Source organism: Nicotiana tabacum, chromosome 3 (genome assembly GCF_000715075.1).
Source record: "Nicotiana tabacum cultivar K326 chromosome 3, ASM71507v2, whole genome shotgun sequence".
Classification (NCBI taxonomy): domain Eukaryota; kingdom Viridiplantae; phylum Streptophyta; class Magnoliopsida; order Solanales; family Solanaceae; genus Nicotiana; species Nicotiana tabacum.
The window spans coordinates 58,482,909-58,554,997 of NC_134082.1; positions in this window are offsets into that span (position 1 = coordinate 58,482,909).

The following is a 72,089-nucleotide window of genomic DNA, read 5'->3' on the forward strand; positions in this document are numbered from 1 at the left end:
CTATGTATGTTCATGCCGTCATATTTTATTGCTGGTTGTCCATGATCTAGGTCTACCATTTATATTGATCTCGTCAGCCCTAAAAGATAATAATGAAGGTTAGATGAAATGTACGTTGGTGCTCGGCAAGTGTGGTCGGGTGCTAGTCATGGCCCTTCAGTTTGGGTCGTGACATTACAGAACATAAACCCTTTAAAACAACCTCCCACATGAGCTGGAACGACACAAAAATGAGCAACAACAAGAAGAACAAGAGACTTACTAGCGCCACGGAATTCCCGACACTTGATTTGTGTTGTTTGCCCTTTTTTGGGTCTTGAATCTTGAGAGAACCTTGAGAGGATGTTCCTAGGGTTCTAAGGTCTGAAAATAGTGAGAAGAAATGACTTAAAACGGGTTGGAGGCATCCTATATAGGTCCAAATATCTTAAACCGCCTTAGTGGGCCCCATAGAGAGGTGCTTGGCGCAGTCTCGCGAAAATGCGAATATCTCTCTACTCCGAGATCGTATCGATGAACGGTTTAATGCGTTGGAAACTAGACTCATAGATCTTTAATTTGGTTGGTATATCACCCCGTAATTCCTTTTAAATTAGGAGAAAAGATTAGAAACATTTGACCTAATGTTTAAGTAAAATTATGAACCTAAGTTGAGACAACTTTTGTCGACTTTTATTTCATAACTCGTTTGACTTCAAGACTTATGATACGGATATTATATAATTAAAATACCTTAATACATGACCTCTTGAGTGTATTAAGCACCGCTAGATTTACCTGAAAATACGAGTTACAACATCCTTGATTAATTTAACTTCTAATACTTGTTAATCACCTTTATACACTCTTGTATCACTTAAGACTAATAGGATTGACTTCTTATTATCTCAAAGATAATTCCTTCTTGGATTTATGTTAACTAATATATGGCATGAACTAACACATGTGGATATGGGTTGTAACACCCTCCCCCCCTTAGGAACATTCCGTCCTCGAATGTAAGGGTTCATGGGGAGTTTAAATCATCGTGGATTCCAATGGAAATTTTCGATCAATTTTCCCCTATAAAATGGTCACTAGCAAAACTTGCAAGCAATTAAGCCCAACATATGGCTTCACAAGGCTACACAAAGCATTATGCATATTTACATTATCTACATATCACCATTTTGTATTAAGGAGGAGTATTCTCAAATTATTGCTTACCTCATAGAGCCGTTTCACCTTCCAATGTATCCTGTCTTCCACCAGCATCCTTGTTATCTTCATTCTGGAATAGGTAAGGGTATTTAGACTTCATCTCCTCTTCTGCTTCCCATGTCATTTCTTCCATATTTTTGTTCCTCCACAATACTTTGACGGAAGCTACATCTTTTGTTCTCAGCTTGCGGACTTGTCGATCTAATATCGCCACTGGCACTTCTTCATATGATAGGTCCTCTGTAACTTGTACATCTTTGATAGGGATGACTCGAGAAGGGTCTCCAATACATTTCCTCAACATAGATACATGGAATACCGGGTGGACAAATTCCAATTCGGATGGAAATTCTAACTCATAAGCAACTTGTCCAATCCGTCGAAGAATTTTATATGGCCCGATATACCTTGTACTTAGCTTACCTTTCTTCCCAAAACGCATAATACCCTTCATTGGTGAGTTCCTCAGGAAAATCCAATCACCAACCTCAAACTCCAGATCACGACGTCGGTCATCAGAATAAGATTTTTGCCTGCTTTGTGCCGTCCTCAATCGCTCTTGTATCACTTTCACCTTCTCAATAGCTTGGTGAATCAAATCTGCCCCATATAATTCTGTTTCACCGACTTTGAACCATCCAACTGGTGATCTACATCTTCTCCCGTACAGTGCCTCGTATGTGGCCATTTTAATACTGGAATGGTAGCTATTATTGTAGGCGAATTCTATGAGTGGAAGATGGTCATCCCAATTTCCCTTAAAATCTAGAACACATGCTCGTAGCATATCTTCCAGTGTCTGAATGGTACGTTCAGCCTGTCCTTCAGTCTGCGGATGAAATGCAATGCTGAGATTCACTTGTGTGCCTAAACCCTTCTGAAAAGACCTCCAAAAGTTAGCTGTAAATTGAGCTCCTCGGTCTGATATAATAGATACCGGCACACCATGAAGCCTAACAATCTCCTTGATATACAACTTCGCATAATCTTCAGCCGTATAAGTTGTCTTAACTGGCAGAAAATGGGCACATTTTGTAAGTCGATCAATTATCACCCAGATGGAGTCAAACTTATGATAAGAGCGAGGTAATCCAATAATGAAGTCCATATTAATCACCTCCCATTTCCAGGTAGGAATCTCTATATTCTGAAGCAATCCACTGGGTTTCTGATGTTCTATCTTTACTTGTTGACAATTGGGACACTGGGCTACAAATTCTGCAATAGACTTCTTCATGTTATCCCACCAATACTGCTCCTTGACATCATGATACATCTTTGTCGAGCCGGGATGGATGGAATATCGGGATTGATGAATCTCATTCATAATCTTCTCTCGCAACCCTGCCACATTAGGCACACATAATCGGCCCTGGTATCTCAGTGCCCCATCTCTTCCATCTCAAAAGCCATACTTTTACACTGCTTAATGCTCTCTCTTAATCGTACTAAGATATGATCTTCATATTGTCGTGCTTTTACCTCGGTTACCAAAGATGATTCTTATTTATTCTGTACAGTAACACCTCCGTCATCAGAGTCTAACAATCTAGTTCTCATATTGGCTAGCTGATGAAGCTCTTTAGTCAACCCCCATCTACCTACCTCAATATGTACTAAGCTTCCCATTGATTTACGGCTGAGAGCGTCTGCCACAACATTGGCTTTACCGGGATGATACAATATCTCGACGTCGTAGTCTTTCAATAATTCAAGCCACCTACGTTGCCTCAAATTCAACTCTTTCTGCTTGAAGATGTATTGTAAACTCTTGTGATCTATGTAGATGTCAACATGGACGCCGTATAAGTAGTGCCGCCATATCTTCAAAGCATATATTACTGCAGCCAATTCCAAATCATGAGTTGGATAATTTTTTTCATGCTTCTTCAATTGTCTTGATGCATAAGCAATCACCTTCCCATGCTGCATCAATATGCACCCCAAACCTATACCTGAGGCATCACAATATACCACATAACCTTCTGTTCCTTCAGGAAAAGTGAGCACTGGTGCGGATGTCAATCGATTCTTCAGCTCCTGAAAACTACGTTCACAAGTGTCAGACCACTGGAACTTGGTAACTTTCTGTGTTAACTTAGTCAATGGTGATGATATAGAGGAAAACCCTTCCACAAACCGCCTATAATATCCTGGTAGCCCTAGGAAGCTGCGGACTTCTGATGGTGTTGTAGGTCTCGGCCAATTCTTTACTGCATCGATCTTCTGAGTGTCGACACTAATACCCTCGTCAGATATCACATGGCCAAGGAACGCTACTGAGTTCAGCCAAAATTCACATTTGGAGAGCTTAGCATATAACTTACGATCCTGAAGCGTCTGTAATACTATCCGCAAGTGGCCCTCATGTTCCGCCTCCGAACGAGAATATACTAGAATGTCATCAATGGATACAATCACGAACACATCAAGATAGGGCCTAAATATAGTATTCATGAGATCCATAAAAGCTGCTGGGGCATTTGTTAGCCCGAACAACATCACCAAGAACTCAAAGTGCCCGTATCTTGTCCGGAAGGCCGTCTTTGGAATATCCTTCTCCTTAACCCTCACCTGATGATACTTTGAACGTAAATCAATCTTGGAGAAATACTTGGAACCCTGGAGTTGGTCAAACAGGTCATCAATTCTTGGAAGTGGATACTTGTTCTTTATAGTAGACTTATTCAACTGTCGATAGTCGATACACATCCGTAATGACCCGTCTTTCTTACGCACGAATAGGAATAGAGCACCCCAAGGTGAGGTGCTAGGCCTAATGAAGCCCTTATTCAGCAAGTCCTTCAACTGCACCTTCAACTCTCGCAACTCTGTTGGGGCCATTCTGTATGGAGGGATAGAGATCGGTTGAGTGTCAGGCAACACATCAATGCTAAATTCAATCTCCCTTTCAGGAGGAAGGCCTGGGAGTTCATCTGGGAAAACATCTGGAAATTTGTTGACCACGGGATTGATTGTAGAGTAGGCGGCTTCGCCTCCGCATCCCTAACGTGAACGAGATGATAAATGTAACCTTTTGAGATCATTTTCCTTGCCTTAAGATAGGAAATAAACCTACCTTTCTGTGTAGCAATGTTCCATTTCCATTCAATGATGGGTTCACCCGGAAATTGGAACCTAACCATCTTCGTACGGCAGTCAACATTTGCATAGCATGAGGTCAACCAGTCCATTCCCATTATCACATCAAAATCAACCATTTCTAACTCAAATAAATTTGCCGAGGTTTGACGACTACAAATCATCACACTGCAACCTCTATATACCCTTCTAGCAATCACAGAATCTCCTATCGGAGTAGATACCGCAAGGGGTTTACTTATCAATTCAGGTTCAATGCCAAACTTATTAGCCACAAAGGGTGTAACATATGATAATGTAGATCCCGGATCAATCAGCGCATATACATCATAAGAAAACACAGATATAATACCTGTAACAACATCTGGAGACAACTCGAGATCCTGTCGACCTACTAGAGCATAGGTTCAATTTTGAGCACCACTCGAACTCGGCACCGCACCTCTACCCCTACCACGACTTGTCGACTGCTGAAAACCCCGTGCTGGAGGTCGAACTGATAAGGAAGAACCAGACACAGATCCAGTCGGCTGAGCCATACCATCACCTCCTCTATTAGGACAATCCTGCATCATATGGCCAGGCTGTCCGCACGAATAGCACGCATCAGAACCTCGACGGCACAGCCCAAAGTAGGCCTTGCCGCACTGATCACAATGTGGTGTTGGGGGTCTCATCTGAATAGTATCCCTGTGATGTTGCGAGCCAGATGCCCGCGAACTCTGACCTGGACCAGAATAGGATAGATCATATCGAGGCCTCTGAAACTGTGGAGGAGCACTAGCTACAGGTGGCGCCGAACTCCTCGAAAACTGTGGCCTGACGCTGTCTCTGAAGTCATCAGAATACCCTGCAAATCTCGCCCTCTTATGCTGGCCCCTATCCTGCTCCCTAACTGCCCTCTGCTGGCACTTACGATCCTCTAGGGTCTGGGCATAAGCTTGAATACGGGAAATATCCATGCCCTCCACCAAGGAGGCTGTCGTACACTCATTTATTAGATGTGGTCCCAACCCATTCACGAACATATGCACCCTATCACTCATCTCGGCCACCATATGGGGAGCATACCTTGCCAAAGAATCAAACTGCATACTGTACTCTCGCACACTCATATTACCTTGTCTAAGGTTCAAGAACTTTTCAGCTCTAGCTCGTCGTATCTCAACTAGCAAGTAGTGACTAAGAAAGGCCTCAGAAAATTCCATCCACACAGCCGGAGGAGAGTTCGGACCCCTGGATCTCTCCCAACTATCATACCAGAAAACCGCTAAACCCCGTAGCCGATAAGAAGCCAACTCTACTACCTCTGTATCACTAACATGCATAACCCGAAGTGTACGATGAACCTGGTCAATAAAAGTCTGCGGGTCCTCCTTGGGGTCTAATCCGGTAAACACTGGAGGGTCTAAATTAATAAAATCACGAACTCTCGTACAAACTGGTTTCTCAGCAGCACCTGTATTCTGCCTCTGAGCCTGAGCAGCTACTAAGCTAGTCAATAACTGCAAGGCACTCCGCATATCCTGGTCTGTAGTGCCAGACGGAGGAACTGGAGGTGTTGGGTGCCTCCTAATATCCTCTGGAGGAGACGGGGTAGATGAGGTATGAGACGGCATCTCACTCTGAGCCTCACTTTGGCCTGCTCTGGCTTGGGGCACCTAACTAGTACACTCTCCCGCAGTTGTATCAAGCCGTCTACTAATTGTTTGCTTCCTAGTCGAAGGCATCGCTGAAAGAAAACAAGGTGAATATTAGAGACAAACACTTACGACTCAACTCTACGCATGATCTAGATTCAGGAAGAAGGTAACAACCCTAGATGTCTGAGGGCTACTGACATGAAATGCATGATACATATGTATAAATACATAAACCTTTAAAACATTCGCCTCTGTGGGCATCATCATCATCATATCGTACCCGGCCATAATAGGCTCGGTAAAAAACGTACCCGACCATCATAAGGCTCGGTAGAATCGTACCCGGCCACGTGGAGCTCAGTAAAACCCAACTAATCAGTGGTTGCACAATAGGTGCCATACCCGGCCAACTATAGTGTGGCTCGGTAGAGTAAAATAGATACATATATATAATGCATGCTCGACTCATGGAATCACATTCTAAACCTTTCGGAGTGACGTAAGGTCGGTATCCTCTGTACACGTTATTAGGACTAACTTTTCACTATGAACCTTATAAGAATCAGGAAGTACCAACAACATTGATAACATAAGAATAAGAGAATCAACATTAACATCAATCGTTCCATAAGAGGGAAAACAATGTAAGTACTGCTAGCTTCTAAGAGTAGAGTATCTTGGAAGCTCATTCATTACATTATGTACAATCGGAGTCGTGCAAAAGAAGGAAAGGGATAGCCTCACATACCTTGTATATACTTCCCCAATCTCAATCTATGCAATTGTCAAAACTCCTTAGTCTACAATAAGAGAAACGATACTATCGTTATCATTTAAGCGTCATAACTATTATGTATCGACCACAACCTATTTTACGATGAAACGGACAGCACCTCCCCTATATATAGGACTTCACACCATTAAAATCAGTCACCAAAAAGCCCAAACAACATCAATAATAAACATATTGAGCCTCCCAAAATAGTCCACGCACAGCCTAATCACTCCATACATACGACGACCACCGTAGTTGTGTCAAACGACCCGAAAATGTTATGAATAACTATCATCCCACAACCCTACATATACATAGTGTTTATCCACACCCTTACTTCTCCAAAACTCCACAAAATAGTAGTAAAATACACAGCCCAACAGCAACACAAAACAGTCCACAAAACAATAACATTACTACCAAGCCTTTCGATATATATTTCACAAGTTCTAGCTTCAATGGCTTAGACGCAACTTGGATAATCTTAAATACATATAGAGTAAGAGGTTACTTACCTTTATACAGAAAGAACAACTCCAATTTGACCTTAAATTTTCATGAAATATCCCTCCAATGCTGCCACAACAACAAAAAAGCGAAACTAGCAATCAATTAGTGTTTTTCGGCACTAGAATCACTTTAGAAGGCTTGAAATCACCTAGGATTGATACTAAGAATATGAGGGAGTATTTAAAGAACATAAAACCTTTAAAACAACCTCCCACACGAGCTGTAACGACACAAAAATGAGCAACAAGAAGAAGAACAAGAGACTTACTAGCGCCACAGAATTCCCGACACTTGTTTTGTGTTGTTTGCCCTTTTTTGAGTCTTGAATCTTGAGAGAACCTTGAGAGGATGTTACTAGGGTTCTAAGGTCTGAAAATAGTGAGAAGAAATGACTTAAAATGGGTTGGAGGCATCCTATATAGGTCCAAATATCTTAAACCGTCTTAGTGGGCCCCATAGAGAGGTGCTTGGCGTAGTCTTGTAAAAATGTGAATATCTCTCTACTCCGAGATCGTATCGATGAACGGTTTAATGCGTTGGAAACTAGACTCATAGATCTTTAATTTGGTTGGTAGATTACCCCGTAATTCCTTGTAAATTATGAGAAAAGATTAGAAATATTTGACCTAATGTTTAAGTAAAATTATGAACCTAAGTTGCGACAACTTTTGTCGACTTTTGTTTCATAACTCGTTTGACTTCAAGACTTATGATACGGATATTATATGATTAAAATACCTTAATACATGACCTCTTGAATGTATTAATCACCGCTAGATTTACCTGAAAATATGAGTTACAACATCCTTGATTAATTTAACTTCTAATACTTGTTAATCACCCTTATACACTCTTGTATTACTTAAGACCAATAGGATTGACTTCTTATCATCTCAAAGATAATTCCTTCTTGGATTTATGTTAACTAATATATGGCATGAACTAACACATGTGGATATGGGTTGTAACATAAACATGCACAAACAAAAGGAAAAAAAGTGTAATAAATTCTAATGTTGGTTTGCCTAGCGAGTTCAATATTAGGCGTCATCACGATCCCGAAGATGGAAAATTCGGGTCGTGACACATTTTCATCATAAGCAAAAAGAAGTTCATCTCGAACAATAGCAGCAACATTGTTCTCGTTATTTTTAACTTTCTTTCCTTCTCTAATGTCTTGCAATAACTTGTGGCAAAACCTTTTGATATGTCCTTTCTTGCCACAGTGGTTGCATGTAATATTATTGTATTTGGACCTTGACTTGCTTCTGCTTTTACCTCTATTCCTCGAGCCTCTTGTTCTATCTCTCCCCCGGTCTTGTGTAACCAAGATATCTACTTATGAGGATGAACCTTGAGATTTTCTCCTTCCTCGTTCGACACACCACTCTTGGCATATTCTATGGCCACCTTACCTCTAGAAGCTGAATTTGTCAAGAAACACGAAGAGTTTCCCAAGAGTCAGACAGAGTATTAAGAAGCCAAAGTCCTTGTATCTCATCATCAAAATTAACTCCCATTCCAGATAGTTGATCAAGGACGCCCTGAAAATCATTTATGTGATCAAGGATAGGGTTGCCTTCTTTGTATTTAAAGGTCAGCAATTGCTTTAGCAAGAACAACTTGTTGTTCCTAGTTTTTGAAGCATAAAGAGCCTCTAGCTTTTCTCACAATGATCTCGCATATATCTCGTTCACAATATGGTTGCGAACATTATCTTCAGCCCATTGTTGTATATATCCACATACTTGTTGGTGCTCGAAATCACAATCTTTATCAGATATACTCTCGATTTTATAGGCTGCAAAAACGGGTAGATGCATCTTATTCACGAACAACAAATCTTTCATCTTGCTTCTCCAAACATTATAATTTCTCCCATTTAAACATATCATCTTGCTCATATTAGCCTCCATTCTGTAACAACCCGGATAAATAACCAAGGCTATGATACCACTGTTAGGACCGAAAAAAACATGTGTTATGCGAAAGCTAGCAAAACAAACCTTGAACCCGTTAAATGTTTGTGTCTCTTTTGGTAGATTTTTCTTTTGTGTTTGATTTATCATTGTTCAAGGTTTGCTTTGTTAGCTTCCACATGACACCTAACTTTTTCGATCCTAACAAACCTTTAGCTACTTGATAGCATGTTTGGCCAAGTTGGAAAATCAATTTATTTTGAATTTTTTTTTTATTTAAAATGCTTTTTGAAAAAAAGTATTTTCAGAGAGAAGCTAAGCAAGTAATCAATATAAAAAGCATTTTTGAGGATTAATTTATATTTTGCCTAACCTTTGAAAGAGTGATTTTAGATATCAAATTACTAATTAGAATATGAAAGATTTACACTTCAAATAACTACTTTTGGTGTTATGCTATTATCGATTGCTGGAACTTAGTTAGAGTAGACTACAATTATTCGAGAATTCCAACGAATAGTTATCAATTAATATAATAAATATTGTATAAATTATGTGAATTTCTTTACTAAAATCACTTTTGTTATCACATGCATTAAACCAAATTATTCCCTCAATCCACAAGGAGTGGGGGATCATATGCTTGGTGTAATGGTATTTTTTTAACTACAACCACGAGTCACGATTTTATTGCAACGGTGTTCAAAAAGATGTTGCCGAAGGAGGACTAGACCTTACCTTCATATACATTTTGGAGCTTGTACTAGCAAGGCTCAAGGTTTGTAGACAGAATATTTCCTATCTATGGACAAGCTTGTTGACCCCAAAAAATCGGCATAAAACTGGAAACTCAAGGTGGCTCGTAGGTGAGCATGCTTGGTTTCCTCTTCTTGACTCGAAATGAAGGCATATGCCATCTATCTGTGTTCAAAAGACCTTTAATCTGACTAGGCAAAGAGAAGAAATTTGTGCAGATGTAGTGGTTCTCCTGATTGTGGCTTAGAGATGCCATCATATCCACGACTTGGTTGGCCTCTCTAAAACAATGATTAGTGAATATACCTTGTCTATTAATGAGTTTCTTAATATCTTGGGCTGCTTCTTTGATTCTCCATGGTATGGTCCAGTTGCTAGAGATGCAGTTTTGCAGTAGCATTGAATTCGTTTCCCCCATGATTAAGTTGAACCTTTTTTCAATACACCACTTGATCCCAAACAAGAAAGCACATGCCTCAGCTCAGTTGCTTGTACCTTGCCCTAGTGGAATGGAGTAGGCCATTATAAATTTGCCCAGATTGTCCCTCACTACCCCCTCCTCCACATTCACCATTCCTACATGAGCAATCACTGTTAAGTTTCACGAATAGGATAGGAGGTTTAATCCATTTCACCACATAGGTATTAGTTTCTATTAGAGGTAGTTCCCAGATTCTACATAGGTTCTCCCAATGTAGTTGAGATCCAATTTTCTGAATTGAGCTTTGACAATCTGTATGATGTGGAAGTTGATTAGTGAGATTGATCTTGCAACCGCTGGCCTATCCATTTCATATTTAGAGCTTCACCTTGACCTCCATAACTCCCATATTACTATAGGTGGAAGTATCCTGCAAATATAGGCAGCTACAGAGTTAGCAGTGTTATAATTCCAGTAATTTACAAGTAAGTTTCTAAGTGAAACTCCCCTGTATACAATACCAATCCTGCCAGCATAATAGTCCCATATGAGTTGCGCATATTGTCCACTAATGAAAAAATGTTGAACAGACTCTTTTGCAAGTTGCATATTTAAGCCTGTACAACAACAACACTTAGAAACAATGTTAGTGCCAAATTTTTTAATTCTATCATCCGTGGAAATTCTGTCATGGACAGCTATCCAAGTAATGCATGCCATTTTAAAAGGCACATTTTTGTGCCAGATCATGCTATCAAAATTTGAAAAATGTTTCCTTTGTCTTATATTTTGCCAGGCCGAAGCTGTGGAGAACTTTCCATTTTGAGTTTTATTCCAGATTGGGGAGTCACTTTCATCAGGAAGAAGATTGATTCGGAGAGCTCAAATCTGGTCTTTCACATTATCAGAAGGTTGGATGCTTAGAGTGGACTAGTCCCAGAGACCTTCTTTAAGGACTTCATTGACCTTGATATTATCCAGACCAATAACTTCTTCAACTTTATTGTGCAGAGGACCAAGCTTGGACCAGTTGTCAAACCAAAAACTGATATTTCCTTTTTTCAAATGCTATTGGATACAAGGCTCCAGATCACTCTTTAACTTACACATGGCCTTCCAACTATGCGATTGCCCATTCCTCCACGGAAGGTTGACTGGATGCCCATTGCCAAAGTATTTGACTTTCATGAATTGAGACCATATGGAATTACTAGTTCTCAGATTCCACAATTGCTTAGCCGTGAAAGCCTGATTAATATCTTCAAGCCTTCCGAAATTAACTCCCCCCTCTTCATGAGGATAGCATAAGTTAGACCAGAAGACCCAGTGGTATATTCCCCCCTCTTCTTGGCCAGACCAAAAAAATCTAGCTATGAGCTTCTCAATCATATCTAGAGACCCTTTAGGAGGATGAACAGCTGCTAGCGTGTGAGTATTGATAGCTAGGAGAACATGTCTAATGAGGACAGCCCTGCCCCCACTAGATAGAAACTTTAGGTGCCAACCTCTAACTCTGTTGATGATTTTAGTAACCATATCTGCAAAGATAGAGATCTCCTTTCTCCCATAATAGATAGGGTAGCCTAGGTACCTCATGGGGAGTTTATCAAACCTCATACCAAGAATTCTTCCCACTCTTCTGATAGTGCTCTAAGGAGTATTCTCAGCCATGGAGTAGAATCTTTTATTCTTGTTTATCAATTGTCCAGAAACAGTTTCATATGTATTCAAAATATTTAGTATAAGCTGAAGGGAGTGTTTTTCACCACTAGTGAAGAGAATAGTATAATCAGCAAAGGCCAGATGGTTAACTTGAGGGCCTTATCTCTTCATGTAGAACCCGTGGAATCTCCTATTGTTTAGGAGAGCAATGAGCATTTGAGACAATATTCAGCATTGAGGACAAAGAGAGAAGGGGACAAAGGATCACCTTGCCTAAGACCTCTGCTGGATTTAAAGAAGCCACGTCTGCTACCATTGACTGTCAAAGAGTACCAGTTATTAGAAATGAATCTATATATAAGATTAATCCATTCCTCCGAAAAAACTAGATGTCTTAACATGAAACATAGATATGGCCAGGAGACTCTATCATATGCTTTGGCCATGTCAAGTTTAATAACTATGTTGCCACCTTTCATAGGTTTCTTATTATCGGAAACAATTTCCTGGGCCAGAAGTATGTTTTCAGTGATGTCTCTACCTTTCATAAAACCACTTTGGTTTGTAGAGATGATTTTAAGCAAGAGGGAGTTAAGTCTAGCATTGATAACTTTGGCAATGATTTTTCCGGTACCATTACAAAGGCTAATTAGTCTAATATCTGAGAAGATTTGGGGAGAATCCACTTTTGGGAGCATAACTAGGCAGGTATGAGAAAAAAATCTAGGTAAAACAGCCCCATGTAAAAAGGCCACCACTGCTCTATGAATATCATTGTCAACCACAGACCAAACAGATTGGTAGAATTTTCCACTAAGGCCATCAGACCAGGAGCACTATCAGAATCAATAGAGAAGGCACTGTCTTTGACTTCTTGCGCAGATGGGGTGGATATCAGGAAATTATTATCATTATCAGTGATGACATTTTTAATAATATCCAAGGCTTGCAGATCTTCAGTGATGTTATCAGCGCTAAAAAGATCTTGAAAGAACTTTACTCCAGCATCAGCTATCTCAGTAGTACCCTCCACCTAGTTATCGTTACAATCTTTGATATTCATGATGGATAGCTTTTTTCTTCGATAACGAATGGCACCATGAAAGAAGGCAGTGTTTTCATCACCTTCAGATAACCATTTAACTCTGGCTTTTTGTCTAAGTATACTATCTTGCAATTTCAGGTATCTAGTGAATTCTGCCTTAGCTTTGGAAAGATTGAGCCTGTTGCTTTGATTATTGTCATTCAGGTATACTTCTTCCAGCCTTCTAATCTCCATTTCAAGTTTTTTTGGTTCCTCATAAATATCCCCAAAAGCAGTTCTAGACCAGGAGCTTAAAACCCCGCAAACTCTCTTGATATTTTGATGCAGATTATACAGAGGGTTGCCATTGTCTTCACCCAGCCAAGCCAGTTGAATCACATTGAGGTACTCCTCATGATCCACCAAAAAATTCAGAAACTTGAAGTACCTAACCTGTTCGGGAGGATTAGAACTACAAGCAATCAAGAGAGGAGAATGATCAGAACATGATCTAGACATGTGTGTGACTGAGGTCCCACCAAATAAATCAAACCATTCAACGTTATAAACCAATCTGTCCAATCTTTTTCATATCATATTTGGGGTGTCTCTATTGTTACTCCATATGAAAGCAGTTCCTACATAACCTCCATCTTGCAACTCACAATCAGAAAGACAAGATATGAAATCGAGACTTTCTTCAACTTTAAACTCTCTGCCCCCTATTTTCTCTTCAGTACTGGAGATAACATTAAAGTCCCCCACAACTCCCCATGGTCCACTAATGGAACTGGTTGTTTCTATGAGATCATCCCACAAAATGTTCCTTAGCTGCTCATCACATTTGGTATAGACTACAGTCACGAAGAAGGATATAGGCCTTTGAAAGTCAGAGATATGAACCAATACATGTTGTTCTCTGTCTTCTATGATATCCAACACATAATCATTGGACCATAAAATCCAAATTTTGTTAGAGCAATTATGGAAACAAAACTGGTAACCCAGTCTTCTTTTAAATCTGTCTATCTTCCTTGCTGCAGCCATAGGCTCTTGAAGGAAAATAAAGGGAAGTTTGTATTGTTGCTTGATAGTGTAAGCACGTGATTTTTGCCCTATATGAGAATTACTCCCAAAAAATTCAATGATATTGTATTGAACATGAAAATATTAGGTTAGTGGGTTGTCTGATCTAAAGTTAGAGAAGAAACATGTTCCTCTCATGTTCGAATCTCGCAGCTTTCTTGGAGACAAATTGTTGAAATAGGTGACATTTTGTTGAACCTGATTTGTAATATCCTTCCTGCCTTCAATTAGCAATCTCTTTCTGGCAGACTGAGTAAGTTCATAATCAGATTTGGAGCTAAGTTGTTCCTCTGATAAGCCTTCCATGATAGTGTCATTTTCCTAAACTTTGTAGGATGTGTCATCTATTGTATGGCTTGATAACTGTACAGGTACGTTATATGTATGAGCCTCTGTTCTATCTTTTACTGCTTCCCCGTACACTTTTTCTTTAATTTTCCTTCCAACGTAGCTATTCATCAACTTGAGGTCTAGACCATACAGGGGGTGGTGGTGTAGTTGTCCCAAGCCATCACCTAGCTCCTTATTCTGATCCACAGCAATAGGTTCTGGAATTATAGACACTTCAATAGGAATGTAATCTTTAGTATTGAATCTCTTCCTGTTGCTGCTCAGTTTTTGCATTTCTTCCTTTGTCATATGAACTTGGCTTAAATCTATGTCTTGACATTTGCCATCTTTCTTCTCTGAATTTCTAGTTTTTCTCCCCAGTTTAATTTTCCCTTGGCCTCCCTTAACCCTCTGGATTTGGGGTTTCTTCTTGATTTTGGTGTTTCTTTCCTTGTCGAGTCTGGTAGGCTTTTGAGGCAATTGTAGGGAGCTTATTCTTACCTCAAACAATGAGTGAGTGTTTTCAACATCTACAACATCCATGGCCTCATTCCCCTTCGTATTGTTGTGTGTTACCACCACAGATTTTTGTCCATCTTTGACTTTGTAAGCTTGTTGAACCCTTCCTTGTTTAGACTCTATGCCTTTTGTTTTTAGACTCGCATTTCCCTTTCCCTTCTTGTTCTCAACTATTTTCCATCCCTTTTCCTCATCAACTTCTATCATGATCTCTTTAGGCACCATTTGGTGGTTAGGAATCGTGCTTGCCAGTTTGGTGGTTGGTGCTCTAGTGTTTATTCTAAACGTCTGTTGATTTTCTCCTTTTTTGGTGGTATCATGATGGTTGATTTCTTGCGTGGTCTTGCTGGAAGCAGCAGTGTTCTCGAGATTATTTTCCTTTCTGCCAACTTCTTTTTTAAGTTCTGGATGAAGAATCCTACAAGTAGCATCAGAATGCCCTCTTATCTTGCAATGAGTGCAGAAGGCAGACATGCTTTCATACTCAATCTTTTGAACCACCATTTCTTTACTGCCTTCGTCGTTTATAAATTCCAATAAAACCTCTTGGACAATAGGTTTTGTTAAGTTAATCTCCACCCTGACTTTGGCTGTGGTGGGCCTTGTTTTGGACATAGTTGCCTTATCCATGATTAGAGGAATTCCCACTGGTCCAAGAATGCGACATAGAGCATCCCATTCATAGTATTGCCATGGGAGATTAGGCAGTGTGATCCCAACAGGAGTGAATGACGAGTCGACATCGGGTTTAAATGAAGCTGACCATTTCTGTATAACCATTGTGTTATCTCTGCCAAAGGTCATGTAATTTCTCGCAATAACCTCAGAGTGATTCTCTTTGTTATCAAAATCGATGAAGACGTGGTGCATATCATAAGCCCCAATCTTGATATTGCCTTTTCCAGGGATAGATTGAATTTGCATATGAGATCTATAGAGGGCCTAATACGAGTGAACTTACCAATAATCGTCCATTTACATGTCTGAGCAAGAAGGTCATTTTCCTCCTTAGTGAATGTAACCACTGGCTTTCCTTCAAACAGACCATATGGTCTGTAGGGAAGAGTAATCGAGCCTGTCTGTTACTTTTATCTGCATTCCTCAACACACCTTTATAGGAGGTTTGGGGTGAGGGGTTAGTACTCAAATTACTTGCATGGGGCATAGTTTCTTTACACACAGCAGCAATTCCGGGACCTTGAATGATATTCCCATCAAGATTCAGGTGAGAGGAGTTCCTTTGCTGAAGATTTTTGAGAAAATTGGTGGAATTTGGCTGACTACCCTTCGATGGGGGCTTTAGGGAAGGGAAATTTTCATGGTTATTTGACAGAGAATGATTCCTCGTAGGCACCTTTGCTTGGGTTGGAGAAGATGGGTCGGGGGGACCGGTAGGTCCACTAATTGGGGCATTTGGATCTTGCAGGAGAAAAAATGGTCGATGAGAGGGGGGAGACAGAAGGAGCCGTTAGTTTGGAAAATTAGCTGGAGAGGAGTAAAGTCAGCTTCTCTCTCTAGAATCAGTTTTTACCTTTGTTAGTTTCAATGAGTATATAATCTTGTGTAATGGTGTTATAATAGTAGTATGATAACGTTTTCTTTTTATTTAACAAGAACGCCAAGTAATAGTTTCATTGAGAGTAAAGTCGTGCGCCTTAAGCTAGCGTTTGGCCATAGATTCTCAAATTTGTTTTGAAAAATTTGATTTGGGTGAAGTTTGATTTGAAGATAAAAATGTGTTTGGACATACGTTTTCAAAATATATTTCCCAAATTTATTTTGGAAAAACATGTATATTATTAGTGTTTGTAAAGATTTTGGCCCAAAACCAGCTATGGGATTTGAGATTTGGTATTTTGCCAAAGTATAAGCAAAATCTATGGCCAACCATTAGTTACTAGTATTCTTTAATTGCTAGTAAACGACACACCTCAAGTTTTGGCCTTTCTCTATATATAGTGACCCTATCAATTCTCTCAATCAAGCCTTTTGATATGGTAAAACTTTTCTCATTAACTAAAATAACATCTAAAATCGCAAAAGAGCTGTTCAAGTGAAGATCCTGGTTTGGACATATATTCCTAGTGTCTCAGGAACCAACTGTTTGTCTATAATAAAAATATATATATTTCTGAGTTCATGTGCGGCTGTGTGTAGGGGTGTTCAAAATCGAACCGAAAACCGAAGCTTAATGGCTTATTGATATCGGGTTAACGGTTTAACGGACAGGTAACGGATTAAAATTTTTTATTAACGGCTTATCGGTTTGGGGGCGGATTATTCAATTTTTTTAATGGATAATCCGTTAACCCGTTAAGAAATGACCATGTAATAATAGTAGTAGAATTTTTTTTATGGCATTACATGTTTTGGGAAATATTCGAGAAAATCTATAGACCAGGTCTGAGACACACGAAATCCTTTGCATTGCTACAAAAGCCAATCAGAAGGAAAGCATTGAGACATTCATTGAGAAAATTGCGGCCAAGAAGTTCAACGAGAGATTCTTCCATATCTCACTAGGCCAAAAGGGTTAACGTCCTAAAAATCTGCTGCAAACCACTGCTATTGATTCACTTTTATGGACTCTTAGTTTTAATCTGTTGGTGTGCATTCCATTGCAAACACTATAGATGTGCCTGAGAGAAAATGGAACTCCTTAAGACAGTCAAAAGTGGTGTATGACTTGGAGCGAGTTCAAGTAATTGCAAAGAAAGGAAAGAATGCGCTGATGCAGAAAGATAATAGCTAAATTTGGTAAATTACGTCATGTGCAATATAGATTGAATTAGGCAGATAAACCGTCCGATAACCGCCCGATTAGAGCTAAACTGATACCAATCCTCCCGATATCTCGGATGGCTAGCGGATTAATACATTTAAAAGTCGATAACCGATAAGCCAAATCGTTAAGAGTAAATAACTGCTCAATCCGCCCGAAAAGCAGCCCTAGCTGTGTGAAGAGAGAAATAGAGAAAATCTAAAATGAGTTTATTTTAGGTGATGCTTTGTTTATGTAAAGAGGAGATAAGTAACGAGCAGATATATCTAATTGCCATATGGTTGAATTCTTGGCTGGCTGATTTCAACTCGAATCACGCTTGGTATTGTGATAGAATGTTGGAACTGATGATGAGAGTAAAAACGATGATCAAAATCGCGATGAACTTTAGCTTCTTTCTACGTTACGTTACCGTCTTATTTATCGGATTACTACTTCCATTTGTTAAGAATGTTTATTTGTAATTTCTATCACATTTCATTGTATAACAATTAGAAGCTTTAAGATAAGTAGTAAACGCCACATGCTTAGGTTATTGAACCTTTAAACAAAAAGAGAAAAAAAAAAAAGAAGCAAAAATACTTCTCTTGCATTAGAATTCTAAATTAAGCGAAAAATATTATCCAAGAGATATTCAAAATATAGAGTAGGTATTGTTTCCCAACTGTTAAAGGTTAACGAGGTTAAGTAGAATTTACTCAATTATTTACATCAACCTGCGAGAATCAATATCATCTAATTAATTTTCAATAATACTTCAATTGCTATTAGTAAGGCCTTCAGTAAAATTGTACAAAATCAATTGACAATCAATTTATTAGTCCATAGTAGTGATATCAAATCTCATTAGTAGAAAGAGGTGAGGTGATACCGCAAAAATTCACAACAACAGGGAGGTAGAAAAAAATGACATTATGTAGTGTTAAAATGCCGTAGAAATGGCGTGGGGTAGCCACTGTTTAAGCTGGTGTCACACCTCCTTTTTCCGCCCCGCGAGGGGACAAGGGAGTTTTTTCCATTTAAAGGACAATCGAAACGGGATTTGTTTATTTATCTCAGAGTCGCCACTTGGGAGATTTAGGGTGTCCCAAGTCACCAATTTTAATCCCGAATCGAGGAAAAGAATGACTCCATATTACAGTCTGCGTACCAGAAATCCGGATAAGAAATTCTGTTAACCCGGGAGAAGGTGTTAGGTATTCCCGAGTTCCGTGGTTCTAGCACGGTCGCTCAACTGTCATATTCGGCTTATTTATCTGATTTTAATACAATTATGAACCGATGTGCCAATTTTAACTTTTTACCACTTTATTATTATTGTTTTTAAAAGAATGTGAACATCGCTTAAAACACGTCTTTGGACTGCGTCACATGAAATGCACCCGCAATCCGAAACACATTTTATTTGATGTTTTGGGATTTGGATTCGGGTCGCATGAAATGCACACCCAAGCTTAAGAAAGTAAAATATTAAACACGCGCTTAAAGAGACTATCGCGTTTTTATTTTGGGAAGGGCCATGGAATTCGCTAAACGACATGTCCCGAATTCTAGGTATTTTAATATATACATTTAGAGGGCCCCGCGGCTTGTGCATTTTTCTTTTTCTTTTTTTCTTTGCGAGGCTCGTCTCATTTTATTATTTAAGGGCAAACTTAAAACAACTACGATTTTCTACTAGTGAAGCCATCCGAGATTAAACAAAAACAACAATTCTAATAGGTAATAATATCCATGGTAAAAATGAAGAGCAATTCAACAAAGACGATACACAAACAGTGCATAGGAAATCCATATCATTTCATTCCATTTAAGCAAATATCACAAGTTTAGAAATGTGTATGCACCTGTTTGAAGCAAGAACAACAACCAACTGGACCGACAACTGTCGGAAACCTCTCCAACGACGGAACCTCGATGTCAAGCTCAACGATATCAGACCGGAAGCCACGAGCACAACTCAACGACGACCTCAGACGGACTGCGCGACGACAGCGAAGAAACAGCGGTCACTGGGCACGCGAATGGCGACTGGATAATCGCCTGGTTGCGATGGAGATTGGAGGAGAAGGGGTGGTTGTTTGGAGAGTGGTCGACGGGTGTGATGAAAACGAACAACAGCAGCAATGGATGTTGCTCGAACGGCGCAACAATGGTGGCAGCAGTAGGGTCGACGGGCAGTAGAGCTTGTTGGCTGGGGGGTAGGTTGTTTGACGATGAGGGAGTGAAGCTGGGGGCATTGACGACGGGCAGTGAAGACGAAGGCGAAGCAGCAGTGTTCGTCGGATTTAATGGAGGAAGAAGGCGATGGTCGTTCGGACGTGAGGGGGGCGTCGCGACTGGTTTTTGGGTTGCGACGGGTGTGATGGAGCTGGGCTGGTAGTTTGGATAGGTGTTTGGGTGGTGGTGTTTGGACGATGCAGCAGCAATAGCTGCTGCTTGACGGGTGGTTGGGTCTGTTTGGTGGTGGTGTTTTGACTTGAGGGAGTTCAGTGGGAAGGTGGTGGTTCCGGCGTCGGGGGCTGCTGGGAGGGTTGTTGACGGAGGTGGTGTTTGTTGATGGTGGTTTTGGGGTGTTGATGGTGGTTTTTGGAGTAGGGTTGCTGTTAGGTTTTTCTTCAGGAAGAAGGAGAATGAACAGTGCAAACAAAACCCTCTCCTTCAAAAATCTGTCCAAAGTCCAACCCCTTTCCCCTCCCTTTGTCCGTGTATTTTGTACCCCTTTGCCAAGAAAAATGGACCCCGCACGTGTAGGGGTCCAAGATTTGTGTCCCCCATGCGCGGTGGGGTTCCCCGTGTGTCGTGTTCCGTCCGTGTTCCCCACGCGTGTCCCCCATGTGTGGTGGACTCGGATTATTATGGGCTAGGTCCGAAAATTAGGCCTAAAACGAGTAGTTTGAACCCGAATATTATTCTTTTGCCCGGACCCGAGAATAAGAACACGACGTTGCTCAACTAATCTTATGTAAGCAAAATAACTATCAAACTAAGACTAATATTTAAAACAAAACTATATCTTTTTAATATTTTTTCAAGATTAAAATAGCTACAAAATATTAATAAAACTATTTTTTTGTAATTTTCGTTTTTATATAAAGATAAACTATAAAGTAATGTTTTTGTATTTTTTCAAAATTAAAATGATTACAAAACATTAATAGAACTATATTTTTTGGTAATTTGCGAAATTATATAAAGTACAAAAGTAAGGTACAATTTTTTTGTATTTTTTCAAGTTTATGAGAAATACATAAACTAAAATTTATATATATATTTTTGTAATTTTTCTTTTGCGACGAAATAAAGTAAAATAGTCAAAATAGCTATATTAGACCTAAATTAAATATTTACGCTAAAAATGTGGAAATTCTCGGGGAGGGCGTCTATAGTGAATGCTAGGGACTTGGGTGTAGTGGTGATCGTTGAGTTTTCTGACAAAGAACGACTAGACATGTTTTTGACCCGACCATTATTTGGATGGACTATACTAAGGAAAGGAAGGGGATGTGACCGAGCCCTGGTATCTGAGCTGCCTACATATCCTTGGTTATACAGGAATCAGGCCACGTGTAGTTCGGAAATGAGAGATGGTAGATTGTACCGAGGTGAAGAGCCGGTCGAGGTGCCGTTCCGTTGAGGTTCCGGTCCGCGGTCCTGTCATTACATCAAAAATGAAAACTGAAAAAGACTAACTAAGCCTATCAGTTACTAGTTACAAGGATTCCTATCTTTAAGTCTTCTGAAACTTGATCTTGAGTCTTGAATGGTGCTTCATACAGACTTTGGATTTGAACCTTGATAATTGCTAGTTGTAGGTGCTAGTTCTTGAGCATACCACATCTGTTCTCCACTTCCGTACTTTGGATTCTAATTTTTTTTTTCTATGCTTGCTCTTTTTTTTCTTGTTTTTGTTTTTTTGTGACTAGCTTCTGTTGATCAGCTCTGACTGTTGTCTCGCATTCTTGAGGCGAGATTCTGCCATTTACAACTTGGATTGAATGCTGTGTATTTTTGTTGTAGCCTTCTGTCTTCCAATGGGTCACTGCTTGACCTTGAAAGATGTTCCTCTGTTCTACAGGTGGACGCCTGATTTCTTCCTTTCTTCAACATATAACAACCTCCGTTCTACAGGCGGGTCCCTGACAACCAAAACAAACAAAACAAAGGAAATTTCCTAACCCAGTTTGCACTGGGAAGATTTGTGAGTCGTTAGCAAAATCGTAACCCACTGATACTACTGATGAAATGCTGAGAGTGAACTAAAGACTAGACTAGGATGTGCATCTCCTACGAGTAAAACCAAAAAAAAACTCTTGCTAGCAAATGTGTCTGCTAAAATAAAACCTCAGTGACTCAAACTAGGAAGTGCGTCTTCTATGGTTGAATCGGAATGAGCTAAACTAGGAAGTGCGTCTCCTAGGGTTGAAAACTTCGGTGACTAAAACTAGTAAGCGCGTCTCCTATGAATAAAATCTCAATTTAGGAAGAGCGTCTCCTAAAAACTTGAAAGACCTTGATTGGGAGGTGCGTCTCCTACAGGTAAAACATCAATAAACTAGGCTAGGAAGTGCGTCTCCTATGGTCGAACTTAAAATGAACCAAACTAGGAAGTGCGTCTCCTATAAATGAACTATCAATTCTAGGAAGTGTGTCTCCTATGGGTAAAATCTCAATAACTCAAACTAGGAAATGTGTCTCCTACGAATGAAATCTTAAATGAACCAGACTAGGAAGTGCGTCTCCTATTGGTAAAACTTAACTTAGGACGTGCGTCTCCTATTTGTGAAATAAACTTAGGAAGTGCGTCTCCTATTGGTAAAACATAACTTAGGACGTGCGTCTCCTATTGGTGAAATAAACTTAGGAAGTGTGTCTCCTTTTGGTAAAACTATTCTTAGGAAGTGCGTCTCCTATTGGTACAACTAAACTTAGGAAGTGCATCTCCTTTTGGTGAAACTATTCTTAGGAGGTGCGTCTCTTATTGGTAAAACAATTCTTAGGAAGTGCGTTTCCTATTGGTAAAATAAACTTAGGAAGTGCGTCTCCTATTGGTACAACTAAACTTAGGAAGTGCTTCTCCTTTTGGTGAAACTATTCTTAGGAGGTGCGTCTCCTATTGGTAAAATAATTCTTAGGAAGTGCGTCTCCTATTGGTAAAATAAACTTAGGAAGTGCGTCTCCTATTGGTACAACTAAACTTAGGAAGTGCGTCTCCTTTTGGTGAAACTATTCTTAGGAGGTGCGTCTCTTATTGGTAAAACAATTCTTAGGAAGTGCGTCTCCTATTGGGTGAAATAAACTTAGGAAGTGCGTCTCCTATTGGTGAAACTATTCTTAGGAAGTGCGTCTCCTATTGGGTGAAATAAACTTAGGAAGTGCGTCTCCTATTGGTGAAACTATTCTTAGGAAGTGCGTCTCCTATTGGTGAAACTTAACTTAGGACGTGCGTCTCCTATTGGTGAAACTTAACTTAGGACGTGCGTCTCCTCTTGGGGAAACATAACTTAGGAAGTACGTCTCCTCTTGGTGAAACTATTCTTAGGAAGTGCGTCTCCTCTTGGTGAAACTTAATTTAGGAAGTGCGTCTCCTATTGGTGAAACTATTCTTAGGAAGTGCGTCTCCTACTGGTGAAACTTAACTTAGGACGTGCGTCTCCTCTTGGTAAAACTTAACTTAGGAAGTGCGTCTCCTATTGGTGAATCTATTCTTAGGAAGTGCGTCTCCTACTGGTGAAACTTGACTTAGGAAGTGCGTCTCCTCTTGGTGAAACTTAATTTAGGAAGTGCGTCTCCTATTGGTGAAACTTAACTTAGGAAGTGCGTCTCCTCTTGGTGAAACTTAATTTAGGAAGTGCGTCTCCTATTGGTGAAACTTAACTTAGGAAGTGCATCTCCTATTGGTGAAACTATTCTTAGGAAGTGCGTCTCCTACTGGTGAAACTTAACTTAGGACGTGCGTCTCCTCTTGGTGAAACTTAACTTAGGAAGTGCGTCTCCTATTGGTGAAACTATTCTTAGGAAGTGCGTCTCCTACTGGTGAAACATGACTTAGGAAGTGCGTCTCCTATCGGTGAAACTTAACTTAGGAAGTGCGTCTCCTATTGGTGAAACTATTCTTAGGAAGTGCGTCTCCTACTGGTGAAACTTAACTTAGGAGGAAATGCATCTCCTATGGGTAAAAACAAACTTAGGAGGGAATGCCTCTCCTATGGATGAAACTAAACTTAGGAGGAAATGCATCTCCTATGGGTGAAACTAAACTTAGGAGGAAATGCCTCTCCTATGGGTGAAACTAAACTTAGGAGGAAATGCCTCTCCTATGGGTGAAACTAAACTTAGGAGGAAATGCCTCTCCTATGGGTAAAACTAAACTTAGGAGGAAATGCGTCTCCTATTAATGAAATCTTCACTTAAAAATAAAATGCCTTTCCTCTCTTCAGGCGGGCTCCTGACTTCAAACAAACAATTTTTAAAATAAACGCCATTCCTCTCTTCAGGCGGGCTCCTGACTTCAACAACAACTTAGGAAATGCGTCTCCTATTGGTAAAACTAACTTAGGATGTGTGTCTCCTATTAGTAAAGACGTGGAATGTATTCCCTTGTTATACAGGTGGTCGCCTAAAATATGAAATGAACAGACAAAAAGGTATTCCTCTCGTTATTCGTGGGCGCCTAAATATGAAATGAACAGACAAAAAAGTATTCCTCTCGTTATTCAGGTGGGCGCCTGTCTTCAGCAACATTTTGAAAATAAAATCCTATTTGAGGGCGGATGAACCCAAAATATCCTATTCGAGGGCGGATGAACCCAAAATATCCTATTCGAGGGCGGATGAACCCAAAATATCCTATTCAAGGGCGGATGAACCCAAAATATCCTATTCGAGGGCGCATTAACCCAGCATATCCTGTTTGAGGGCGGATGATCCCAACATATCCTATTTGAGGGCGGATGAACCCAACATATCCTGTTTGAGGGCGGATGAACCCAACATATCCTGTTTGAGGGCGGATGAACCCAACATATCCTGTTTGAGGGCGGATGAACCCAACATATCCTGTTTGAGGGCGGATGAACCCAACATATCCTGTTTGAGGGCGGATGAACCCAACATATCCTATTTGAGGGCGGATGAACCCAACATATCCTATTCGAGGGAGGATGAACCCAACATATCCTGTTCGAGGGCGGATGAACCCGACATATCCTATTCGAGGGCGGATGAACCCGACATATCCTATTCGAGGGCGGATGAACCCGACATATCCTATTTGAGGGCGGATGAACCCGACATATCCTATTCGAGGGCGGATGAACCCGACATATCCTATTCGAGGGCGGATGAACCCGACATATCCTATTTGAGGGCGGATGAACCCGACATATCCTATTCGAGGGCGGATGAACCCGACATATCCTATTCGAGGGCGGATGAACCCGACATATCCTATTTGAGGGCGGATGAACCCGACATATCCTATTTGAGGGCGGATGAACCCAACATATCCTATTTGAGGGCGGATGAACCCGACATATCCTATTTGAGGGCGGATGAACCCGACATATCCTATTTGAGGGCGGATGAACCCAAAATATCATTAAAACTTGAAAATTTCTTACCTCAAAACTTGTTGGGGATAACACTGCTGTGGAATTATTTACTTACCTGTCGGGGGGTAAAATGTTATGAGCTGGGGATAACGCTGTTGGGGGATTTTCATTCCTTCAAAATTGGTGCTCCACCCTTCTGAAGCCTGCTGGGAGCGACACTGGCCCTTTGCCTTTCCAAACACAAGTTTCAATTTTTTTGTTCGGTCCGCTGGGGATTCAGCTTCCTTTATTAAAACTTGGGGATAACACTGGTTCAAAGATCAGCTCCCTTGAGATTGGTGTTATCTTTCTTCTTCCCCAAATGGGTACCTGCCTTCAAGAAAATTTTCACAATGAGAAAATTTTCTGCCCCGGTTTGATGATTTTCTTTATGGCCTGTCTTTCCGCCATCAATATTGTTCATTTTCCCTGTTTCTAAATCCAAGAAAATTTGTTAGTTTCAAAACATGGTAAGCGGTCATGCCACTCTTGTTGGGGATGGTTTCCTCTTTCTCCTTTCCCAGCTTTGTGTTCCATTATACTATCAAAACTTGCTAGGGATGATATTAATTGCTGACAATGGCCCATCCCCTTTATCAACCTCATCTTGATGGGGATACCCTTCTTGACACGGGTTTTGCGCCTGTTCCTTCCTGACTTATACCACTTGGGTGTACTAGTCAGATCCCATCTTGCATAATTGGAAAGCTGATGGCCTATTTTGAAGTCATTTCCCACTGGTTCTGACCAAACAGACTCTACTGGGGAATGTCTCTATGAAAGGAGAAAAAGAAACAAAAGGGGAACCGAATAAAAGACAAAGAAAAAAAATGACTCTTTAACAAAAGGAAATAAAAGCCTCTCAAACGCCGATACCGACTCTAATAATCATGACATGCGTATGTGGCCTATCCTCTGCCGTCAATCATCTTTCAAGACCTTCCCTTGACGATTCCTCATCTGATTCCCAATCTTATTCGACTTGTAGTGCCCGAAGGGTTTTCACTATCAAGCCTCTCTCATTTTGATTTTTCTCTCAACTTTCATCGCCTTATGGTGCCTGTGAAGGTTTTTACCGATAAGACTCTCTCATTTGTATCACTTTCCAGCTGGGGATTTGGAGTGTTGCCGGTATGACTCTTTCTGCTGTGGAACAGAATGTTATGTTCACCGGTAAGACTCTCATTTGTCTGACTTGGCATCTTTTGAAGACTGATCAGAAGGTCTTTCTTTGGACCGTAATGTGGGTTTTGGATAGGGCTAGAAAGAAAGGGTATTAAAGGCTCAAAAATACATCGATTTTGGGTTATTAATTACAACATTCGGAACTAGATTTATTTACAACAAACGTAACCTTTGCCCCAGTTTCTTGCTTGGGGATATCTTAATTAATTATTTTTCATTTTTAGAAACTATGACCGAGCCGTGAAGCGCATACGTATCCTCTTTGAGGAATCAGGTCAAACGTAGTTCCCAGTTCCTCTTTTTCTTCTGACTTTCTTTTGTTTTTGTTATCATTTTTCTTTTCTTTTTTCATTTTTTTTTCGTTTTGTTGTTTTCTTTTCTTCTTTTTTTCTTTTTGTTTACCTGTCATGCTTGCGTTTTCTAGTCGTTGCTACTGATTCCGAACGAGGGGTATGAAAGAAAATAAATAAGGCTCAAAAAGGGGTAACGAAGGATAAAGTGTTTAGGTAGCAGAACAAAATGCCTTCGTCATTCCAGTCTCCAAAACATGCCAAGTGCAAACAACACAATTAAACAAAGATTTGTAGTCTCTTCCGATGGTGCTGGTCTTGACAATTATGTTAACCATTTTATTTTTCCTTTGTCATTTCTAAAGCACCGTTGGGCGACACTCTCATTATCATGAACGACCCTCATGCCAATTTGGCGAATCTTGCTTTTAACGGTTTTATTCATATTTTACTTGCCCCAGTTCCATATGACTCGAGCCCTGAATAATCTCAACCGTCCTTATTTCCTTTAAATGGTCTTATCACCTTTTCGGGGTTTTATGATTAACTTTTAAGATCAGGCCCAAACTGTGTGTGCGTGTCATCTCACTAGAATCGGCGTCGAATAAAAATGATAAAAGGACTAAACAAAAGAAAACTGGAAATAATAAAAGAGCGGATTTTGCATTGGACTACCGGTGAAATGGTTAAAAAACAAAAACAAACCAGAATAAAATCCTAAACAACCTGGACAAAACTTAAACAAACTGCTATGACAAAACGGAAAGATAAGCGGAAAGATATTGACACAAAACAATATCCAACTTACAATCCTAATAATCCGAACAAACAGAAATGACAACAAAATAAGCCACCACAAGCTTCTCCTTGCTAAACAAGGAACGGAGCGTCCTCCCACTTTATCAAAACTGGCATCTTAGCCACTGAGCTTCGCATCAATACTGCCAAGACCATTACCAGCTTCAATATCATCAACCTCCGTCAACAAGTTACCAATAGGATTCAAGTGCTTCTGTTATCAGGCCTGATCCCCGCAGAGTGTGTATCATGAGGTGCAAGTAAAGGATTCTGAGTGTCATTGTCCGGCTTACCACAAACCAACCACCTTAACTTTATTTGCGAAACAAACATGTTAGAATGGACTCAGTCGGTCCTCATTATTAACAACATCTTTTCTTTTTTTCTTTTTTTTTCTTTTTCGATTTTTTTCGATTTTTTTTTCTTCTTTTTTCATTTTTTTTCATTTTTTTCCATTCTTTTTTCTTTTTCATTTTTTTTTTGTCGTGGTCGAATCTTATGGAGATTGCCTACATATTATGACCCCGCATGAATCAGACCTTGCGTAGTTCGGACACTAAGAGATAAACAATAATAAACATTTTTTCAATTTTCATTTTAGAACAGACCGGGTTTCAAAGGTTTGAATATGACTTACAAACTCGAAAATCAAACAACCCACATTATCTAATCAAAAGATTTACAAACGCCAAAACAAATGGCCAACTTCCTTCCTCCGTTTGCTAATTTTAACCAAATGGTTGTTTTTGCAAACGTGGCCCCTTCCAACTTTCACATGAATTTTGAGGCCGAGGAGGATTATTTTTGTAACACTTTACAAACTTGTCCGTTCTCTTACGAAAATAACCTTTCGACAACTGAAAGATACTCTAAGGCTATTTCGGCAAGAACGGTTTAAAACGCGGCAGAAGCTGGCTCGGCTTATTATGACAAAAATTCAAACGGTATTCACCTGACCGCTGACTCTTTTTTCTTTTCAAATTATAATAAAAACCTGGTGTTGCAAACACGGACCTTCAGCGCCTCGGGGACGAAGATTTTTAAGGTTGTGTGGGTCAACTAGACCAAATCTAAAACAATGACCCAAAAGGTGGCTGTTTATGCAAAGTCAGCCTTCCGGCGTCCCTTTCGGGAACATTCGTCAATTTATGACAAAACAGCATCACCTGACTTATTTATGACTCTTTTTATCGTTTTTCAAATTAGAAAAGTCAATATTGCAAACACGGCCTTTCAACGTCTCGGGGACGAAGATTTTTAAGGCTGTGTGGGTCAACTTGACCAAATCTTAAAAATGACCCGAATGTGGCTGTTTATGCAAAATCAACCTTCCGGCGTCCCTTTCGGGAACATTCGGCTATGTTTTGACAAAACAGCGTCACCCGACTTCTTTATGACAAAATCAAAATTTGACATATTATTTGTTTTTTTATTATTATTATTATTATTTATTTATTTTTGGCTTTTTAGCAAAAGGTGGGGGTTGGACCCGATGAGGGTTGCCTACGTATCTCACATCCGGTGAGAATCAAACCCGCGTAGTTCGGGCAAATAAACTATTTTTGAGAAGACCCTTTTCCATTTTATATTTTTCATTTTTTCCACAACAATCAAACAAACTATTATTTTCCATTCATAACAAACTAACAAAAAACATAAAACATTCCTTCTTTTTTTCTTTTTTCAAAATTTCGGTAGAGTTTCGACACTACTTGGATATTGGTTTTTTTTCTCTAAAAATAAGTAGTTATATCTCTACACTGTTATTTTCTCCTCTTTTTCACGATTTTCTAATTTGTGGAAAATGATGACAACATACAAAATCTTTTTGAATTTTTCAATGCTCTTTTTTATTTATTATTATTTTGTTATTATTTTCAAAAATGTGGCATGGGGGACATAGGGGATTCCAAGACTTCTTGGATTTCACAAATGTTCCCCATGTGCTTTTTCCCAAAAATGAAGCGTGGGGGACATAGGGAATTTCAAGACTTCTTGGATTCCACAAATGGTCCCCATGTGCTTTTCCCAAAAAATGAAGCGTGGGGGACATGTGGAATACCAAGGCTTCTTGAATTCCACAATGTTCCCCATGTGCTTAATTAACATAATAGCATGCTTATCTAAAAAAATCGTGCAACTTTCTTATTTAACGTGATCAGCATGATAAGGAGTGTCATTTGTCGTCAACTATCATTGGTCCCCCAAATGACCCATTCACCCTTGAATAAATACAACAGGTAGCACATAGGATGCCAAAATAATGGTCTATTATTTTCAGGTTGCTTGTCCTAGACGGACCCAACCCTTGTGTTGAGTCTCCTAAGTCAAATGCACATGATGCAAATAGGCGTTCCTACTAGGGATCCGGCATGAAGTTGAGTTATTCTAGGTTCAGAACCTGGGTGTTTGTTCTAGACCTGGCTTACCCGAGCGGACAGCTCGAGCCGGAGGGGGCAGCGTACCGGGAATACAGAAGCTTCACCGGCTTAGCAACTTGTCCGAACCTCGTTCTAAATTGGGATTTGACACTATACAGAAAAGAAGTCATACGAAGTACACCCTTCTTCATGATTTAGAAGACTCAGAAAGGATAGGGGTTTCGGCACAGTTTATATATAGTTCACGTAATATCAAAGCGATAAAAGGTAACCAATTAGCACATTAAGCACAGATCATGTGACAAAATCAGATAAAGCTGAACACAACAATTTATTCTAAGCTCGATTTCTAACCCTGAACTAGTGGTTCTGGGTTTTAAATTCCCCAGCAGAGTCGCCAGAGCTGTCACACCTCCTTTTTCCGCCCCGCGAGGGGACAAGGGAGTTTTTTCCATTTAAAGGACAATCGAAACGGGATTTGTTTATTTATCTCAGAGTCGCCACTTGGGAGATTTAGGGTGTCCCAAGTCACCAATTTTAATCCCGAATCGAGGAAAAGAATGACTCCATATTACAGTCTGCGTACCAGAAATCCGGATAAGGAATTCTGTTAACCCGGGAGAAGGTGTTAGGTATTCCCGAGTTCTGTGGTTCTAGCACGGTCGCTCAACTGTCATATTCGGCTTATTTATCTGATTTTAATACAATTATGAACCGATGTGCCAATTTTAACTTTTTACCACTTTATTATTATTGTTTTTAAAAGAATGTGAACATCGCTTAAAACACGTCTTTGGACTGCGTCACATGAAATGCACCCGCATTCCGGAACACATTTTATTTGATGTTTTGGGATTTGGATTCGGGTCACATGAAATGCACACCCAAGCTTAAGAAAGTAAAATATTAAACACGCGCCTAAAGAGACTATCGCGTTATTATTTTGGGAAGGGCCATGGAATTCGCTAAACGGCATGTCCCAAATTCTAGATATTTTAATATATACATTTAGAGGGCCCCGCGGCTTGTGCATTTTTCTTTTCTTTTTTTTCTTTGCGAGGCTCGTCTCATTTTATTATTTAAGGGAAAACTTAAAACAACTACGATTTTCTACTAGTGAAGCCATCCGAGATTAAACAAAAAACAACAATTCTAATAGGTAATAATATCCATGGTAAAAATGAAGAACAATTCAACAAAGACGATACACAAACAGTGCATAGGAAATCCATATCATTTCATTCCATTTAAGCAAATATCACAAGTTTAGAAATGCGTATGCACCTGTTTGAAGCAAGAACAACAACCAACTGGACCGACAACTGTCGGAAACCTCTCCAACGACGGAACCTCGATGTCAAGCTCAACGATATCAGACCGGAAGCCACGAGCACAACCCAACGACGACCTCAGACGGATTGCGCGATGATAGCGAAGAAACAACGGTCACTGGGCACACGAATGGCGACTGGATAATCGCCTGGTTGCGATGGAGATTGGAGGAGAAGGGGTGGTTGTTTGGAGAGTGGTCGACGGGTGTGATGAAAACGAACAACAGCAGCAATGGCTGCTGCTCGAACGGCGCAACAATGGTGACAGCAGTAGGGTCGACGGGCAGTAGAGCTTGTTGGCTGGGGGGTAGGTTGTTTGACGATGAGGGAGTGAAGCTGGGGGCAGTGACGACGGGCAGTGACGACGAAGGCGAAGCAGCAGTGTTCGTCGGATTTAATGGAGGAAGAAGGCGATGGTCGTTCGGACGTGAGGGGGGCATCGTGACTGGTTTTTGGGTTGCGACGGGTGTGATGGAGCTGGGCTGGTAGTTTGGATAGGTGTTTGGGTGGTGGTGTTTGGACGATGCAGCAGCAATAGCTGCTGCTTGACGGGTGGTTGGGTCTGTTTGGTGGTGTTGTTTGGACGTGAGGGAGTTCAGTGGAAAGGTGGTGGTTCCGGCATCGGGGGCTGCTGGGAGGGTTGTTGACGGAGGTGGTGTTTGTTGATGGTGGTTTTGGGGTGTTGATGGTGGTTTTTGGAGTAGGGTTGCTGTTAGGTTTTTCTTCAGGAAGAAGGAGAATGAACAGTGCAAACAAAACCCTCTCCTTCAAAAATCTGTCCAAAGTCCAACCCCTTTCCCCTCCCTTTGTCCGTGTATTTTGTACCCCTTTGCCAAGAAAAATGGACCCCACGCATGTCGGGGTCCAAGATTTGTGTCCCCCGTGCGCGGTGGGGTTCCCCGTGTGTCGTGTTCCGTCCGTGTTCCCCACGCGTGTCCCCCATGTGTGGTGGACTCGGATTATTATGGGCTAGGTCCGATAATTAGGCCTAAAAACGAGTAGTTTGAACCCGAATATTATTCTTTTGCCCGGACCCGAGAATAAGAACACGACGTTGCTCAACTAATCTTATGTAAGCAAAATAACTATCAAACTAAGACTAATATTTAAAACAAAACTATATCTTTTTAATATTTTTTCAAGATTAAAATAGCTACAAAATATTAATAAAACTATTTTTTTGTAATTTTCGTTTTTATATAAAGATAAACTATAAAGTAATGTTTTTGTATTTTTTCAAAATTAAAATGATTACAAAACATTAATAGAACTATATTTTTTGGTAATTTGCGAAATTATATAAAGTAAAAAAGTAAGGTACAATTTTTGTATTTTTTCAAGTTTATGAGAAATACATAAACTAAAATTTATATATATATTTTTGTAATTTTTCTTTTGCGACGAAATAAAGTAAAATAGTCAAAATAGCTATATTAGACCTAAATTAATATTTACGCTAAAAATGTGGAAACTCTCGGGGAGGGTCAAAAATCACGACTCTACAGCTGGTATTTACTTTTTATCCAGTATTTTTAATGTTTAGCAATAGTAGGCACTAATCTATTAAAATTAATATGAAAAGATTGTATTACCCTTTCCTCCCCAAACGGAAATACACCAATTTGTCATTCTACCCAATTTGGTTTCCCCTTTTCTCTCTCACCTTTTGCTCTCCATCGTCTCTGCCAAGAGCAAACTGGAGTCTTTTTTCCTTATAATTTTGTTTTCTATCCAACTCTTCCTCTCTTGATAGTTTCCACAAGTTAAATACTGAAATCTCCTCCCTTTATATTTGTGTGAATGGCTTATATTTCCGTCAAGCTTTATATAGAGTATAAAAGACTTGAAAAATTAAAATCAATTCAAAATCAAAACATTACTCCATTGATAGGAGCAATTTACAGGGGCGAAAATATTATGGTAGAAATGTCTTGAATCTTTCTCATTTTTAGTTTATTTTAAGGATAGGTAATGTAAAAGAAAAATGATTACAATTGCTTACTGAAAAGGAAGAGTCACCAAAGTTAAGGACATGTAGTCCTGAAGTCTTAAAGTTAAATTCAAAAGTTAAGGACATGGTCCTGAACTTAGAGTTTCAAGTTCAAAAGTTAAGGAAATGTAGTCTTGAAGTCCTAAAGTTAAGTTCAATAGTTAAGGACACAAGTTCAAAAGTTAAGGACAAGCAGTCCTTAACTTACAGTTACAAGTTCTAAAGTTAAGGACAGGCAATCCTTAACTTACAATTACAAGTTCAAAAGTTAGGACAATAGGTCCTTAACTTTGATTTCCAAGTTCAAAAGTTAAGGACAATAGGTCCTTAACTTTGATTTCCAAGCTCAAAAGTTAAGGACAGACAGTCCTTAACTTATAGTTACATGTTCAAAAGTTAAGAACAAGCAGTCCTTAACTTACAGTTACAAGTTCAAAAGTTAAGGACAATAGGTCCTTAACTTTGACCTACAAGTTCAAAAGTTAAGGATGTTTGGTCTTGAAGTTTGAGTTCCAAGTTCAAAAGTTAAGGACATGTAGCCTTGAAGTCCTGAACTTAGAGTTCCAAGTTCAAAAGTTAAGGACATGTAGTCCTGAAGTCCTGAACTTAGAGTTACAAGTGTAGACATGTGATTTTTGACCCTCCTCAAGATTTTTCATATTTTAGCGCGTAAATATTTAATCTAGGCATAATATAGATATTTACAATAGGTTTGTTTTAATGGTTAATTTTATTTTAGTAATTATTTGAATAGTAGTATTTATTAATAAATGGGACCGTATTTTTAATCTCGTTCGAAGGAAAAAAATAAAACTTGGACTCGAGCGACCCATTTTAAAGCCTAATTTTTTGACCTAACCCATAATTTCCAAGCCCATAAGTTCTAGGCCCATACCCCTTAACCTAAAAACCCCTCTATATAACCAAAACTAGTCTTAAAATAACCCTAGACTACATTTAGGGAATCAGCGCAGCTTTTCAAAAGACCCCACCCCACCGGTCATCTTCTCCAAATGACCCCCACACGAAACTCCTTCTTCTGCTGGAATAAAAATCACAAACCCTGAAGATGGAGAACAATGAAAAACCTATGACCAAGACCTAAAGGTTCAGCCACAGAACAATACAAACACCCCCTCCCTACGTTGTCTTCTCTGAACCCCCCTCCCCACCATGGACTGATCTTCCTCAGTCGTTGGGCACCAGAAAATGACCCCCTCCCTGGAACTCCCAGTTGGTTTCTGTACAAACGACCCCTCCGATTTTTCTGCCTCACCACCTCTGTCGTCTCCCAGCACACCCATCAAAACCAGACTTAACACCTAAGATGATTTCTGGCGCCGACTGAAGTTCCGTCCGTTCGAGGTTGCGAATCCGGTTCGAGTTTTGTTGTTTGGCACTTCATTATGACTATGTAATTTCTGAAATTTCAGTTGAATGAAGCTTTAATTTTAGATGCTCTGAATTGCCGATTCATTTTCCCGGCCAGTCGATTGTTAATTTTGGTTCGTATATGCTTCGTCGCTATTAATCTCGCTTAGCATCGTTTGAACTGATGACTGAATAGTTAGTGTCTTTTCCGCCACTGCTTCTTCTTCGCCGATCGAAATTCTAGCAAGCTCGAGCTCCAAGCATCTCAGGTCTTTCTTTTTTCTCTCGTATTTCAATATACTCGTTGGTACGTCTTCCTTTCTCCCTGCTGCCCGGACTTCTGCAACATTTTTATTCTTGTTGGGTTAATCTCTTGTCGAGATTTTTGTAGTTTTTGAGAATGTAACTGCTAATGGCTATTGTTGGGTATTTATTGAATCCCAATTCAATGGTTAAGTTTTGGCTAAGGTATAGCTTTATGGGGGCTTAGAGAAACGAAGCCTCAGTTATGCACATAAGGTGCTTGTGGAAACGATTGACCGAACTCAATCAACATAGATTCTTTGAGTTTGATTTTTGCGTAATATGTGGTGTTTTGAAGCTTAATTCCTGTTGATCTCTCACTGTTAAGGTACTGTAGTTGAGGTTGAGCTTTGAATTTGTGTTGATCCCTGTTTAATCTATGTCAAATTGTGTGCAAAGTTGAGCATTTGAGTCCGATTGAATGAGCTAATTATGTGTCTGATGACATGTGATTGTTATTTACTCATTTGTCGGAAAAAGATTAAAACCTATAATCGTTGCTTTCGTTTACTTGATTTGCTTTCATGTTGTGGCTATTATTTTTATAATATTGAAGCATATCTTAATGTTGTCGACAATCAGTGTGGATTTGAAGTTCGATTGGTATTTTTTTGAGCAATTGATTCATTAGGTTTGAGTTAAGGTAGTCATGGCCCGACTTTATCAATTTCATTTGAATAAGTTGCATAAATCATATGTCTTTCCACATTGTTTTCCACAAAGACCTTTGCATTGAACCTCAAAGTAGCGTAGGCTTAAATCGTGAACACCGTAGTTCTTTAGGTTGAGGCGTGTCATGCCAAACAAAATCTCAAAACACATGGCCCTCCATTAATTATTTTAACTCCTTAGAAATCGAGGCATGCCATTTAGTTGAATATTCCATGGTCCTCGCAAAGTTGAAAGGCATAGTCGCTTTAGGCGCGTTATTTTAATAATTTACCTTCCTAAACTCGGGTGCACATTTATGTGACCCAAATCCAAATCTCAACAATGTTGGATAAAAAGTGTTGGGGACCGCAGGTGCATTTATGTGACGTGGTTCAAGACATGTTTTAACAGCGTTGCAATATTCCTAAAATGAATAAAAGTGGTTGATAAGTTAAAATTGCACATAGGTTCAAAAATATTTTAAATCGGATAATTAAGCCGAATATAACAGTTGAGCGACCGTGCTAGAACCACGAAACTCGGGATTGCTTAACACCTTCTCCCAAGTTAACAGAATTCCTTACCCGAATTTCTGGTTCGTGGACTGTTAAACAGAGTCAATCTTTTCCTCAATTCGGGATTGGAACCGGTGACTTGGGACACCATAAATCTCCCAAGTGGCAACTCTAAATATTTAAATAAATAAATCTCGTTTCGATTGTCCTTTAATTGGAAAAACTCCTTTATATACCCCACACCGGGGATGTAAGGTAAAAAAGGAGGTGTGACAGCTCTGGCGACTCTGCTGGGGATCGTACCCAGAATCTCTGGTTCAGGGTTTAGAAATCGAGCTTAGATAAATTGTTATATTTGGCTTTATCTTATTTTGTTACATATTTGGGCCTAATGTGCTAAGTGACGCTTTTACCGCTTTGATATTATCTGAAACTGTATATAAACTGCTACGAAACCCTTCTCTTCTCATCTTCGGGGATGTGCTCGTTGGTCGAGACTCCCTATTCTGTTAGTGTCATACCTTGAAATAAGAAAGAGGCTCGGACAAGTTACTAAGCCGGATGGCCTTTTGGTTCTCGGTACGTAGCGCCCTCCTCGGCTCGAGCTGTCCACTCGGGTACACTGTCTAGAACATATACCCAGGTTTTGAACCTAGAATAACTCAGCCTCATGTCGGATCCTTAGTAGGAACGTTTGTTTGCATCATGTGCATTCAACTTTGGGGACTAAACATAGGGGTTGGGTCCGTCTAGGACAGGTATACCCCAAAAAATAAAAAGCCATCCTGATGCATCTTATGTGCTACATGTTGCATTTATTCAAGGGTAAAAGGGTCATTTGGCAGACCAATGATAGCTGAGGGTAAATGAAGAAATGAAAAAAAACAATGAAAAAAGAAAGAGGAAAGAGAAAATAAAAATAAAAAGAGAGGGTGAAGTGTGAAGATAAAGCGAGTGGAGCCTAATTATGTTTTCTATTACATTTTGTTAAGAGAAAAAAAAAGATCTTGGAAAATTCAAAAGATTTTTGTACTTTTTCATCATTTTTCAAAAATCAAAAACCAAAAAAAGGGGAAAAAAAAGAGTTTACATGTTTCATCATTTTTCAAAAAAAAATAAAGAAAAAAATATATTTTCTCTAAATTAGTTGTTATTTTTATTTCTCACTCGTATCCTATCTGCCCGAACTACGCATACCTGTTTCTCGTCTTTCGGGACGTGATACATAGGCAACCCACATAGGGTCCGGTCTTCCTAGTAAACCTTAGGTTCTTGGCTTTACGGGGTCATAACCAAATTTTGCACTTCTAGCCACCTTTTGGCCAAATAAGCCATTTTGCAAAAATAGCCTCAGTCATGTCTTGCATGTGTCTTAGGGAATGTTATTGTCTCACATAGTGCTAGTTTAAGTTTTCTCATACAGGTGTGGGTCTACTTCCCGGAGTTTGAGCATGACGGATACCCCAGGATCACTGCATTCAGGAGCTGCTCGAGGAGCCATTTTATGTTTTTGAGCCAATTGTTTTTATTTTATTTTCTAGTCCTGTATAGTAGTATTTAGTCTTTTAGGTGATGTTAGATTTTGTAATAGTCAGGTTAAGTTTGCCGAGTCTTTTGTTATTGTATTTCTTATTTTGTATGTGGAAATGTGTTACAAGTCGAAAATCCAGGAAAAAAAAAGAGAAGAAATTTTGCGTTTTTGTTATAAGAAATAAAAACAATTCTCCTTTGAGATTGTTTTTCCTTTAAGTAATTAATATCTAGGACTTAAATGAATTGTTTTTATATTTCCTCTACTATATTAGGAAAAAAAAGAGAATTTTCTTTTAGTACTTCTTTAAAATCCTTCTTTAAGGTATTAATTCCAAAATCCAAAAAGATTTTCTTTTGAGGTGTTTCTTGGGGAAATTAGTGAAAAATGAAAAAAAATTCTTTTTATTTCTTTTCATTAGAACTTTAGGATATTGTACATAGAAAAAAAACATACTTTATCCTTTGTTTATCATTAGAAATTCTTCTTTAGGCAATCAAAATTGAAATTCAAAAACATTTTGTTTTATCTTTTTCATTGCTTGTTTCAAAACCTTGCATCAGAATATCAAATGAAAATTCTAAATATTTTTCTGTGGTTCACTCTTTAGATTTTTTTCCTAAAAAAGGAATAAAAAATATCTTTCTCTTCTAGAGTTTTTCCTTAATAGAGTATTTGTTTCAAAGGAAAAAAATTACGTTAAGCTTGAGTTTAAAATAGGTGATAGAACATTAAGTTTAGAAAATTCAAAACAGATTTGCTTCATTTATTTCTCGTTTCTCGGCAGAGTAGTTATTAAGGTAAAAAGAAAAGAAAAAGAAAAATAAACAGTGAACGTCAGTTTGTTTCCTTTATTCCTGATCTTCCCGAACTACGCAAAGATCTGATTCATGCGGCGTCATGATACGTAGGCAACCTACATAGGGTTCGATCTAATCATTTTTTTTAAAAAGAAAAGAAAAAAAAAAGAAAAAGGGAAGAAGAAGAAGAAAAGAAAAAAGAGGTGAAATTGTGGGATGTGAGATATGAGAGAAAGAAAAGAGTGATGATAAAAAAAGAGAAATGAAGGAAAATGGGCAAGTCAAGAGGTGCTAGAAAAGCAAAGAAAAGAAAGGATTGAAATGAACAAATTGGGATGATGCCAACTGACCGTTGTACCCTCGAAGTCATTTTAGAACTGATAATTGTGGCTAGGTACATTGCACATAAAGTGAGATTATCTTATGTTAAATGCCCTAAAGCTAACGTGATGAATTCATTTTGTTATATTCATAGCAGAAGGGTGGTTGGTTTGTGGTTTTTTTTAAGTGGTAACTCTTCTCTACAACATAAGGTCAAAAGGCAATGGTAGACAACAACAGAACTGAGTTGGTTGATACCGGTTCCCGAAAGCAGTTGTTTGAATAGGACAATGGGTTGGTTGAAGAGGTAAAGATGTTAAGAGAACACATGGCGGACATGTATCAGGCTTGGATGACTGGGAAGACACCACCCCCGCCAACGCCTAGCTTCCTAAATACTACCCTTACCCAAACACCGGTCACAGTGCCAGATGATCCCCCATACTCTCCAGATCCACCTGCTTGTCATGGCTTTCCCAACCACCCTAGTAGCTCTATCACTCATCTTCCAATTACCTTTCCCAAAAATTGCCCTCCTTTCTTATCCACCATCTCCAACAATGAACACCCACTCAGAGCTCACGATTCCCAATATTACCCCTCATAGGTTGCCCACAAGGTTCCCAACTCATACAAGCAGGGCCCGCGGGATGAGCCTCATGTTGAAAATGAAAAGTTCACAGGAAGAAAGGGGCGAGATGGGATACCCAGGAGGCTGAAAGGCATAGAACAGTCCTTAAAGAACAAGCAAGGAACGGGAGACCAGGGTAGCATGTCTTACAAAGAATTGTCTATGTACCTCGACGTTCGTCTGTCTGCGGGGTCTAAAGTGCCAAAGTTTAAATTGTATGATAGGTGTGGGGATCCGGTAGCCCATTTGAGGGATTATTGAAGTAAAATGAGAAGTGTTGGTGAGAAAGATGATTTGTTGATGGCGTACTTCAGTGAGAGCCTGACTGGGGCAGCGTTGGAATGGCATAATCGCTAAGATGTTGGTAAGTGGCCTACATTGGGTGACATGGTTCAAGATTTTGTTCGATACTTTCAATACTGATCGGGTGTTACCCCAGACCGCTCCTCCCTATCTAAAATGGAAAAGAAGCCGGAGGAAAGCTTTAGAGAGTTTGGGCTCAGATGGAGGGAACAGGCTGCTCGAGTCAATACCCCGATTGGTGAAGAAGAAATGGTTAAGCTTTTCCTACAAGCCCAGGGGCCCACCTACTTCAGTCATTTGATCCCGACCTTGGGAAAGCCTTTCAAAGATGTGTTAAAAATAGGGGAGCTAGTGGAAGAGAGAATCAAGTCAGGCAAAATCATGAGTTGTTCGAAAGACATTCAGAACACCCCAGTAAGCTTTGGTGGAAGAAAGAGAAACAGAAAAGATGATCCGATGGGCTTTCCCAATCAACACTTCCAGCCTCGACATCGTCCCCGTGGATATCCTTGTGCACCAGATGATCCTCCCCAATGCCACTTCTCTCCACGGAACTCCCAAAATCGTACATCACTTTCCCAGTACCCAGCTCCACAAAATGCCTATCCACCCTTACGAGCCTACCGAAAACCTCCTGGATCAGGTTTCCGGCCCAATAAAGCATTTAAGAATGAGAGGTTGCTAAAAAAGATAAGGCTTTCACCCCTATTAGAGAATCATACACCAGTTTGTTCCAAAAGTTGAAGCAATTGGACATGTTGAATCTGATTCATATAAAAATGTCAAAGAAGTTTGATTTTTCTCAAATGTGCGCATATTGCTCAAATGCCCAGGGGAATGACATAGAGAAGTGTTGGAATCTGAAGAAAGCAATTTAGAAGCTTATTGATGCATGCGACATTGTCGTGCAAAATCCAGATGCAGCAGACACTAGCCAAAGTCCATCGCTTGTGCATAATGAGACGCATATGGTGGGTATGGTTTATTCTGAAAAGGAATGTGAGAATTCTTCTGGGAGCCTCGGAGGTCCATGTGCTACTAAGCTTTCAGCTCTATCAGGGGTTGATCTTAAGAACGAGCCGGCAAAAGGAACCCAAAAGCAATTTGTTAAGAACAATGTGATGAAGACTTGTGGAGGCCCTAGTATTGCTGATGTAGAAGTTAGTGGCTAAGATACCGCGCTTGGTAATTGGAAAGACGCTCTATTTCCTGGTCGGCCGGAGAGGAGTTTTGGTGGTTTATTTTGTTGTCATTTCTGCTGTCCGGGTTATTTCATGGTTGTAATCTGGATATTGTCTTGTGACTCAAACTTTTCTATCCTTTTATTTTGCTTAGTTCGTTTAGTCATAATAGCCCGTTTAGTGTTGTCTAGGTTTGTTCTAGGTTTATAACCCCAGTTTAGTTTGTTTGTTTTGTTGTCTAAACCATTTCACCATCTGTCTAATGCCATTTTCTGTTTTCTGTGATTTCTAGTCATTTTCGTTTAGTTCTCTTTTCTTTTCATAGTTCTTTTCCTGTTAACTCTAGTGACATGACATGCACGCGTAATTCTCAGCCTGGTTTTAAAAGTCAGTTTAATCACGAAGCAATGAAACAATGTTGAAGATATAAGGACATTTGAGGGAAATAAGTAAAAGCATTTTGAGATCACTTCAAGCCCGAATTGTGTGAAACTGGGGCAGATAGAACAAAAGGAAATACCATTGAAACGCATCCTACCGCATCAGGTTGAAGCTAAAGGCAAGTTTGCCCCAAATTGGCAGGGGTCGTTCGTGGTAACGAGAGTGTTGTTCAATGGTGCTTTGTATTTAACAGATATAGAAGGCGAATGTGTAGATATGGTTATCAAGTCTGATACAATCAAAAGGTATTACGAATGTTTTCCTTGGTTAGTTTGATTGTGTTGTTTGTATTTGGAATGTTTTGAAGATTGGAATGACGAAGGCATTTGGTTCTGCTATCTAAACACATTATCCTTCGTTACCCCTTTGAGCCTTGTTTATTTTCTTTCATACCCCTCTTTCGGAATCAATAGCAAAGATCAGAAACACAAACGTGAAAGATAAGTAAAGGAAAAGGAGAAAAGAAAAGAACAAAAAGGGAGAGAAGAAAAATGAAAATCAAAAAAAAGAAGGAAAAAAAAGAGAAAGAAAAGAATGAAAAGAAAAAAAAGAAGAAAAACAACAAAAAGAGAAAAAGAAAGCAAAAAGTCCCCAAGCAATTTCTATGTCATGAACTACGTTCGACCTGATTCCTTTTAAGGATACGTAGGCAGCCTCACGGTTCGGTCCCATCAAAATAAAAATCCAAAAGTCCCCAAGCAAGAAACTAGGGCATAAGTTGTGGTTGTTGTAAGAAATTTGATTTTGAAAGTTGTAATTTTGAACCTATGTAAATTGTTTTGAGCCTTTGATATCATTTCTTTCTAACCCTATCCAAAAGCCCACATTACGGTCCAAAGAAAGACCTTCCGATCAGTCTTCAAGAGAAGCCAAGTCAAGCAAAGAGAGGTAATTCATATCAGGGGCAACACTCTGGTCCAAGTAGAAAAATAATGAAAATGAGAGAGCCTTATTGGTGAAAATCCTCATGGGCACCGTAAGGCAACGGGAGCTGAGAAAAATCCAAAAATAAGAGAGTCTTATTGGTGAAAACCCTCGCGGGCACCGTAAGGCGACGGTAAGTTGAGAGAAAGAACAGAATGAGAGAGGCTTGATGGTGAAAACCCTTTGGGCACTACAAGTCGAATAAGGATTGTGAATCAGATTGGATAATCGGAGTATTGAAGTCCAGTTTCACGGTTTAGGGGTATAACAAGAGTTGAACATCAGACTTATTTGACAGATTAGGCCACTTAATCAACATGTGCATGTCATGGTCAGTAGAGTTGGTATCTACATTGTAGTTTTCTTGTTAGGAATCATCTCTTTCCTTTGTCCTTTACTCTGTTCTTTTTGTCTTGTTTACTTCTTCTTCCTGAGTCTGTTTGGTCAGAATAAATGAGAAATGACTTCAAAATTTGCCACCATCTTTCCAATTGCACAAAACGGAATTTGGGCAGCGCATTAAAATGGCATAAGTTAGGAAAGAACAACACGTGCACTGAGTTGGTAGCAATCAACATGCTTTGGGGTCCATGAGAAATTCAAAGGTTTGGTATATTTCAATTCGTGAATAGTGCAACAGAAAGAGGATGTTGGGTGAGCGGGTCAAAGGTATTCTTTGTGATGAGATCAACAAAGAAAGTGTTTAACCAGTGACAAGTGAGGTCTTCCAAGAAGAAATCAAAGTTATCGTGACAAGTGAGGGAACAATAGACTTCAAGGCCAATGCCAGTTATTTAAGTCAGGAAAGAATAGCATGCGCACTAAGTGGATGGCAATTAACGTGCTTTGGAATTCATGAGAAATACAAAGGTGTAGTACATGTCAACACAAGAGCACGATGAAACAGATGGAGGGTGTTAGGTGGACAGATCAAAGGTATTTTTTGATGAAACACAAAGGTTGGTAAATGGCAGTTCATGAGCAATGCAACAGATAAAGGGAATTGGGTCTGAACAGAGAAGGGGTATTTTCTGTGATAAGGATGACAGAGAAAGTGGTTAGTCCATAAGCAAGCAAGGTTCTCGAGTGGAAATCAGTTATCATGGGAAGTGAAGGAGAAATCTACCTCAAAGTCAAGGCCACAAACCAACCACCACATTTTAAACTGACAAGATTTTTCTTTGATTGAAACAGGGGCAGGAAATTTCGGTTGTTTCAGAGAAACCCTTCGTGGAGAAAGGCGGTCACCAAACAGGTTTGATTTTTGATTTTCAGGACCCTCTTGGAAAATGGGACCTAGTGTAAAGTTCAAAAATAGCGTAATCTAGCATAAATGTATCTCAAAGGAATATAAGTTGGTTTAGAAGTTTGCATGTTCGAGATAGGATTCAATTAGGAATTTCCAGGACCCTCCTAAATAATGGGGCTTAGTTTTAAAGATCTCAATTAGATAACAATATTTAGCGTAAGTTCTGCTGTAGGGTAGTACAATTCAGCCGTAAAAGTTGTCACTTTTAAGATAAGACTTGATGTTTGACTTTCAGGACCCTCCTGGATATGGAATGTAGTTTTAAAACTAGCTTGGATAGCAAAACTTAGCATAAGTCACACCTTTAGAGGATATAACTTAGATTTAAAATTATCGTTTAATTAAGAGTTGTCAGGACCCCCCCTAGATAATGGGACCTAGTTTTCAAATTCTTGGTAATATTTAGTAATATGATTCAGTTTAACACTCACATATGTGCCCAGTTACCAAACTGGGGTAGAAAATTTTCTTTGTTTTGTCTATTTTTATTAAAATCAGGTACCCACTTGGAGAATAGGGAGAAGCAGTTCAAGTTAGTAGTCAGGAGCCCGCCTGGAGAGTAGGGAATACATTTCAAGTCAGTAGTCAGGAGCCCGCCTGGAGAGCAGGTAACACATTCAAGTTCAGCAGTCAGGAGCCCGCCTAGGGAGCAGGGAATACATTCAAGTTCAGCAGTTAGGAGTGAGAGCATGGAATACATTCAAGTTTAGCAGTCAGGAGTCCGCCTGGAGAGTAGGGAATATATTTCAAGTCAACAGTCAGGAGCCCGCCTGAAGAGCAGGGAATACATTTCAAGTCAGCAATCAGGAGCCCACCTGGAGAATAAGGGAGTACAATTCAAGTTTTAGCTTTCAAGTTCTTATTGATATTTGGTAATGTGATTCGTTTTACACTTACATATGTGCCCAGATACCCAAACTGGGCCAGAAAATTTTCTTTGTTTTTGTCTATTTTGTTGAAGTCAGGAGCCCGCCTGGAGAGCAAGGAAACATTTCAAGTTAGCAGTTAGGAGCCCGCCTGGAGAGCAGGAAATGCGTTTCAAGTTCAGCAATCAGGAGCCCATCTGGAGAACAAGGGAATACAATTCAAGTTCAGCAATCAGGCGCCCACCTGGAGAGCAAGGGAATACAATTCCAGTTCAGCAATCAGGCGCCCACCTGGATAGCATGGGAATACTATTCCAGTTCAGCAATCAGGCACCAAGGGGATTTCACCGGGAGTATACAAGTCAACAAGGCAACAAGAACCACAAAGAGCAAGTTTGAAGATATAAGATACGATTTTGTAATGCATAGATCATAGTATAGTCTAGCTTCTTTTTATTTTATCATGGTGTAATAAGGGGATGCAGTAAGCAGTAGCAGCAACAACAATAGTGAAATCACAGCTTCATGGTAGTCGCACCTACCAAAACTTCCCGAACTACACCGACCTGATTCCTTTTTAGCCAAGGATATGTAGGCAACCTCGGAAGTAGGGTGCGGTCAAATCTTTTAAAAATGCTTCCCACTGAGTATTTAAATGGGCAAAAATCGCTCGTATCCGCTCACTTTATATTTGCACGAAAACCCTTCAGGTTTCCGAGCAAAGAGGGGCAGCTGTGAGCACGTGATTTTTGCCCTACATGAAAATAACTCCTAAAATATACAAAAAAATAATTGTCATTAATTTTAGGAATTTTCTTTATTTTGCATTTCATGCATTTTTAATATTTTTAAATCATAGAAAAAATCCTAAAAATTGTCATTTTTACATATTTAACTTTTAGCCTTTAAAATTAGTATTTTTCTTTAGTTTTAAGTTAATTAGTTGTTTTAGTGTTAAAAATAAATAAAGAATTTTAATTTCTACAAAATAGATTGATTTAGGATTTTAATTAATTGGATTTTAAAATCTAAGAAAAGAAAAGGAAAACAAAGAAAGGCAAAAGGGCTATTTTGAAGCTCAAAATCGGACTGGGCCAGCTTGGAACAACCCATTTGATTTAAATCCCTAGACCATTTTAAAGGCCCAGACCATTGACCCATTAACCCTTTACCCTCTTTATACCCTAAATCCCTCACATTAGAGACCTAATAAAAAATACCAAAAAAATACCTTACCCCTTGAACCACGGCGGATTTTTCTTCTCTACTGAACAACAAGAAACAAAACAAATCTTTGCTTCTTTACTAAAAATCTCACGATCCAGATCTGAAAATCCAAGATGAGTGTCCAAAAACCAAAACAAAAAAGAACAGGAACAAATGAGGGATTTCAAGGCTATTTTTTACTTCTGCTGTTGCTTCATAATTTCCGGAAATCCGAGTGCTATTTAAGCTATATAACTGATATCCACTATTGTTTGGGTTGTTCCTGTTCTATTGATTCACCTGCTCTGATTTTATTTAGCTATTCGGAAATCTCTACGTTGCTTTTGAGGTATGAGCTTGATTCAGATTATGTAATCGTTGATTTGGTGCTATAATACCATGAATTTGTAGTAATTTTATCTGTTTCATGTGTCCGAAATGTATTACAATATCACCTGCCCAATTGATTGAATTTGAGTTACTCTGGTGCGTGAAATTAGTATAAATCCATGTAGAAAAGAGGCATAGTTATCTGCATAAGTGTTCCTGTTGTAATTAATATGAACGCAATATGAACATGATTGTAATTTATAGAATTTCTAAGTTCGCAGCCATGAACAGATGAATGGACTTTTTGATATTTTTGATCCATTGCATTCTAGTGTAAATTTGGATGAATGTTATCACGTTAATTACAGTCACTTGGAAAGGCATGGCGCAACAAGGTTTTGCTTTGCTCACACCCTTACTCTTGTGCTGTACATATCTGCTTGGTCTTTGTATCTATAGAATTAAAGATAGATAATTTAAGTTTAGATTTGAGGAGATATGTTGTTGTAGGGTTGCTACAGCAGATGCCTTTTAATTTTTTGGACAGAATTTGTGGTATTGGAAAGTGTTTGTCCTTTCTTCTCTATATGAATGTGAAAATCCTTTTCTTTGGCAGTACTCTGTATCCTTGGATTTATGGATAAACCTCAATGATCTTGTTTGTGGTGTTCATGCTAATTAGCGATGTTTTTTTTTCTTTTAAGATAATTGAATATTTTTGATGCCATATGGATGCTATCTTTAGTTTAATTGAGTAAAAATATGTAAGTGAACAACGGTTTTTGATTAATCTAGATTGTTTTCATTCTAGACGAGTTGTTTTTGTAGTTCCAAATTTGAATAATGTGTATTCGTATTCTTAATTAATTTTTAGATTGTCTTATATGTACTTCTATAAAGAAACTCCATAATACTTGAATTTTTTATACGCGTTCTTGATCTCTAGGAAAATAATCAATTCTCAAACGTGTAGTTGCTTTAGGCGCGTAATTTAATTTAACTTCCTTAAACTCGGGTGTGCATTTATGTGACCTAAATCTAAATCTCAACAACGTTAGACAAAATGTGTCGTGGACCGCGGGTGCATTTATGTGACATTGGTTCAAGACGTATTTTAGATGACGTTGAATCTTTCCCAATAATTAAATAAAAGAGGTTATAAAGTTAAAATTGCACCATAGGCTGAAACATGTACTAAAATCAAGCAAATAGGCCAATTATAACAGTTGAGCGACCATGCTAGAACCACGAAATCCGGGAATGCCTAACACCTTCTCCCGGGTTAACAGAATTCCTTACCCGAATTTCTGTATTCGCGGACTGTAATACAGAGTCAATCTTTTCCTCGATTAGGGATTTGAACCGGTGCCTTGGGACACCATAAAATTATCCCAAGTGGCGACTCTGAAACTTTTAATAATATAATCTCGTTTCGATTTTCCTTTAATTGGGAAAACTCTCTTAAATACCCCTTTACGGGGGTGTATTGTAAAAAGGAGGTGTGACAACAAGTTCAAAAGTTAAGGACATGTAGTCCTGAAGTCCTGAAATTAAGTACAAAAGTTAAGGACATGAGCAGAAGGGTATTTTCGTCCGGACAGTTAAAGTTTATTAAAGCAATGGCTAAATACTAAAGACATTTTAAATGATGGCTTAAAAGTAAATACATGTGTTATTAGTGGCTAACCGTGCACTTCCCTAAAATGCCTCGTACATTCATTATAGAATTAGAGAGTGGTAGGCAGGAGCAAAGCTATGTTTCAGGCTATGGAATTAATTAAATCCTTTTCGTCGAAAAACTATATTCCGTGAGTATGAAAATTTTATTTATTTATATATAAACTATTAAATAATTTCTTTTTACATAAGAAAAAATTCTCGTATATTAATGAAAGACAGATCAAAAACTACTTTAGCTCATAGATTCAATTCTTTGGTGATATTCTAGTAAAAATATTTTGAATCCACCTGTATGAATTTCTTAGTTCCGTTGTTGACTAGTAGGACTGTAGGAGCAATGAATTACATAATACTTCTTAATTTCTTAAAAGGACATAATTAAGCTAATGGGGTCCACTTGACTCCTTGGAGGTTTCATTGGGGACATAAACTTCTAATTAAGAATCCAATTAGGATCATTAGCCCACCCGATCTTTCATTTCAAGGAATGTTTATGTTTTACTAATATGGTTGACCATAACTTTAGTCCTTTAATTTTAATTATGTGACGAAGACTTGGAAAGTAAAGACAAAACCATCTTTCCAGAGGGATGTGGGGTTAGAAACGGACTTTTCACCTTGGTCCAAATGTGTTGATCAATTAAAGAGAATGAGCTCCTGGCTCTACGCCTGTCATGACCCGCCATATCATCATGTCACATAAGTATTACTTGACATATATTTTTTACCATATGGAAAGCTTACATAGGAAAGAGGTTAGAACTTATAGAAAAGTTTTAGAGAAATATAGAGGTTTTCCTAAAAAAAACCTAGAACCCTATGAATTTGCTAGGAAAGTCCTTGAAAGATTCTAACTATGTAGAAAATTCTAGAGAGGCGTCTCACTTGTAAATAATAAGGAACTTGTGTAAAAATTAATATTTACAAACTAGCCCCTACGAGACTAGTAAATAAAAGGGCCATTCATTTGTAAATTCATCAGGAAAAACAATCAAGTTCTCTCTAATACAAAAACTTCATTTGGCAATTCTCTTGTGTTCTAACATTCCCTTAGCGATCTTGAGTGTGGTGAGGCTGACTTGGCATAACAAAAATGTGAGCAAGTTTTGCAAGATCGTGAGCGAGTTGTCAAGTGTCGCACGTGCGCTTAGTTTGAGACTAAGGACATGACAACGTGGTACCAGAGCAAACGTTACAACTAAGAAAATGGCAAATGCCAGAGAAATTAACGTTGCCAACACTCAAGCCAATGTCATCCAAGATGATGCTGGCAAGAACCGTCGTAACAAAAAGAGGAACACAGCCAACAAGAGCTAGGAGATGTCGCACGAGATTATGTCAAACGAGGGGCTTACATCCCAAGAACTATCTGCCACTGAGGAGAGCGATGATAAAGTGGAGGTTCTGCCAGAGGACGTCTTGCTCGATCAAGAATGGGTGATGAAGGTGAATGCGGGGATGGACGCCGTCAAGATCTTTGGCCAACGCTTGGGGAAGGTGGAAAGTACTCTTAGCGTTCTTGAGGGACACACTCTTGAGGAGATTGAGAGTATCCTAAATGATTTGGAGGGACATACACAGACTGAGATGAAGCTAAGGCAAACATCACTACCTTGGAAAGCAGACTCATGAAGGCCTTGAGTACTATCGATGCAATGAAGGCAAAGATAGAGTTACTCGAGGAGCATGTCGATACTGGCGTGACCGAGGCAGACAGTAATATTGTTGCGATGAGGAAGGCCAAGATCGAGGCTTCCAAACTACCGTTTTTCAAATGTATTCATGATGCACAAGAAGTGGAGAACTTTACTTGGCGCTTGGAGATCTACTTCAAGCACGACAAAATGAGAGATGACGAGGCCAAGATCAACGTTGTTGTGTTGTACCTCTCAGAGATCGCCGCGATGTGGTGGTGTCAAAAGTGTGTTGGCGTGGAGAACGGTCTATGAAAGCTTGAGATATGGGAGCAGTTCAAGAAGGAGCCGAAGAAGCAATTCTACTCGGTGAATGTAGTGTATGAAGCTAGACGGAAGCTAGGGGAGCTCCGACAGACGGCCATAATTTGGGAGTATGTGCGCGAGTTCACTACCTTAATGCTGCAAATCCCATCATTATCCGAGGAAGATTCCCTCTTCATCTTCATGGATTGGTTGCAAAATTGGGCAAAGCAAGAGTTAAGAAGACATCAAGTAGCCAACGTGGACGAGGCCATATTAGTAGTCGAGTCCCTTGTTGACTTCAAGATGAAGTCTGCCAAGTCCAAAGAAGGCAATGCCAAGAGGGGGGGAGATCATGACAAGGACAACGAGAAAGGCATAGCCGAGATATACAAGGGCAATGTCAAGGGGTCATACCATAATGAACAAGGGTCCAAGAGGAATGGCAAGGGCCAAAAAAATGGTAGCGGGTACGTGCCTAAGGGAGGGTGCTACTTCTGTAAAGGATCAAATCGAGCAAGTGAATGCCCAGAGTTGGGGAAGCTTGCAGCAATGATCGGGAACTTTGTGCAGGCACACAAGGGTGACACATGAGGGACCTCTTGCATTGGGGGGATGCACTTGGAATCTAAGTCAAAAGTAGGGGATTCCAAAGCGTGTCTTAGCACCATACAAATGGAGCATGGTAGAAGCAAGAAAAGTTGGGCGGATATAGTTGAAGAGGATGGCGAGTTACAAAGTGATGGCACGCTATCAGACTTAGATGATGCACCAAGCAGAAGGAGTCAACTTTTCTAGCAAGGCTGCGACTACAGAGGGTATCCAAATAGGGAGTGGAAGCATGGACCCGATGCTTAGAAATTGCTGGACTTGGTTGAGTCATGGGAAGATTCAGGCCAAGAGCAAGGAGAGACATCTGATGAGCAGAGGATCTAGGTCATCATTGCTAGCTGTCCAAAGTACAAACGGGACAAAAAGAAAGGTGATCGATGCCTTGTGATATGGGAAGGCAAACTGTTTCATAGAGCATCATGACTAATGGACAAAGATCTCTGACGACACTAAGGTATGTGCATACGTGTTGATGCTTTATGCCGAGGGCGACACAAAATTGGGTGGGGAGAGTGTCATGGCCCGCCACATCATAATGCCACGTAGGTGCCACTTGGCATATATTTTTGCCATATGGAAAGCTTACATAGGAAAGAGGCTATAACTTGTATGAAAGTTCTAGAGAAATATAGAGGTTTTCCTAGAAAGATCCTAGAACCCTATAGATTTGCTACGAAAGTTCTTGGAAGATTCTAGCTAAGTAGAGAATTCTAGAGAGGGGTCTCACTTGTAAATAATAAGGGACTTGTATAATAATTAATATTTACGCACTAGCCCCTACGAGACTAGTATATAAAGGGACCATTCATTTGTAAATTTATCGGGAAAACAATCAAGTTCTCTCTAATACAAAAACTTCCTTTGGCAATTCTCTTGTGTTCTAACATTTCCTTAGTGATCCTGAGTGTGGTAAGGTTGATTTGGCATAGGAAGAACGTGGGCTAGTTATGTAAGATCGTAACCGACTTGTTAAGTGTCGCACGTACAATTAGTTTGAGACTAAGGACGTGACAACGAGCACTGTAAAAATTTTGGGTCCAAAAGTATGGAAATCTGAAGACACAAAAGTTGATAGCAATTACATTGTACCCTTTTAGTCTGTTCTAGTTTCTAAAAGAAGAAGAAAAAAATCAATGAATTTACTCCTCTCATTTACAAGTCAGTTAATTACAGACAAGTTTAAATTTTATTCATTTAACGCATGGTGCGAAAAATATTTATATAATAAAGTCACATTAAAAACCAAATTCAGATGAGTACTGTTTATACTAAAAATAGATTGATAAACTTAAGAAGATTGTAGATAAATATAAAATAAATTTATATTGTTAACAGGAGAGCGCGTCTACATACAACAGTAGAGCTTTTCAGAATATTTGTTACATACAACAAACATGTAAAACTTACTAGTCTCTACTGTGTAAAAGTTTCACAAATATCTTATCAAATCACAAAACAATAACTGTAAACCAAGTTACACGTAAAATTTAGTACCACCTCCCTCTGCCGTACTAGTGAGGTGCAGTGATATAAAAGCAGAATATCGTCTGGTATGGCGCTTCTGACAATCGTCATGATGAGTAGGTCCATTAACATTTGAGTTTTTTTTTTTTTTTTTGGTTTTGTATCTGATGCCATGTATCCGTACTGGAGCTCAAATTAATTTAGATTTGTGCCATGTAAAACACATTAAAGGTGAAAATGTTAACGGTGTTTCTCATATTCGGAGCTAGACTACGACCACTTCTAATATTAATAATAGAGAAATTTTATCTAACTCACCATAACCCTTGCTGAAATATTGCGATTAATTATATAGATTAGCCATTTTGTGGGTTCATTATATGAATGAAGAACTTATCATTACTCATTAGGGAGTTTTAACATTTCTAGAGTGCTTATATGCAACGATCAAATTTGAATTAAGCAAGTCAGTTAGTTTTGAATATTAAATAAAAGGAAAGCACTCAAAACATATTAGCACACAGTGCCTATCAATATGTTTTCATCACGATAAGCAAACCAAGACAAAATTTTGACCCTCATGCTCCTATATATGTCCAAGGATAAGTAATTTTCTTTCCTGCACCAACTAATTTCATCTGACAGTTTGTTTACCGCGAAAATGATAATAACAATTAAATTTGATTATGAGACTTTAAAAATACGTGATCTATTTTTATGCTAGTTGTTAAGCGGTGATGTTGTGTGTGAGACTTAGAAATGAGATAAGAGTTAGGAATAAGGTGATAACCAAGCGATAGGTTAGCAATCGGGGCCTTGAGCTTGTCGATTCGGTGGCCTCGAGGTCGATTCTGGTTGTTTAGCTGGGAGCTATCGAGGGCAGTTGAAGGGCGACTAACAGTTATAATGAAATTAACGAAGGCTCTTTATGGCCAATGATAAGTAACAAAAATGATGAATAATAATGAAGATAATAAATGGAAGCAATAATATCAAGAGATTATGTTAAAGAGCAGAGAGAATGTTCTTGTGTATTTCGTGTGAAGCGTCTGAAGAAACACAGGTTTACAAAATGACAAGGATCCTCTTTATATATGAGGGGAGTCCCAACGTAGTACAAAAATGCAATAATTACAAAGATATGGGGATGGGACAGCTAGATGATGCCCTAATTCGGGTTTAGAGTAGTCCACTAGGCTCTGTCAGTCCTAGCTATGTGCCTTGGGAACTCCCCATTTCTACCATTACCGTGATCATTACTTCCCCGAGGTCGAGTGTCGATGACCCTCGAGGGAGGATACTCGGCCGTGGCCTCGAGCCTTCGAGGTGATCTTCCGAAGTGCCTAATGACGAGAAATCGGACCCTCCGATTTTACCGTATACAGATAGTCCTCGCGTTTCCTAGAACAAAGCGATAGGAAACGATTTTGAGCTTCTATTCCGAGGGCATCATCGCCGTGACATCAGCCTATCAAAGCATTAAATGCCATGCCAAAAAAATTGTGCCAGGGTCGCCGTCAAATGCGACTATCGAGAAGCCCACAAACCGCTACTAGTTCGTCCCTTCCGCTACCCACACAACTCCTACAAATGCACCAATCGTTTGATAATTCTTACTTTCTCAACATCTTCAAATTTGCAAAGCCAGACTCATCCCCATTTGTATCCTTTCTTCTTACTTTCTTAGAGAAATTTCATTATCATGGCTAGAACCTCCAAGGCTGTTCCTCGGAAAGACGAGGCTGCCTCTTCATCTTGAATGTCTAAAGAGAAACCCAAAGTGATATCCACCGTAGGACAATGTACTCCCACCGAGCTTGACATGTCGAAGGACTTTATTGTCGACAAAACCTCATCTACACCGGGCCGATGTGAACACGTGTCCCGGTACATTAGTGTTGTGACAACATAGGGAAGGTAAAGGAAGACTGCCGATGGGGGGAGGCAACGGAGGTGGAGATTCCCCGTCCTGATGAGAACATAACTGATTACAAGGCTGGTTTCTTTCATGTATATACTTACCCATTCACTTTGGGTCCGGTCGATCCTCCTAAATCCCCTCCTCCGGAGATAGATCCGGTTATCCTCGATTTCTGCGACAAATACCAAGTGACTCTTGGTCAAATCTATCCTTCTTTCTGTAGGATAGTCTTAATGCTCCGATATTTCTCCGATGGGGTCGAGGGCGAGACTTTTACCCTCAACCATTTGATTAGGTTGTACAGCCCTTGATTTTATCGAGGTTTGATTAGGCTTCACCACCGATCCAAAAAATCTTTTTTCTCGAGCACCGATAAGGACAAGAATTGAGGGTGGATGAGTAGGTTCATCCGGGTGAAGACCTCGGACATCATTCCGGCCGGGAGGATGCCATTCCCAGAGAAGTGGAACACACAGCGTAAGTATTGTTTTCCCTTGGACATGTTTTGCGATTTTCTTTCCTTCCTTCCGAAAAAATGATCTCTTTTGGTTTCTGCAGCTACCGCTTGGTATCCCGAAACGGTCCCGGATCTGTTGAGATGGATCGAGTAGTTGGATACCTCGTTCCCATATCTTGTCCGATCTTGGCCCGACCTGGCCAAGACGCGGTGGGTGGCCAAGAATCATGGTAAAGTTTTCCTTGCCACCTATGTCTTAGCCTTATGTTTCTCCCTGTATCCTTTGTGCTGATAAGTTATGCTCATTGCACTTGTGCAGACCTTGGTGAGAGTATGCGGATGAGGCCGCCTACTAGGGGCGAAATGGAGGCTTCGGAACCCACTAAGGGCAAGAAAAGGAAGGGTAAGGCGGCTGCCGATCCTTCTGTGGCAAAGAAACCTAAGTCACGCGGGCCTCGAGACGACACTAGGACCTCGGCTTCAACTTCTAGAGCAAGTCTCGGCGTTGAGGATGAGGATGATGATGAGGGCGAGTACCGATTGGTACGTAGAATGAGGTTGGGCATGGGAGCCTCACTGGCGCCTCGACCAAAAGCCACTGAATCGGGAACGGCCGACTCAGGTCGGTCTCGTGTCGCGAAGACTCTAGAGGAGGGTGTTAATGTGGTTCTGGACCCCGTGGCCGGATATGGTGCAGTTTTTGTTGGGGGGACCGTTGTTGTTGGTCTTAAAGGGTCTGGACCCAGAGCTTTTCAGGGGTAGGAGTTGCCCATCGGGGACATCGATGACATAGGTGATTTCAGCGGCAGGTGATAGCTGTTTTATGTATATTTTTTAGTCTCAAAGATTATTCTTCATTTTTCTGACTCTTCTGTTTTACCGTAGTGTAAAGAGATGTATGACCACGCCCTCTCTAGGCTCCAAGAGGAGCTTTCTTGACGTGAGAAGGAGCTAGAGAGGCTTACCATGGTACTGCGAGAGTCGGAGGCCTACTCCGCCCGAAAGGAAAAGGAGTCAAGCGAGCTCTGGGCTGCTTTGAGGGAGTGCTCTGAGAAAAAGCTAATCTTGCTGAGCAGGTATTTTGTTATGCGTGAATCCACCCTTTGTTCTCATATTTGATACTGACTAGCTTATCTTTCCCTTCACAGAATGGGCAAAAGGATTCGCAGATCGGGCAAAAGAATGTGGAGATCCTCAGGATGAAGGAGAAAAATGAGGTAGTGACCTCGGATTTGGCTACGACCCATGGTCTTCTCCAAAATGCTCGAAAGGAGATTGCTGCATTGACTGCGGCTAAGTTCGAGATCGAAGAAAAAGTTGTTACTTATCTGAAGGATGCAACCACTGTGAATCAAATAGCCCGTAATATATCGATAGAGGCCGAGCTAAAACTGGCTCGGGTTGTCTCTCATGCTAGCGTGAAGACGAAGAAGGAAGTTTTAGAGGGGTCCAGAGCCAAAGGTATCGATCTTTCAACTGAGATCGAGGAGGCCCGAGAATTGGAGAGAAAATCGGCACTCTTGGTCACTTTAGATGAGGATCCTGGAGATGGTTCAGAGGATAGTGGCAATGAAGAGTAGGCCTTGTGTCGCTTTGCTCTTTTCTTTTTTCTTTCTATGTACGTACTCCCGGGGGGATGAGTCTTGTAAAGACGCCTCTTGTAAATATATTTTTGGCGATGCAAGAGAGTGTTTCTGCTCCAAGTCTTTCCATTTTTTGTACTCGTTGCTCTTGCGGAGTTATTCTTCAAATTTTAATATTAACTCTTTGGAGCCCATACTTGGAGTAATTGGGACCCTCAAAATCGGGTCCTATATTGAAGTTAAGTCGATAACTTCTTTGGGGCCGGTGCTTGTGATAGCAAGAAGCCCTCGAGGTCTCGATACCTTTCGAGTTTCACGGGATAGCAGCATTCATGCGATCTGATAAAGGGAGCCCTAGGGTGGTCCCGCCAGAATATTTCCCAAGGGAAAAGTGACATTACCATGGCCAGAATTAATTGTCCCTCTGGGTAGGCGAGCAGTCGCTACTTTGCCCCTATATATTCATTCGCTTGCTCCACAAATGGAGATTCTGCTACTCTGAGTAATTATTTCTTCCATAGAACTTGGTTCTTGGTGCTAGTTCTTCCGTTGTTTCAACTCAAAAACCCTTGCCCAAATCTATACTCTTTTTCCCATTTTATCGTAGCCATGACTGATACGTCGACATCCTCCCATCAGGGAGGGGGAGATCTACCTCTATTCCGCATCCGGTCGGTGGTACACCACTGGTGCCCGACGAGCAGGCCTCGAGGTGCTTTGTCTCCAGGAGAGACTTTACGTTGGAGAGACCTCCCGATGTTCAAGGACATCGGGAGCATGCATCGAGGTTCATCTCATCAGTAAGGGAGGAACACCTCGAAATGATCAGAAAGGACTGTGGATGAGGAGAGGGAGTGGTACTGCAAGTACCTTCCTCTAAGGAGAGCATCATGACCCACGTCGAGGGATTTTTGAGCGTGTATATGCATTCCTTTATGTTGGGTCCCCCCAACCAGATCGTGTTTGAGTTCTGTCGGAGATACCAGGTTACTTTGGTGCAGCTCACCCATCCCTTTCGAAGATAGCGCAGATGATAAGGTACTTTGCAGATAAGGCCGGGCTCGAGTTCACCTTCAGTCATCTCGTGAGATTATATTAGTCGTTGCATTATCAAAGTTTGATTACCCTGCAGCGTTGATCCACCGGTCCCCTACTGTTAATGACGAAGAGGACGAGGACCGGGGATGGATTAGCCGGTTCGTTCAAGCACGGACGGTCGATATTATCCCTGGAGAGTTTCTACCCTTTCCTAAGAAATTGAATTTCACACGTAAGTGGCCTACCTGTACTTTTATCACTTTTTCTATAGCAGAGGCGGGCTCTATAACGACATTTTTCTGTTTCATTTTTTGTAGCGGCTCCTTGGTTGTCGAACGAGGTCCCTGATTTGGCTGTGTGGTCTCGTAAGCTAGCAGCTTGTTCGACCTATGATAAGCGTAGGTGGCGAGACCTGTCCAAGGGGATATGGGAGGCAAAACATCATGGTAGGCGCTTGGTGGCTTGTTTCCCCAGAATGGTACTTTTCTTTTTAGCATACTAACTTAGCCGCTGTAAGTATTGGAGATTTTTCCGAGATGAGGTCGTTCCCCCTGGGGGAGGAGGAGAGACTGCCGACCTTGGGGTCGAGGGTCGATGATAAATGAAAAAGGTCTCTGGGGTGTGAGGAGGCTCGCAGCGGGGCGAGTCCTTCTTAGAGGTTCAAAAGAGGAAATTTGGCCGATCATCCGACTTCGGAGGCCTCCGTTTTCGGAAGAACATTCTCCGTTTCTATTGAGGGTACTTCGAAGAGCGAGGAGCACGTGGTGCCTTCTTCTTTTCTTACCAAAGGTGCTTCGGGGGACACTAAGCCATCGGACGTTGGCTCCGTTTTGGTGAGGCTCAGTGGCTCGGCTTTATGGTAAGTTTTATTAGTCGGCATGGGATTATTCTGGTTTCACACTTTTCCTTTCTTATTGAGTTTTCTTTTGCAAACCTTTGATAGGCTTAAGTTCGAGCTGCTTCGCTATGAGGCTAGGTTGCGGAAAGATTCAGATAAGGAGAAATCCCTCAAGCTTCTTTGTGCGAGAAAGGAAAGCTAGTTGGTATCCCTGCGGTGTGAGGCGGATTGAAGCCAGAGCTGCAAAATCCACCTCGAAAGACAGGTATCTTGTATTTCATGTTGACGTATGCTACTCCTTTCATTTTTGGAGATTAATGTTTCAATATTTTAGTTGGAGAGCAAAACGGAGGAGCTGGAGCAACTTTGGGGTGAAGTTGGCCGGGCCAAACGTGAGTTTAACGAGCTGCAGGCTCATGTAGATGCCCAAGTTGTGGCCAAGGAGAGTGCTTTGGCTAAGGCTTCTACCCTTGAGATGCAAGTCCGGACCGCTCGTGTGAATGATTCTACACGAGCGAATATGATCGCAAGGCTCGAGTCCGAGCTTTCGAAGGCGAAGGCCGAGGTGGTGAATGCTCGGGCCGAGGCTGTAATGAGCGGCACTAAGGCAGACCAGAAAGTGACGGCCTATTTGAAGAGTGTTGCCGCTGCTAGAGCTGAGTTGAGGAGAAGTCTTGGTTGTGCGAGTAGTAGTAAAGAATACGTGAAGTGCAAATCTCGGAGGGAAACTCTCGAGGAAATTCACGCTAGAGGCTTCGATCTTTCGGAAGAGATCAAGCAAGCCAAGGCAGAGGAATACAATGCCAAGTTCCTTCTATTCGATGCCGAAGATGGCGAGGATGGGGTCGTCGTGCCATAGTCCCCGAGGGGGACGTTTATTTTCTTCTCTATCTCTGTGTATAGTACTTTCATAAGGGGGAAACCTCGTGATTTTGTATCTTCTGGGTTTCTATTTGCCTAGATTTCAGCCAGATCAACTGGTCTTTGAGTTGGTAGGAATACTTAGATTCGTGATATGGCCCTGGGGCTCATTAGGCTGGCGACAATGGCTCTTATGCCTTGCCCTTAGGCATATTTAGTTAACTATTTTGGGTTCGGTCTCCGAGTCGGGTTTCGACTCGAGCTCATTTGACCCTCAAGTTTTTTGGATTTGTGTGGGCTGGCGGCAATGGCTCTTACGCCTTGACCTTAGGCATATTTAATTAACTATTTTGGGTTCGGTCTCCGAGTCAGGTTTTGACTCGAGCTCATTCGACCCTCAAGTTTTTGGATTTGTGTGGGCTGGCGGCAATGGCTCTTCTGCCTTGCCCTTAGGCATATTTAGTTAACTATTTTGGGTTCGGTCTCCGAATGTCAACTCAAGCTCATTCGACCCTCAAGTTTTTGGATTTGTGTGGGCTGGAGACAATGGCTCTTATTCCTTGGGTCAGAGCGACCTTTTAGTGTAAGATAGTGTTTGAACTCTTACGCTTTTACTCTTGGGCATTTTTAGTTAACTATTTTGTGTTCAGTCTCCGAATCGGGTTTCTACTCGAGCTCATTTGACCCTCAAGTTTTGTATTTGTGCGGGCTGGCGACAATGGCTTTTATGCCTTGGGTCGAAGCGACCTTTTGTAGGCTTTGGTTTTCCCTCGTTAAGGAATTTTTGAAGTAATTTTTGCCTGACTCTTCGACGGTTCGAGAAGAACCTTGATTATGAATCATTATGTGGTGATGATCGAGAACCTCGGGATGTTTGGCTCAAAGGCTGAGTATCTCGAAGCCTATGATTTGGCGCTGACATGGTCGAAGCTCTTTTGCCTATGTCGAGGGTAGCCTGTTTAACCGATTCTTTTCGAATTAGATTCGAAGTAATCGAAGGCCTATGATTTTTTTAGTGACAGTCGAGCGTCCCCGAGTCACGTTAGTTTGGTTGGTACAGCCGTATGACCGTAGTCATTTGTGCTTGGCCGAAGCCATTTTGATCCCGAGTGAAGAAGTTTCGGCGTCTATATCGAGGGTATGCCTTTTAGGGGTCTTACAAGTTCAATATATAGCCTTAACTTTGAGATCGGGTTTATGCCTTTAGTAAGGTCTTACAAAATTTTCATGCCTTTGAGGTCTTACAGTTTTTAGATACTTGGTACATGTATGATTCATGCCTTGCTTGAGGTCTTACAGATATTATTGCTGCCTTATGTAGGTCTTGTAAGACCGAGCCTGCCCATTTGGGGTCTTATAGCCTAGGGTTTTTTAATTAATGGTAATTGGCGACAGTCCCCGAGTCATCGAGGGTATTCTGGCTCGGGAGCTGTTACTCGCAAACTTGGTATTGCCTCATTGAGGGCTTACGATTTCGGAGATTCCGACCTTGAGGTAGTGCGATTTTTGAGATTTTGACGCCAATCCCCCAGTGGTCGGGACACTTTCGACCTTGGAGATATTTCGTGATTGTCATGTTGCCTTACTAAGGGCTTATGAGTTTGGAGTCCCGACCCGGAGGTCATTCAGGTGTTGAATTGTTGACGCCAGCCCCTGAGTGCTCGGGACATTTTTGTTAGAGAAGTCATTTTTGCAAAGATGCCGAGTTTCTTTTGGAGCGTGAGATGCTTTGATAAAAGATATTCTTCGATTACTTGGTACAAACATAGATGTTTTCGCTGTCGGGGGCCTAGCTATACGGGCATGGTTCATTCGGCTGTTTGGCCCGGTACATCATTTTCCTATTGGGAACGCATTTGGCGTTTCTTGGCTTTTTCGAGTGGATGGCCTTCGGGGGGATGCCCCTCAGTGTTCGAGGTTGATTGCAAAAGAAGCCTTTAATACTTGTCATTTTTTCCTTAGGTAGCATGTGGATGCTGCCTCATTAAAAACCTTGCCGGTAAAACCCTTTTCGGGATAAAAACTCGGTCGAAGGAAAAGAATGCAATGGATGCTTTAAAACCTTAAAGTCTTCGGGCTGGGTTAGTGATTTGACTACTTCAGTCGGGCGCCTGCATAAGGGTTAATTATCAAATATAAAATAAAAATGGAGATGGTTATACCTCAGTGGCGATGGCGCTTTTGATCCTTGGTATTCGCTCAAAGGACGCGGTATGGTCCTCTATTCGGATACAACCGAAAGTGTGTCTCATGGTTTCTATATCACCGTTGGTTTATTTCTCAATCCCTCTACTGCTGGAGACGTTGGTGTTTCGGCTAGTGGCAGCTGTCTCAAAAAATCATGTGGATGACATGTTGCGGCTCGTCCGCTTTGTTCTTTCTGGTTGTCTCTCTTTCTCGAAACTAAGTTTTGGCTCGGTCGCTGAGGAACTCCCGGATGTGACCACTATCGAGTAATCGAGCCACTTCCTCATAGAGTTGCTGGCAATCTTCGGTCGTGTGTCCATGTGTGCTGTGAAACTCGCACACCAAGTTATGGTTCCTTTGTGAAGGATCCGATTGTACAAGCCTGGGCCATCTGGTGTCTGTGATTTTGCTAATGGCGAACACAATGTCTAAAATATTGACGTTGAAGTTGTATTCTGATAAGCGAGGTGCCTCCGTTGGCTCCGTGTTCCTATCAAATCCGGCTCTGTTGATGAGTCCCCGTGGATTCTGTCCTCGATCTATCCTTCAATAATTGCAAGGTGGGTTGCGCCTCGGGGCATTCCTTTTATCTTCGATATATGGCTGATATCTTTCTTTGTTTGGCTTAGGCTCCTTTGCCGGAAGCCTGCTTAGGTATACCGAGCCCGAGAGGGCTCCTAGTTGGTCGTCCTCGACCCTGATCTTTGACTGGTATCAGTTATGGACGTCCAACCAGATCACAGCGGGATACTCAACCAAATTTTGCTTCAACTGCTTTGAAGCCACCGAACTTCGTACATTCATACCTTGAATGAAGGCCTGCACTGCCCAGTTACCGGAGATCGGTGGTAGTTCAATTCGTTCCATTTGGAAGCGAGATACGAACTCTCACAGCATTTCGTTCTCTCTTTGCTTGATTTTGAAGACGTCGAATTTCCTTGTGGCCACTTTGATGGCCCCAGAAGGAATCGGCCAGCATGACAAATGAATCTATAGAGTTTGGGGCCAGGTTATGATACCACATCATTTCCCCTTTAGAAAGTGTTTCTCCGAACTTTTTCAGTAGGACGGACTCGATCTCGTCGTCCTTCAGGTTGTTGCCCTTTACTGCACAGGTGTAAGCGGTAACGTGCTCATTAGGATCTGAGGTACCGTTATATTTCGAAAGGTCTAGCATTCTGAACTTCTTTGGAATGGGTTTGGGGGCCGCTTCTTGTGGGAACGGCTTCTGTACAAACTTCTTTGAGTCCACACCTTTCAAGATCAGGGGAGCTCCTGGAATTTGGTAGACCCTGGAGTTGTAAGTTTCGACCTTCTTATTGTTTGGCTTCTATCATTTTCTCGCCCGATTCGATCCTTCTGGTGAGGTCCTCGAGCATCTTTACGATGACGGGATCGGCCATCGACTCGTTATTGCTCGATCTCTCCAGTACCTGTTCGGCCGGGGGAGCTGTCCCCGGTGCTACCGTGCTAGGAGTTTTCTGGTGACTTTGCAGCTGAGCAATAGCCAGCTGTTGTGCCTGTAGCATTTCAAAAATAACATGAAGCCTAACCTCTCGTTCTTCCCTGGTTGGGGTTTTCCGAGCTTCTTGTGAATCCCCTTGGTGCACACTCCTGTTGGTATGTGAGCATATATCGACCTGTTGGGCGTCGCGTGAAACTACGTCCGCTGGGATTGGTCCTGGTGCATTCTCAAGGTTTTGTGGTGGCATACCAACACCTGGAGCAGCCACACTATTCTCTCTGTGGTTCTCAAGATTGTTGTTTTCACCTCCATTTACTAAGCTAGGCCTTTCGACCTGAAATTGAAGATCTTGGACAGAAATGGTGTGAAAGATAGTGTTGTGTAATAAAACCAGCAAGAAAATAATCATTGTTATTTTTAGACCCACAGTGGGCGCCAAACTATTTACCGCGAAAATGGTAATAACAATTAAATTTGATTATGGGACTCTAAAAATACGTGATCTACTTTTATGTTAGTTGTTAAGCTAGTGATGTTGTGTGTGAGACTTAGAAACGAGATAAGAGTTAGGAATAAGGTGATAACAAAGCCGATAGGTTAGCAATCGGGGCCTCGAGCTTGTCGATTCGGTGGCCTCGAGTTCGATTTCGGTTGTTTGGCTGGGAGCTATCGAGGGCAGTTGAAGGGCGACTAACAGTTATAATAAAATTAACGAAGGCTATTTATAGCCAATGATAAGTAATAAATGATGAGCAATAATGAAGATAATAAATGGAAGCAATAATATCAAGAAAATATGTTAAAGAGCACAAAGAATGTTCTTGTGTATTTCGTGTGAAGCGTCTGAAGCAACAGAGGTTTACAAAATGACAAGGATCCCCTTTATATATAAGGGGATTCCCAACATAGTACAAAAATGCATTAATTACAAAGATATGGAGATGAGACAGCTAGATGACGCCTTGATTCAGGTTTAGAGTAGTCCACTAGGCTCTATCAGTCCTAGCCATGTACCTTGGGAACTCCCCATTTCTACCATTACCGTGATCATTACTGCCCCGAGGTCAAGTGTCGACGGCCCTCGAGGGAGGATACTCGGCCATGGCCTCGAGCCTTCGAGATGATCTTCTAAAGTGCCTTAATAACGAGAAATTGGACCCTCTGATTTTACCGTATACACAGTTATTATTGTAGATATGTGATTTTTGACCCTCCCCAAAATTTCTCCCATTTTAGCGTAAAATATTTAGTTTAGGCCTAATCTCGATATTTTAAAGAGTTGTGAATCTTTTATTTTATTTCGTCACAAAAAATGAAAATTACACAAATATTTTAGTTTACGTATCTTTCATAAATTTAAATAAAAAATGTACAAAAATAGTACCTTATTTTTATTTTTATATATAATCTTAAAAATACAAAAATAGTTTCATGTTTTAATATAGTTTAGTTCAATTAATTAAGATTAGTTTTATATTTTTATATTATAATTGTATATAATTTTAGAAGGAGGAATTAGCTTTGGGCTGGTTTATCCCGTCTTTATGAATCTTATAATTCATTTTTTTAGTTTTTGGCCCAATTCCCAAGCCCATAATTCGTAGGCTCGTACCCCTAACCTAATAAACCGTATAAAACAAACTAGACTTAAGATTAAAAGGGACCTAGAATCCCTGACCCCTTGAAAACCCCAAAAACGGCGCTGCGCAAAAACAGACCCCCCCCCCCCCGGATCTCATATTCTTCGACACACCCCACAAAGAAAAACGAAAAAACCCATCTTCTCCTACACTCTAAGACCAAAACCAGTAGCAGAACCCTCACCAGTCCACCCCCTGAACCTGAAATCGTCGCCAAACAACCAGCCTTAACCTTCCGTTTTCACCCAAAACCGCCGGAACAGACCACCTCCCACCCAAGAAGCAACCGCCGCTCCTCACTGCTCATACATATACACACCAACAGAAGCAAAAAACAGAGTGAGAAGGGGACGCCCTGATTTTTAATCCAACAAAAACAAACAGATTCAATTTCAATTTTTAGTTTCAAGTTCATAGAGTCCATTTTGAAGTCTGTTCGGTGAGTTGTTCGGGATTGAGCACTGGAGCCATTCGAGGTCGTCGAGTCCCCATTCCGTTTGTGTTCATTTTCTGCTGTTTTGGAGCCTTGGAACTGCCGCTCGTTGTCCGCTGATTTGCGTTGATGTTGCACTGTTGTCTCTGCTGTTTGCTCGCAAAATCGCGGCTGAATTCCCTTTAGCGCTATTTCTGCCGCTCTATCAACTGTTTCGAGGTTTATTTGTTGAAGTAATTATAGGTATTTTGCTTCCTGCTCTCGTATGAGTTTCTGAAATGTATAGACTTTTATGATAATATGATTTGTTTTGGTGATGAATTGAATCTTAGTTTATGAATCCTGCTGTCAATTAGTTTGTAATTCTTTAAAATTGAGTCCTGCTAATCAAAATAGAAGTGTATTTGTATGGTATTGTGAAGTTTAGTCATTGCAGGGGACTGATCATTTAGCAACTGTGATCACCAGTTGGTCACAGTTGTAAATTGAAGAGCACGTACCCATGCTAAGTGATTCAAATGTCCAATGGTTGGTTTTTTATTCTTGTTTCTCTGTATGAATGTGTGATAGGATTCTTATGATTAGCTATGATCACATTTGTATTCAAGGATCTAAATGAATTCTCGTATAACTAGTAGGTAGTGTGTTAAAATTAGAATTCTAGTGAAAAGTCAATTGAAGTTGTATGTGTCAATAGAACATGGGTTTTGTAATTTCAAGCATTGAAAGTGTATTGCATAATTGGCAGTATAATTGTTTAGTTGATTATTCATGTACCTAACAAATGTTGATTTGGTGCTAGTTCATTTACAAGTCATTTGTGTATTCTGGCTAAGTAGTAATATTGTTGTACAATTGTCTCATGATATCATCAGTTTTCTTTTTTTAGTTTGATTTGAAAATACAAAGTGTATAAGGATTTTGGAATTCAGAATCCATGTTGGTAAAATCCATTTGATGTACATGTCAAAAATCAATCTTTACATATCTATCCACATTGACCTTCCATAATTAACGGCCTCACAATAATCCCAAAAATAGATTAGGAAAGAAAAACAAACATAGTAGCTTGTTTTAGGCGCGATTAATAATAAATCATCACGACTACGGGTACGATTCACGTTACATAATTGTGATACCTAATTTTAAATTAGACTAAAAATAGGAGCACCTTTAGTTTGCCTTTAAAGTATATAACCCTTTTCTTAAAATAATTTGAGGTGTGTCATGCCCAAACCAAACCTATAACACATGGCCCTCACAAAATTAGATCAAGAGCTAATCTTTTCTTTAGAAAATAATTTGAGGTGCGCCATACACGAATAAAATCCTATAATCTATGGCCATCACATAAATAAAAAATTAGTATAGAAAATGCCTTGAGCTTTTGTAGTTTGTTTTAGGCGCGTTAATTAAACAATTGCCATAGCTTCGGGTACGATTCCCATAACATAGTTGTGATGCTTAATTTCTAAAATCTAGGGGTACATTTATGTGACCCGACCACAATTTAATCTTTTTAATAAAATAAACATGTTGTGGATCGTGGGTACGGTTCCCGTGACATGATTTGCAACGTGTAATCAAATAATTATTAGTATAATAATTGGATTATTAAAAGCGGTTTAAAAGGAACAGAAATGCACATAGGTTTCAAAGATATTTTAAAATCAAATAAATAGGCCAATAATAACAATTGAGCGACGGTGCTGAAACCACAGAACCCGGGAATGCCTAATACCTTCTCTCGGGTTAACAGAATTCCTTACCCGAATTTCTGTGTTTCGCGGACTGTAAAACATAGTCAATCTTTCCTTGATTCGGGATTTAAACCGGTGACTTGGGACACCATAAATTATCCTAAGTGGCGACTCTGAATTTTAAATAAAATAATCTCGTTTCGATTGTCACTTAAATTGGAAAAAAACTCCCTTATACCCTTCCGGGGTAGAAAAAGGAGGTGTGACAGCTCTGGCGACTCTGCTGGGGACAAGAACCCAGAATCTATGGTTCAGGATTCAAGAATTCGAGCTTAGAATTATTGTTATATTTGGCTTTATTTATTATCTAGTTTTATTACATGTTTGGGCCTAATGTTCTAAATGCCACTTTTTACTGCTTTGATATTATCTGAACTGTATATAAACTGCTACGAAACTCTTCTCTTTTCATCTTCAGGGATGTGCACGCTGGAGTGACTCCTCTTCTGTTAGTGTCATACCTTAAATTAGGAAGAGGCTCGGACAAGTTACAAAGCCGGATGGCCTTTTGGTTCCCGGTACGTATCCCTCCCTCGGCTCGAGTTGTCCGCTCGGGTACACAAGTCTAGAACAACATACCCAGGTTTTGAACTTAAAATAACTCAGCCTCATGCCGGATCCCTAGTAGGAACAATTGTTTGCATCATGTGCATTTGACTTTGGGGACCCAACATAGGGGTTGGGTCCGTCTAGGATAGGTGTACCCAAATTAAAAGACTAATGTTCTAATCGTCAATACCACACAAGAGGGGGGTGATTTGTGTAGTACCCAATTTTCTCTCTAGAAGAACTTCTAGGTGTTCTAACTACTACTGTTTGCGGAATAATGTGTACATAAAATAAAGAATACAGAGATTTTTACGTGGAAAACACCTGACTCAAAAGGTGAAAAAACCACGACCTACTACTCAGTAGGATTTTTCCAAACATCCACTAAAATCACTGAGCCAAAACAGTACTTACAAAACTCTTTGTAAATCTAAGGATTAACTCTAATCCCGTTGTGGCACACAGCCTCAACTGTTGCGACAACTTCAAGTTAGGTATAACTTGAACACTCTAAGTACCTAATACAATTGCTTCTATGAAAGCTGAAAGGTACAACTTTAAACCACCTACTACAATTGAACTAGAATAAAAGAAAGACACAATGGAACTGGTTCTTCTATCTCGTTCAAGTAGCTTCAGGAGTGCACACTCAAATCTCACATAAATTGCTTGCAAAATCGCCTTACTCTTTTGCTCTCAATTTAGTTTAACTTCTGCATTTGTGCAATACCTTTAAAAGAGAACAATCACTGTCATTTAATAAGTTAGTAATCAGAGTTTGATTGGGACTTAATTGTTGATCTTCTATCGTTATTGAGTCCTTGAAGATCTCAAACTCCAACACTATCTTTATCTTGGATTGTGTTCTCTTCATATAAGGAGACTTTCTTCCCTTATCCAATATGCAAACGTTTCGATCAGATCAGAAGATATTGCTGCTTGATCAGTATGACTTATCTCTTTCGTGTGCACCTCACATGTATAGGTTGATCATGATTGTGCTTCACAAGATGGACCTGGTCCATGACTGAGTTCATTTGTCATTCTTCAAAACTTCACCTGTTCTTGGGCCAACAAAGACCATCCAGATGCATTTTACGTGTTACTTGCGTATCTGTCTGTTTCAGCTTGCATGTTGACGGGCTTCTAGAATAAGGAAAGAAAATGAAAAAGAAAAAAAAAAGAAAAAAAAAAAGAGAAAGAAGAAAAAGAAAAGAGAGTAAGAGGTAGGTATTTGAAATATCCTCAAACTCTGCCGAAATTGTTTAAAAAAAAAAGAAAAAAGAAAAAAAAGTCATTTCAAAATAAGTCATGTTTTCCTGTTGCGTCAAAACTGGCGAACTACGCAAGTCTGATTCTTACCGGATGTGAGATACGTAGGCAAACCTCATCGGTTCCGGCCCCAATTTTTAAAAAAAAATTAAAAAATATTTTTCATTACTTCCTTCTTTAGAAAGTCTTTCTCTTAGACCCCAATTTCTAAAAAAATACAAAAATATTTTCTTTTAATTTCTTCTCAAAATCTAAAAATATTTTTATTCTTCTTTCGAAAATTGAAAAGAAAATTCAAGATTCAAAAAATATTTTCTTTTTTCTTTAGAAGTATTTCATTCATAAATTCAAAATAAAAGTCCAAAAATCCAAAAATATTTCCTTTCTCGACGTTTTTCTTTCGAAATTCCAAAAAGAAAAAGTTAAAATTTAAAAAAAATTATATTTTCTTTCTTCGTTAGAAGTCTTCTTTTAAAAATTCTTTAAAAAAATCGAAAACAAAAAATTATTTTCTTTCTTCTTTATAAGTTTTTCTTTCGGAAATTAAAAAAAATTAAAAAAATTTCAAAAAAAGAGAGTTAGTTTATTTACTTTATTCCCAATCTTCCCGAACTACGCAAGATCTGATTCATGTTCACACATGATACATAGGCAACCCACATCAGGTTCGATCAACCATTGAAAAAAGAGAAAAAAATGAAAAACAAAAGTGAAAAAATGTTGATAATAATAAGGATTGACTGAGTTCATTCTAACGTGTCTTTTGTTTTGAATTGTGAAAAAAGTTTGAGGTGGTCGATTTGTGGTAAGCGGACAACACAAAATCCAAGGAAAAATGATAATTGACATCAAAGCTGTTACAAGTGCTCAAGAGACTCGGGGTCAGAGGTTTCGACAAGAGTCTACTATGTTTGAGGAAAATAGAATACTGAAACAGCAAATGACCAAAATGTGTCAAGCATGGGCCAATGGCCAAGGACAGCTTTGTCATGAGTCACAATTTGCTACCCAGCAAGAGTAGTACCACTCTCCTGAGTACCACTCGTACTTCTTTGATCTTCCTGCAAACATTGAGAAGCCTGCCCGAAAGATGGCACAGGAAGAAATGACCCAAAGAGTGAAAAGCTTAGAGCAACGGTTGAAAAACATGCAAGGGTTGGCAGGTCAGAAGATTATTGCCTTCAAAGATCTATGTATGTTCCTCGATGTCCAGTTGCCTCCTGGTTTCAAGACTCCCAAATTTGAAAAATATGATGGACATGGAGACTCCATAACCCACCTAAAAAGTATTACAATCAACTAAGAGGTGCGGGAAGAAATGAAGAATTGTTAATAGCTTATTTTGGGGAAAGCCTTACAAGAGTAGCATCCGAATGGTTTATAGATCAAGACATATCTCGCTGGTATGTCTGGGATGACATGACACAGGCTTTTGTCAAACAGTTCCAATACAACATTGACATTGCCCCAAACCGCAATTCCCTTTCAAACCTGAAGAAGAAACCAACTGAAATTTTCAGGGAATATGCCATTAAATGGAGAGAACAAGCAGCTAGAGTTAAGCCACTCATGGATGACCACGAGCTAATCACTGTCTTTCTTTAGGCTCAAGAGCCAGATTATTTTCAAAACATGATGTTCGCAATGGGTAAATCCTTCTCGGAAGCAATCAAAATGGGGGAAATGGTTGAGAATGGTCTTAAGACAGGCAGAATTATAAGTCAAGCAGTTCTCAAAGCCGCAACTCAGGCTGTCCAGATTGAATCTGATAATTTTAGTGACACAAATGAGAAGGACGAAGAAATCATGATGACATCAGGGTCGAGAAGAGGTCCTAGGAGAACGTCTCGAAGGTATGACCAGCCTTGTCTGTTTTCCGATAACTCCATGAGAATTACTATCCCCCTCAGAACCCACAATACTTTGTCGCTCCACCTCAGTATGTTGTCCAACTAACAAATCACCCAAGAAGGCGAGCACGAGCATCACAAAATCTCCACCAGCCTGCACAAAATTTTCAGGTGCCTTATAACCCACATCCAAGCCAAGGGTATAAAGGGAAACAAAGGTTGAAAGATAATTTTACACCAATAAGAGAGTCCTATGCAAGCTTATTTGAGAAATTAAAGTATCATGACATGATTGCACCTATTACTCCAAATCATGTGGACCCACGTGCAAGAAGCTTTGACCCTTCTAAAAGGTGTGAATACCATTCTAATGCCCAAGGGCACAATGTTGAAAGTTGTCGGGATTTGAAAAGAGAAATAGAAAGGATGATCCAGGAAAAACTGATTGTGATCCAAGATAGTGACACCCAGAATATCGTGCAGAATCATTTACCTGCACATGATGATGCACACTTTGTGGGGATGATGCCTGGTGACATGGAGTATGAGAATCCTCTCGGGAGCTTGTCGACTGAAATTGGAGAAGGCCATGGTGATTCTGATGAGCAAATTTGTGGCTAAATGTCAAGCTTAGAAATTGAAAAGTTATTCTCTCCTTACTATGAAGGAATCTTGGTAGCTTCTTTTGATGTTTTTCCTACTATCTGGGTTATTTTAGGGTTGTCATCTAGATTTTATTTGTTTTATTGAGTCAAACCCTTTTAGCCCTCCATTCTATTTGTTTGAGTTTTATCATTCTGTTTTGTTGCTATTTTCATTATCCGAGTTATCTTAGGGTTGTAACTCGAATTTTGGGCTATTTGTCTTTTTGTCAAACCCTTTCATCCTTTACTCAATAAAATACAGCTTGTCCTTTTGTGTCATTCTGTTTCTAGTTCTTTTATCGCTAGTTCTAATGACATGATATGCATGCGGAAATTTTGGCCAGATCTTAAAAACTAATTTAATCTAGAGTTGGATAATTGAAAAAAACACTTTTGAGGATGAATAAAGAGTTGAAGTACTTTGTGAAGTAAGGTTGAGTAAAATTCACCTTCAAATCATTGTGAAGATCGGGCTTGAGGATGTTTAATCAATTGAAGTTTGTTGGAAAGTTTGACATTAAGGGATGGAAAGTGTCTTGTGACCACGACACACCAAGAAGACAGACATGTTCATCAATGCTGTGATCGCGAAAAGATACTATGATTGGCGTTCTCGAGGCTGGGAGGCCCTTTTTCTGCTACACAAACACTTTATATCCTTTGCTACCCCTTTTGAGTCTGTATTATTTTCTTTGACCACCCTCTTTTGGAATCAAGTTTAGAGTCAAGAGTCAAAAAAAATGAAAAAAGAAAAAAAAAGTCTATGTCCCGAGAGTACAAACTGGGGCAATTTTCAAGTGAAAAAAAAATGAAGAAGAAAAGAACTGGCAAAGGTTCATGCCCCCAGAAAATAGAAGCTGGGGCAACCTGTTTTGAAAACCAAAAAAAAAGACAAAAGGAAAAAAAAGACCGAAAAAAAACGAAAGATGAAAAAATAGTTAGGTCGGATGTTTGAACTACGTTCGACCTGATTCCTTAAAAAAAGGATATATAGGCAACCTCACGGTTCGGTCCAACCAAATAAGAATTCGAAAAAAAAAGAAAAAAATAGAAGAAAAATCCCAAAATAATCTCCAATAGCTTAAACTGGGGCAGAGATTTTATTTCATTTTGAAAGAGTCGATTCCAAGAGTTGTCAGTATACACCCCCATCATTTTGAGTCAACTTTGAGCCTTCATGCAGTCCTTTATTTCCAATCCTATCCAAAAACCTTCCAAATCAAGACCTCTCGATATGCCTTCAAGAACGTCAAGAGAAGCATGTAATGAGCGACGGTTCTCACGCGACAAACACTGTCAAATTGCTCACACAAGAAAGCAAAAGAAAAAGAAAAGAAAAATGAGAGTCTTACTAGTGAAAATCTTCACAGGCACTGTAAGACGACTGTGAGTAGAGAAGAATGAATGAGAGAGACTTGATGGTGAAAACTCCCCGTGGCACCACTAGTCAAAGTGAGTCGCGAAGCTGATGCAAAGAATTGGCACGAACAAGCCTGACTTCAAAGCTCATAAGAATGGTAAAAGGAAAAATTAGATTAGTTGATAGATCATGCTGTTAAGTCCAAAATGCATGTCATTATCATTTAGGCTAGTTATTGAAAAGAAAGAAGAAGAAAAAAAGAAAAAAAAAACCTTCTTTCTATCCTTCTCGACAGAGACATTTCTTGCTAATATTATTTCTTTGCATCATTTGTGTCGTTCACTCTGAGTCCGTCCTTGTCAAAACAAGCAAGAAAAAATTTCAAAATCTGCTACCAGCTTTTCAATTGCACAAAGTAAAATTGGCCAGTACACTCAGTTGTCACTTTCAACATGCCCTGAGGATTCATGCAAAGTCTCTCCCCAAAAGACTCTTGTCAGCCTACTTGGCGCAAACAAAGATAACTTGTGACTCTATCTGACAAACAAATTGCTCAAAA